At 37.6% G+C, this 72,089-nt stretch overlaps 2 protein-coding genes across 2 annotated transcripts; one reads left to right on the top strand and one right to left on the bottom strand.

The window, feature by feature from the left end:
* Nucleotides 1–17,816: 17,816 nt before the first annotated feature.
* On the top strand, nt 17,817–41,231 carry LOC580619 (rhomboid-related protein 3). Its single transcript, XM_011666419.2, has 8 exons — nt 17,817–18,354; nt 29,005–29,169; nt 29,694–29,945; nt 32,255–32,427; nt 32,931–33,043; nt 34,544–34,644; nt 36,131–36,185; nt 37,138–41,231. Exons 1-8 carry the CDS (start codon nt 18,214–18,216, stop codon nt 37,377–37,379), a joined length of 1,242 nt encoding a protein of 413 aa, XP_011664721.1. The 5' UTR covers nt 17,817–18,213; the 3' UTR covers nt 37,380–41,231.
* Nucleotides 41,232–53,285: 12,054 nt separating this feature from the next.
* Nucleotides 53,286–54,218, bottom strand: LOC115923863. Its single transcript, XM_030985252.1, has one exon. It carries the CDS (start codon nt 54,216–54,218, stop codon nt 53,286–53,288), a length of 933 nt encoding a protein of 310 aa, XP_030841112.1.
* Nucleotides 54,219–72,089: the final 17,871 nt, after the last annotated feature.

Here is a 72,089-nt window from a genome sequence, read left to right as displayed (position 1 = left end):
AGTATATTTCATCATGAATAATAATAACACTAATCCTCTCTTGTACAGCATGATACATCTCTATTTGCACATCCAAAGAGCTTTGGAAATTGATAGCCCTACATCATTCCAATATGGATATGTATGAAGGTATTGTAGTTGAGAAATCTTGAGCTCTTTCTTGTGTACAAAATGGTTGAGCTCCCAGCAATATTTTTTTGAGCAGACTATGAATATCATTAATTGTGAGTTATATATGATTTGATTTGATCTGATTTTATGTATTCACCAAGAGCAATGCAGTAATGCATTTCATACAATGATATTTACATATACGAGTAGAGCAACTAATGGCTGGTAAAAGGGGCCAGATAATAGCACATATATCAGCGCTAGCCGATCTTCATTTCATAGTCCTTTGTGTTAATATTAATAATAAAAGTTTCAATTCATGTAGCACCTTTTCCACTGGATACAAAGCGCTTTGGGATGAGATCCCTGGGTCAGCGATCAAGGTCAATTGTATACAAGTTACTCAGCATTCAGTGTGCAGAGTTCAATGAATGCATGTCTTCAGAATAGATATGTATTCAAATAACAGTTATATTCCATTCTGGCATAGCAGATATCCCTTTAAGCCCATCATAAAGATTTCCAAAGGGCTTTCAAAGGAAATAATTACCTAGTTGAGACCTTTATTCCAATTTTGAGTTTTAAAAATGTGAATCATTGAGAACTGAGGAGTCATGTTCTGCCAGGTTTGCAGAGAGGGTTAACCCCCTGCTGTTGACTGTGTTATGATTATAAATAGTGAATTATATTTCTTCAATAGTCATACTAAAGATAATAATCCAACTTATTTATAGCATATACCATGTTACATGTATGTCTCTGTGCACTCCTGAAGGGCTTTGGAATTGATCACCTGACTGTATCTCTTGTTAAGTATTGAGAAAAGCAATTATTTCAACAACAATTGATGAGTCTAGCTCTTTCTCGTTTACAGAGATATGGTTGAGCTTCAATTATTGACTATTTCATCATTAATAATAAAAATGCTGAAAATTTTCTTGTGTAGTTTATGTGAAATTATATGTTTCTGTATGCTTGCAAAGAAAAACTATTGCTCTCAAAAATTGTCAAGAAAAATATTGTCCATAAAAAAATCTGGTTGCCCTGAAGTTAAAGGGCTGATTCAACAACACTGAAGTTTGTTACAAGTCTGTTTATGGTCAAAGGGAATAAGATATTTGATTTTGAGCTCAGGATTAATTGCTTGTAAAGGCATCTTATGAGTTATGGATGCTAATGATCCCATCCTGTCCATGGCTAAACAAATTGCCCTGTCCAGAATCATGAAGTATTGAAAACACCTAAGAGAGTTGTTAAACACTCAGATTCTTAATCTTAAAGCACAAGATGACCAATCAATTGCTCAAATCTTTGATGCTAGATGAGCCTGAGGTTGAAGGTGTGTTAACACATCACTAGACCTTCCAAATTTGGTGATCATTTTACTAAAGTTGAAAATGCCACCCCCAGACATTAATTGTCTTTACCGGTAGTTGTTTTACCTGGGCAATTATATATTACCCTAACATTTTGTTGGAAAATACAGTGTGAAAGACTAGCTACTTATAATTTAACATCTTTTGACGTTTGACGTTAAAGGTAATACAAAGTTTTGGGAAATTTTGAAAATGGGTGGATAGTGATTCTTTACAATTTTGATGTATTTGGATACCCCTGTGGATGTAATATAAGCAGTAGAAAATTTAGCCCCTAAAACACTTCTGCTTTCGAGATAAATTGAGTATAAAAATTTACCGGTGCTCCCGGTAAATTTTGATATACATTTCAATTAGCGTCTACGGCCATACGATGGTAGCTGCGATCATGAAAATCTCAGAATATGTAGTTGTGATATATAATTTTCAAACTGGAATAGCTAATCGGTCGCTTTTAGTCAAGAAATATTGTTTTATAGCTTAATTAATGTCTTGACCTTGAGAGGGAGCTATACAACATAAAGAGTTTATTATTTACAATTTCATAACTTTAGACTCGATTTCAACCGCGACGATGATCACTGAATATTGTAGGGTCGCATATGCTTCCAATTTGTTCATTTGAACCAAATTCACGACCCAATACCAAAACTTTGTATTACCTTTAAGATAAGCATGAAATTGAGATTTGAGATTCCTTGAGATTTTGATGATGATGACTATTCTACACAACTTTAAACGTTAAAATACCACTCCAGATAGTCTAAAGTAGTTGTATTTAAAGAATTCAACAAACACCCAAATAGTTTATCAGACAGCATAGTGTGAAAGATCTGTCATACAAATCGTTAATTTTTTTTTAAAAACATGAGATTGATTGTGTGAATGTGAACACATATATATTCTGAAGTTAGTGATCATTCAACCAAACTTGGAAACACCACTCCAGTTTTTGTCTTCAGTTTTATCATCGGGGGAGTTCAGTAACACCAAAATATTTTGTTAGAAAGCACAATGAATGATCAGTTTCTTGCATTTTGATGATAAAGTGCACATGAGAGTGATAACGTGTGAACACATCCATGAAGACGATGATCATTCAGAAATAATATCCACCTTCATCATTGTCTATAGTAGTACACCCAGGGACTTTAACAAACTTCAAAATACTTTATCAGAAGTGCAGTTTGAAATATCAGTTGCTTCAATGTCTTGAAGTGTAGTTGAACATGAGATTGATGCCGCTGTGTGAACACATCAGTGGATTTAATGAAGAAAATTCAACTACCCTAGTTGTTTTTCTATAGTAGTAATACCAAGGGAATTGTACAAACATCCAAATATTTCATCAGGAAGTATGCTGTGAAAGATCAATATCTGAAATCCTTGGCTTTGAGATTGAGTGTTCGTGAACACCTCGCATTAGATATTGAAGATGGTGATCTGTAGGGGAACTGTTTTGGTGTGGGGGCTGAGGTGGATGAAGGAAGGATTGCTTAAGGAAGGAGTCCCTTCATTAATACAAATATGATTTAAACTTTTTCATTCCCCAACCACCCCAAGACCTTAATGCCTAGGAGAAGGAGAAAGAAAAAGAGAAAGAAAAAGAAAAAGAGAAGAAGAAGAAGAAAGAAAATGAGAAAGAGAAGAAGAAATGTCTTTAGGAAAAAGATACTGATGAAAGAAATTGAATTTCATGACATTTTAGCATCCATGGATGAGTCACTTGTCCTGGCGAATATGTCATAATCAAATGACTAATATGCCAAATTAAGATTTATTCATGCTCATGATATCAGATTTGAAACATTCATGACTTGATTTCTTCATTCTCTTTTACTGACTTTCTGCTTTCACACAACAATTATATAAATAAAACATATGCACCTACAAACATGTATTTAGCATTAGCATTCTTAAACATAATATTCATTAAAAAACGATCAAGATTTGGCAAAAAAGTTTGTTTTAAAGCATTCTGCAGTGTGAAATGCATTCTTCTTCATCAAATGTTGCTCTTATCACACCCCTCTGTGTACATATCCAATATAATGAGTGTTATTATTATTATGTTTGTGAGCGCCATGAATGCAGACAAGCATTGTGCCACACTGTTCCCTTCTCTCATACACTATTCAGATCTTATCACACCCCTAGATCAACCTATATGTCTGTGGTCTATGAAGAAAGTCAACATGGTTTGAACAGAAATGACAGATCTAGAACTCCATCATGTACCCGTGCTTGCTACTTTGTCACCAATTTCCAGATACGGAATTCATCTTTTCCCTTTTGAACATTGAGTTTGCCAATTTGTCACCAATTTCAAGATGTGGAATTTGTCATGTCTCTTTTGAACCTTGAGTTGATTCAAATGTGATCTTTCTATAAAGAATTGTATCCATCATTTTTAAAATGTAAAAGTTTCCAGATAGGACATATTTTGTCATGTACCCTTTCAAGTTTAAGTTCCGAACCTTTAGTTGACTTTGATGATCTTTCCATCCAAGATGTGTCAGTGCTTATGACTATTATACTGCTTTCCAGTTATGAAATTTTTCGTATGTGCATTTTGAACCTGAAATAATGTGACTTTTGTACCTGAAGTAACATGAAAGGATATTTCCATGAAAAATGTGTTCATGCTTTATAAGTTTATACATCTTACCAGCTACTTTCCAGTGGTAAGTAACACAGTCAAAATTGTGCGTCAAGATTACACATTTGATTATTACTGAATGTTGAATGTTATTAAATGTCAGTAATGCAATAAAGCAGTTCAACACTTCAGCAACCATATTGAACCAAAATGTTCAATAGTCAAAGGAAACCACTCCCAAAACGCTTCCTTTGCTCACACAAATCATTTCCCAAATCATATTCATATAAAAATGATTGGAAAATAGTCAAAACAATTTATGCTTCACACGAATGGTGATCAAATCACAATCTCCATTTATTTCATTAACTAAACATTGATATTTTTTCCATGAAACTTTCAGGGTTTTCCTTTTTCCCACTCTTAAAAAACAATTTCTTCTTCTTTTAAATCCAAATCAAATTGGTTAAAAAAAACCTTTAAAGAAAACAACTCCCAAAATGATTTCCTCACACAAATCATAACTCTAATCATATTCATATATGGACAAAATTGTCCAAACTTAACTATTTATGCTTGACACGAAATGCGGACAAATCACAATCTCCAGTTTCATGAGACATGGGAGTCATATAGGAGATTCCTTGTGACTCATTCAGACTGCAGAATAGTTGTACAAAATTCAATAAAGATATTTCATATAAAGCATCATTGTATAGTGAAAGGGACATTCACACTGACAAAAAAATAAAAATAAAAATAAAATAACAACCAACCACATACTATACAAATAACAACAACTGGAGAAATAAAGGTATTGTATTATAAAGAAACATTGTATAAAGAAATATCATATAAAGCATCATTGTACAGGAAAGAGACAAATATACACCCTTAAAGAATAAAGGTATAGTGTAAAGAAACAACGTATAAAGAAAAATAGATTTGTAGAGGTCAGTTCACATAACAGCTAGCCAATCATCAGTGTTGGCTCACAAGAAGCCCCGCCCAGTTATATGATTTTTGTACGATTTGATGTTCAGATGAGAAGGGGACTCTGATTCTCTATCATAGTATCAAGCTTTCATTTAGAATGATCCTCAAACATGCACTTTGCTATGTACAACTTTTCATTATTATTTATTGTACATGGTTCACATAAAGCTACGCAATTAATTGTTGGCAGTGTGAATGGAAGCTACTTATACTCTAAATAAAGTGTCCGGCAGAGACAAATCATTTCCAATAATTCATCTCAGTGTCAGAGATCCTCCGCCATCAGTAACTGAACGCTCTTGACCTCCTTTTTGTAGGATGCAAAGTATCAATAAATCACCCCAGTCAAACACTGATGAAGATTTCAACACTTGGTTAGCAAGGGTGGATCAAAGATTTGTAAAATAGGAAGGAGAGAGGGGGGGGGGGGGTGGTGATGGGGCATAGTCCTGAAAGCTTACTTAAGAGACTATTTGTGTGTATTTTAAGTCTGCAATTTTTACTTATTTTCCTCTGAGGATGCACGATACCTATATATCGCCATTCTACAAAAGGAAAGGGGGGGGGGCAAGATTCCGAACCACTACGCGAAGAAGTTACCTTTTTGGGGATGTTTTTAGGTAAGCATAATTTGTCTTCCTTTGTCTTGGATGTGTGGTATCTAATAATTGCCCAGTCTGTTTAATAAGCTCAGAAAATTTCAGTGACAGGTAAGCTAGGGTGGATCCCAAATGTGGTTAAAAGAAAGGGGGGGTGGGGGGACATCCCTGAAATTAAGGAGACAATGAAGGGGCAAATTTCAGTTTTGTACCTACCAAAAAAATAAGTGTCAAATTCTGATAAAAAGTAAGAAAGTTATGAATTTTTCAAAATATAATCAATTAAACATGAAGTTGCATAGATATTTTTCATACCAGGGTTGTGTACAAACGTAGATATATAGGGTTCACATATAATTCAATATTTTCCTTGGAGGAAATAGAGACGAAAAAAGAAAAAAAATTGGGCTTTCCCTTTAATATATCACTGCTGAGGAAAGTGAGAAGGGGGAGATTTCTTAGAAACATCTGTTTTGGAGAAATCAATTTCCTTTATTAGTATGCACGAGGTCGCAGATGATCGGAGAGTCTTATCTTCCTCTAGGCTCTTTTTTAGATGAAAAGCCCTGAATGAAAACAGAAAATTGGTTTATGATTAGATTTAAGACCTTATCTGTTATGCATAATTGAATGGAAAATGTTAATAAAAGGCCTGCTGCTCACTTGAAAATACAACTCAATACTTGGAATCTTCTGTTAAAGGCACACCGTCCTACTTGTAGCTACTTGCTCCCTCTATATAGAAAACTTCCCCAATCGGTGTCTGTTGGTCCCCCATGATCCTCTTTTTCTTATGTTAAATGAGAGCTGAGTCAATGAGATAGCCACCTGTCACAGTGATCTCGCTGGCTCGCTGGGTGGTCTAATTCCTTTTAGCTGAAGTAGTAAAACCTGCCTTTAAGAGACAGAAGATCGTTAACTCTGTGTTAAAGTTTGTGAGTTAATGCCCTTCTAGCTCCAAATAATGTACCAGTAGTCAGTGTACTGTCTCTGTTGTATAGATAAGATTTTTAATTTTTATGTTTATTGTAAAGATATTTGGAAAGGTAGTCCTGTGGATCCCAAAACTTGATAACTGATATTTTTGTGGCAAGGTATGAAGTAAACTTCCATAATTCTATGTTGTGATCTTTATGATACAATTTTATTATACAACCACTTTGTTGCAAAAAGATTACGTGAATCCTGACCATTTGTGAAATGCATGAAAGTTTCTGCTTTTACAATATATTATGAAAGATTATATTTCAAAATCAACATATAAGGGCTGTTTCAAACAGATAATGGTGATTCACCTTTTGATCATTGCCCCTCAGTGTTTATTTAGGCCGTCATTCTAAATGGTGCCGTAAATCACAGGTGTGCTAGTAACACTATGTAAATATTTATCATTAAGAGTTGATGGAGAAAGAGGGAGATGAAAAAGACTAGATTTTTCTTTTTTTCTTTGTTATTATATGTCAAACTCTAAAAGGAGCAAACCTAAAAGATATAATATATTTCTGGGATGTTAAGAAAGCAATATTAATATAGGGGGAGGGGGGGGGGGGGAGATTTATGGATGTATAAACGTCAAAAGTATGTTCAGAATATGTACAAATATAGTGTCAAAGCAGTTTCTGGAAAATATCTGTGTATAAGACAATAATAATAATAATAATAATAATAATATTCATTTGTAAAGCGTAATAACTATGTGGATATATTCTACTGCGCTGCAAGAGCTCGTAAATGCTGTTCTATACATACTTTATGAACATGTGAGTTTTCAGTTTTTATTTAAAATTATCTAGTGATGGGGCTTTCCTTATTTCTAGTGGTAATTTATTCCATAATAGACAAAAGGTTTAGTAACAAATTTGGAAAAAAGAAAGAATGAAAAAGTCTATAAAGTCAATTACTTATAAATTGTATAACAATATGTTTTTTATCGGGTAAGACTGCAAAATATAAAAAAATAGAGACACAAAGTGAGAGCCAGAGCTAAGAAAAGGGAAATGAGGAATATCTTGAAGACTCTTGTCTCATGAGTATAATGGTTCAGTGCTCACCGATTATGCATGATTTGTGTTCATATTTTTGTCTTTAGCATCAGTAATTCCCCAAAACAATCTACTGGTATCCAGATTCTGTAATCTAGTATAGAACCGTAGCTAAAATAGCAGTATACAATTCATTCTAAACAATGTGATTTACACATTTTTCTTCTGCCAGAAGAGGTTAACATCTACCTGTTTGTCTGGGGCCAGTTTCACGAAATCATCAGCTTCATGAATATCCAATTGAAACCTGCGTTAGTTATATACATGTAACACATCGTTCTAAGGGATGTCCAATAACTTAAATTTGTGTTCTGCCAGAAGAGGTCAATACCTACCTGTTTGCCTGGGGCAAGTTTCACGGAACCATCAGCTTTGTGAACATAAAACCTCGTTTTATTATAACAAATAACCATGGTTTTAAGGGATGTCCAATAACTTTGACTTGTAACAGTCTCATGAAACTGGCCCCTGAATCCTATGTTTGGTTTACCCTATTACACCATGCTCCAATGAAGTCCTCTTCTCTCGTCATCGGCTGTGTAATGATGGTTACCTTTCCTCAATCCATTCAGACTAGCAACATTTATTGTTTAGCTATACAATAACGGCATTGCTAGAATATTCAATAAGTAAATTATGTATGCTAGTGTGAATGATGTTCCAAAATGTTGTACATGTATATTGCAACAAAGACTCAATAAAGATTTTGGTTCAGTGCCTATACAAATATTGTTAATTCCTAACCAAAACCAAGGGTGTGCATGCGATCATGACTGGCCAGTTGCATTTTGTTAAACCCTCAAGCAATGCTCATGACATTGACTGACAGTAAACATACGATGTAAGCTGAGCTCCCCAAAATATGATGTTCTTTTTCAATATCCTTATCCTATTATTCTAATCTATGCTCATTTTTATACACAATAATGCAATGTTTCTGAGTTTTATTAAAATGTTCTTTAGTGTGAATGGCCATTAGTCTTTTTGATGCCCTTCTGGGTAAAGTATCCGTGGATGAACTGTCTGAACTGCATTGGATGGGGAGGCTATCAAATTGCCACCTCGTTATAGATTTGTGTTTCCTGTTGCAAAGATGGGCACCAGTGAAAATGCACATGTTGGCATGGCAATGCACATGAAAGATGCATTTAGATTCTGCATAATGCTCTGTCTATGTTTCAAGGTCTTTATGTATGCCTGCTGTTAGTGCTCTAGATGAGGTTGAAGTTGAACACATTTTTTTTCAATTGACCCTAATATTTTCATATACTAGCTACCAATAAGTATGGATTGTTAGCCCTTCTTCTATATAAATTATTAATTATACTTCATAAAACATAATGAGCAAGTTTCAGCTTCTGATGTAGTTAATTTAGTTGTTTATATTAAATTCAAAACAGGTGCATGTAAATTTAGATATGGAATTATGGTTTTATTAAGATAGATAATGGAACCATACAATATGATTGAAAATTTGCATTCAGTATGCAGTACATGTTTGTGAACTGGGTAGAGCTGTCTTTGATGAGATAGACATGAAAAGAAAACTTTCTATAATTAATATCACAATTACAAAGGTCTCATATTTGTTTGTGGCCTCTTTGTATGTTGATTTTGCTAGGTTTGTATCAAGAAACAAATTTCAATCATTATGCTCAAGATTTCCACCCATACTCCCCCATTAAATCCATACATCATTAAGTATTCTTAGCATTTATTTGTTGAACCTGGAGGAATTACACTCCTACACACACTTATTATGCAAAGGTTCTACTCTAATCAAAGAGATATCTCCTTGCTCTAATTAACTGATTTTCTTTACCCTGGGTACTTGCATAAACTCTAGTTAAACAGGATAGCTGACATGAATCTTTCCATGTACCCATACAGTACGTCCATCTTGTATCATGTATTCCGTTCTTGGAAAGATGTCTGACCTAAAACTCCCAGGATACTCAGTTTCCATGGTAACTGGTGCAAGCTTTTTATCCACACTCCTTGCGACATTTTTAGGAAGTGTAGTAGTAGATTACATCAAATGCATTTTTAATCGTAGTTCAACCGGGAAAAGAATCGTATTAAGAGTTAAGGTCATGGAAGTCAGCTGTGTAGACGCTAGTGGTGTAACATCTCACCTAGATAGCAGGTATTTACGAAGCTAGTTTAAAACCTTTCTATAAAGCAAGGCAGCTATTTTTGATCAGTTTAATCAATCAATTAGAGTATGCACTCATCTTGATCTATCCCTGATCTATCTACAGTTTAGATTAAAGCAAAGCATGATGCAACTCCCCTCGGCAGATTTATCCATTTAATTGTTTATTTATCTAATACTAATGGTCAAATAATTAAGATTTTTTAAATTTTTGTACTTTATTGATTGATTGACTTCTTATTGATTTATTAATTGATTTATTTACCACATTTATATTGGGATTTACTTATTTTGAATTCTTTCATTCAATGCTGCCTCATCAGTTTTAGAATCTCTAGGTTATACCACATACACATAAGACGATTCCAGTCTTTGATGCTATAAATACAGTACATGTACAAATTGTATGTGGGTGACGTCCTTGTATTATTAACTCCCCTCCAGCATGTGATTTTATTGGATAAAGGTACAGTGAACTAACCCGGGCAAGAAGCTGCATCAAATTGAAGAATATCCGCAGCCTTACAGCTGAAATGCGATTAAGTCGGAAGAACTGCTGCCAGGTACAGCTGTAATCAAGCGTTTATTAAGCTGAACTGCTGGAGGAGAGGGACTGTGATTCGCCCAATTTACCTCGCTCAAAATGTAATCTAGCCAGCTCTTAGCATAGGCATTTTCCAAATATATACCTTGTGAGATACGCAAGATAAATTGTATCAAGTTGAGGAGAAAGATAAGCAATAAATCAATGGACATGCAGAGAGAAAGTGAGAGATCCCAGATTTCCATCTAAGTCAGATGCTGCGTCACTTTAATGGTAATGATGGGAGTAGTTTTGTAAAAGTGATCTGCTTTGTGAAAGAGATTGTGATGTTTCAAATTAGATAATTGGAAGACAGTCAGATTTGGTTGATGGGAATTATCGTTGAACTAAATTTGGTGACGACGGCGTATTATCCTCATTATGTCATGATTTGATTAATCATTGACACAGATTGAAGTTGAACTTCAAAATGTGCCTTTAAGTCTTTATATCTCATTAATACATTGATAGTCTGCAGATCTAGGCAATGATTGTTCTTGTGCAATACAAAGCCAAAGAAAGAAGGAAACAAATATTATTAGGCTTCACAACTTCTGGATCATATACTAATGATCATTATGTCTTCATTTCATTTAATAATCTTTGACACAGATTGAAGTTGAACTTCAAAATGTGCCTTTAAAGAGAAGGTTGAGTTCTGGGAAGAGGTGAAAAATAATTTGTGAGCGTTTTTCATTGATATTATGCAATTGTGGAAGAACATCAGAGAAAAAAAAATGTTCCCTGAAAAGCATGACTCATCATTAATGCAATGATTGTTCTTGTGCAATACAAAGCCAAAGAAAAAAAGAAAAAAATATTATTATCACAACTTCTGGATTATATCATTTTTCAAATTTAGTCATTTAAAAAAATGAAATGGTACTGAGTGCCTTCTGTTGGTGTATCCAACTAAGTATTAGAGTTTATGTCTGTCATATCTGCCAACCAGATTTGATACAAAATATGTTTTAAGCAGGGCTCAAATTAATTTTTTGTCCATGGGGGCTCTTCCAAAAAAAAAGAGCCCCCGTGAGCCTTCTCACGGGGGCTCTTTTAGTGCTGACGGGGGCTCTTATTTTAATACAAATTTCCATTGAATTGGTACCCATGAAACTCATAAATTTCTTGGTATTTTATCATTATCATTGATTTAAGTCGGCATTTTCCCTCTTAGGATTTACTTGTTACATAGCTGTTATTGACTTTTATCCCCGTGATGACATTCCCTCCATTGCTTCCCGTTCTCTACATACTCTTCATTATTCGGAGCAACCTTATTTACATTCTTTCTTTACTTTTAGTCTTTACCATATCCTTCCAAAACACAGGGGCGGATCTAGCTTTTTGCTAAGGGTTGGGGGGGGGGGGTAACCCAAATACGATGTGGAGCATCGTCCACGAGCCACGAGGCGATTTTTGTTGTTGCTATGTTCCATGGTCCACGAGCCGCGAGGCGGTGAGGCGATTTTTTTGTTTTTGTGCTATTTTGAACCCCCGTTATGTTTCCTGGCATCTAACTGTGTAGATGATAGCATTTTTCTATGCACATGACATTTTCACCTTGCAGCTAAAGGGGGAAGGGGGGGGGGGGGGTTTAACCCCCTAAACCGCCTAGATCGGCCCCTGTATCTTTGCTGGTCGTCTTCTCAATATTGGTTTACTGGTCGAGTTACATTATTTGCTGGTCTTTTAGAATAACCAGATTTCAGAGGATTCACACTTTTCACAACGAAAAACTTCTCCATGTTTCAATCCTAGCGCGATCGTCTCCAGCTCCAGCAGATATTGGGCGCCAGCGTGCACACCGGTACTACCGGCGCAGTATAGCCACTGCTGACGGCATTAGCTGCACTGCGAGCTTCCGTTGTTTGTATCGGTAATACTCGTAGAGATGGGAGAGAAAGCGCCGTCTAAGTTCCATTTCATTGGTTTAAGGTTTGAAAATTGATACTCAATATTGTGTTAAAGTTATATCAGAAAAGATAATCTTTATTTCATAATTCCACGGGGGCGATTTTTCATTTTGCAATCGCCCCCGTGAGCAACCTGATGGGATCGATTATGGATCTCACGGGGGCGAATCACCCACCGCCCCCGTGTATTTTGAGCGCTGGTTTTAAGTGAGATTTAGTCAATATAAACTGGAGAAAAATTGGTGATAAGGCAGAAAAAACAAAAGGGTTGCATAGCACTGCCGTTTTTCTTTTCTTGGAACAACGTTTCATTACCATCACCCCAAATAACCTTGAGCTACAATCTGTAAATTGGCAACACAATCAATCAATATTGATTGCAATATGATATTCTTGTGGCTTTGATTGCAGAAATACACTCAGGAGGCCAGTAAGTTGGAACTGATATCAACAAAGAACATTTTGCCCGGAGGTCACAAATGCATGCTGAATCACAAATTCTATTTGAAAAGAAAATGAAGTGCTTTATGAGTATAAGAGTTATTACTTTCTTAGAGGGCATGTGTTAGACTTTAAAGTGATAATGTGCAAAAGCATTCTTTGAGCATCTGTTTCTGAGGAGAGTTTCAACTTATGCCCAAGTTTTTGATCCTATTCAAATCAAACTGTGGCCTTCAGGCCTGTCAGTAATTGTTACTCCAGTATTGCCAGGTACCCTTTTACAAACATCTGGGTTGAGGCGGACAACATGGACAAAACACCTCGTCCAAATAGTTCAAGATTAGCTTGAATTCTGGTAATGATAAGAAATAAATTCTCATGGAATCCAACAAAAATTACACTGAATGTTCAAGATTCAAACAAATGACATGTGCCAATGATTTTGGTAGGAAATGTAAGGGAGCTGAGTAATGAGCATAAAAAGACAAGGAAATAATTATGTTACTATGTCAGTATGTGCAAATGAGAGTTGTGGATTTACTGAAGACGATTTCCAGCAAATTTTTGTGAGGTTGTTTTTATTTTACTGGTTCAAACAATCAATCTACTGCAGGATAACCAATCCAGAATGGATTATATCCAGCTCAAGATTAGCTTTAAAATTTTGAACAAGCATCAACCAAGTCAAAAGCTGTTCTCACTAATATACCAGGGCGCTACCACCTTAGTGTAACATTGAGGGCTTTTTTTCATAACACATTGTGTTATGAAAATAGTAATGTGAATATCTTTTCCTGAGAACCGATGCTACATAACTGTGTCTTTTTATTTAGTTTTGTTTTGTGACTGAATTCATGATGGCATATCATCATACTGGAACACATTAAGTGAGGACTCTGGGGGCCCTTATAGCATATGAATTGATCAAAGTGCGAATGTAATTCAGTGAATTAATGGATGAGAGAGTGTGTTACGCCTCAAGGTGTTGTAGATTTAGATAATGAAGAAGCAATCAAAGGAAATATTTCTCATCCTTCAATAATAAGGATGAAGTAAATGGCTTGCCAAGCAAGTATATTTCATGACCATAAGGATATTTGCTTAGAGGTAGAGCATAATAAGTATATTATGCAGTATTCAACGGGGGACCAATAGGAACTGAAATTTGATTAGGAGTGAATAAGGTTAGTTACATTGAAGTTACAGGTCATGATTTATTTTGAGAAATCACCAACCATAAAAAAGTCTCATTTTTAATAGATTTATACATCGCAACATCATTAGGTTTGGGAATAAATGCACTGGTGTTTTGTGTATTCGATGGATATTATCTTGTTGTAAGTTTTGCCGATCGATTCCTCTTCTAGATTGTTTTACCCATATTTTTTTATAACCTTTTCAATTTCCGATTTCTTTTAGACTATTAAAGGTAATACAAAGTTTTGGGAAATTCTGAAAATTGGGTGAATAGTGATTCTTTACAATTTGGATATATTTGGATGCCCCTGTGGATGTATTATAAGCACAAGAAAATTTAGCCTCTAAAACACTTCTGCTTTCGAGAAAAGTTGAGTATAAAAATTTACCGGTGCTCCTGGTAAATTTGGATGAATTTCAAAGAGAGCCTACGGCCGTGCAATGGTAGCTTCGACCATGAACATCTCAGAATATGTAGTTGTGATATATAATTTCCAAACGGGAATAGGTTATTGGTTGATTTTAGTCAAGAAACATTGTTTTATAGCTTAATTAATATCTTGACCTTGAGAGGGAGCTATACAACAAAAAGAGTGTATTATTTACAATTTCGTAACTTTAAACTTGATTTCAACCGCGACAACGATCACTGAATATTGTAGGATCGCATAAGCTTCCAATATGTTCATTTGAACCAAATTCATGACCCCATACCTAAACTTTGTATTACCTTTAAGGCATTATATGATTATTATTAACTTGATAAATAAATTAAATGTTGTAAATTCTAAGACATTGCCATGTATCACTTTGAATACTGTTATCAATATTGATGATAGAACAAAACTTGAATTTCAAAGTAAGTAAAGTACCTTAAAGGTAAAGACCAGTATTGGAAACGCCCCAATTTCAAAAAATGAAATGGAAGCTCTCATTACCAATCATGTGAAAGAATATGTTTTGACCAATACATGATGATAAAAAATTTGCCGGAAAACCGCCTACTAATTCATATATTTGGTAAATTTGTTTCTCTCATGGTCTGTGCGAGATATAGGGTAGTCCCATATACATCTTTCTGTGTATAGTGCTTGTAACTTTACAAAGAATGGGCCAAATTTCTTATCATTTTGATGATTCCAGAACCTTGCAGATGCTAGATGCTAGATGATCAACCTTTTCTGATCGATTCCACAACGTTTCTTTCATAATGCAATCGCATGACCATTACTGGTCTTTACCTTTAAAGGTACTATGTCCCATTTGCAGGCCTAAAAAATGAAAAAGTTAAATTCCAACTGCATTTGAAAGATAATACTAATTTAGAACTTCCCTAAAAAAGGTGGGGCTTGAAAATGTCTTCAATAACGACTATTAGTTGTCAACTCGACTTTAGGGCTATAGAGCCCAAAAGTAATAGTCTTGATTTTCAGACAATTGTACCGAATGGTCATATGTTTTACGCTGCGCAAAGATTCAATCAGTTTAATCTTGGCCATCACAAGAAGTGGGTTATTGATGTAGAAAAATGATCATGTACCCTTTACAACTCTTTTCATGTATGTTGTTACCAAAGAAGAAAAAATGCCAGTCAGTCACTCAATAGTGTCTGACAGTGAAGTCTAGCAAGTAAACGGGTTTCCTTGCATAATTTGAATATGAGGACACTGCTAACGTTTAAATTTCACAGATGGGACATACATGACATATTCATAATTCCTGCAAAGTTCTACAGCATTTGAGGTTGGCTGCAAAAGGGACATAGTACCTTTAAAGTCTGATGAAGTGATATATTTCATTTAGATCAATATTGGTGGGACTCAAATCACAAGTAATCTGTGAAGTGAACAAAAGTCTCTATGACTTTAAGCAGAATATTGCTCATAGCAAATACCATTTGATATTTTTAGGAGGTTATATCGATAGTTTATTGATCGCTTTTTATCAAAAGTTTGATGAAACAGAGAGCAGCTATGTACTGATGATGTGAATGTGTAGAATCTATCAGAGAATAGCTTTAGAAAGTAATAGAAAATACACTTGTAATAAGTGTGTACATGAAACTAAAACAGTGTATGTATCTATGCAGGATTTCATATTGGTGGGTTTTAGCAGATGCAGGATTATTACCCTGTAATTTTATTTTTTTCGAGTGGGGGAGGGGGGCACATGTATGTTAAAATGTAAAAATGCCACCTCTGTAGAAAAAATTTTATAAGATTTTACAAAGGAGGAATATACTTCTGTCAGAAAAGACTTACATTAAGAGAATTCTTGGTATTAAAGAGATCATTTCTTGTTAATGTAGTATGTGCCCCCTTGCCACCCCTCCCAATCTCCTTCTGGAGGGAGAGTAGGGAAGATTATATGATCATAGTTCAAGTTTATTCAGATTAAACTCTCAACACTCAAGATTCAGTTTGGTTACTTGCAACCATTCCCACCCATTTTGCAAAGTGAGTATCATTAATGAATGAGGAGGGTAGTATATATGGAGAAATAGTTAACAAATGCTGGATACATTAAAGTGTGACGTCAAATGCAGATTATGGCACAGCTGTTAGATAGCTTTAAAATGAAGCTCCACAAATGAACATCTCTATTGTGTGATTGTATGCTTAAGCAATAGCCCACCTTCTGATTTCAACACAGATGTGAAAAAAGCAGTATTTGTTCTTGTAATTCATGATCAAGCTTTGAGAGTAAATGCGTATTGAAAGAATCACCAAATGTCGCAAGTTGTTCTGCTTGCCATTCAACAGATGCGCGACAAGAAACCAAAGCCAGCCCTCTGATTCCTTCCTCTATGCAAATATGTATCATCCCAAGATAATAAGCTATTATAATATCATTATTCCTCCTGCCATCATCCCTCTATCTAATGACCCTGCGTAGCACATCTCTGCTGAGCTCATAAGATTGCTGTGCGGATGTACCCAGCATCCGCTACTAAGTCGACATCTACATAAGACAGCGCATCCCTACACAGTCGTATCACTTGGAAAATTGCCGTTTGGTATTCCTCCCCCAAAACTTGACACTCGCCCGCTCTGGTTTCATATTGCATCCCATCTCTACTTGTGGTCGCTCTCCGCATCTTCACGCCTGACAGGGCAGGGCTGGCTGGCTGGAGCAGCCGAGTTTTGCATTTTAAGTGGCCTCCTCAGGCCGCCGATGATTGGGTCGTAATTCTTTCAGTCCACGGCCATCCTCTTCCAAAGCTCTTCCCCTCTGCGGTCATTTGTCCACCTCCAAATTGACTTATCAGGATTAGCTCGGACAACGGGAAGAAGATTTGTAAAGACTGTACTGGATTTGTGGACTATGTTTACACAGCAGGTGGAAACACACCTGATGTTTCTCGAGCCCTGTTTATCTAGGATAGGGTACTTCTTTAAGCGTCAAGTTGAGTTTGTGCATTCATGATACGATTTCCCAGTGGTTCCTTGCAACGTACATCATGGATGAATACCAATTAATGTGATTTTGATCTTCGCCTCGTGAGAGTAGAAACGGTTCATGTTATCATGCAACGTTTTTGGGGATGTATATCTCACATGATATCAGTCATGATGTTGCTGATCAGTGCTAGTGTCTGAACCAACAGTTATTTGTTCCTACTCTAAGCTAGCTACTTCTTATACTGTGCATCTTTGTTTTGTGCAATAAAAAAATATTAACGTCATTATTCTTCAAATGTTGAGAATACCATCATTGGACTACCATATCAAAATGTATTCGATCGGGCATAACTCTGACATTGTACGTGTTACACTGCACTGCTCTATATTTTAACATTATCAAAAGTTTTTCTAACAATATCGAGAGACTTTTACTTCCATCTTTAATTCTCATGTAGAGGCTGTTTCAGAACCACTGATATATATTTTTTCTTGCATCGTCAGTTTATATAGCTAAACAATTGAACATGACATCTGCAAATGGAATGATTCACAAACAAAATATGGATTGGGAGAGCTGACCTGAGCAAGTTGATTGGAACAACACATTGAAGTAACTTATGCTGCTCAAGGCTTGAAGTGTTTCTTCATAACTTTTACATTTTAATATCATTAAACCACCTCTTTTGTCACTGCTCAACAAACAATAATTCACCAAAGGACATCTTTGTACCTCTCTCCCTTCTCTCTTTACCGATCCTTATTCTGTAAACTGGACATTTGATCACTGGACATTGATGACACGCTTGACCATCATGCCCGCCCACAATTCCTTCGCCATGCACGACACCCGGACACGGCTCCTGGACGCCACATCCAACCACATTGACCACATCGATGAAACACTCGTGCAGAAGTGGAAGCCACTCTTTGATAAGGTGAGATTAAGCTTAATGTGAACAGGGGGTGTTTCACAAAGATCCTAAGTTGAACTTATCTCTAAGTTGGACTTAAAATTTTTGAATCTTTGTAAATATTTTGTAAAAGTTATCTTAAAAGGCATAAAATGTTGATTTAAATCTTCATATTTTCTATTATCATGGGAGATTTCATGTTCATGATGTGGAAATTATGAAAAGTCCCGTATACTTCAATTTTTGCTTTTGAATATATTTTATTTTAAGGCTACAAATTGCTCTCCATAATGTTCAAGTCGAACTTAGAGTTAGGTTTGACTTAGGATCTTTGTGAAACACCCCCCCCCCAGAGCTCATATATTGTCAGATGAGAGCTAGAAGGATATTAATTAAATTAAATATAATGCAGTTACATTGCAGTTTACAATTCCCCCATGATTGTCAAACTATTTGAGAAGGTGGGGCTGGTCACCACTTGATTCACAAATAATTAAAAAGAGGAAAAAAAAATTAATGAAGGAGAGAGAAAAGCTCAGTAGGGGAAAAGTATTATGAAGAAAAGATATCACAATCCCTTCCCAAACCCTTTCCCAATACAATAGCCTTGCTCATACACATTTTCTCTACCAAGGAACATTACAGTGATAGAACTACAAGCATACAGAGCAAAATTGTTTTTGCTAATTGGCCCTGTTTAAGCCCTGAAAAAAGAAATACACAATCATCGGCTGGCCGCAAGAAGTATGTATTGTCAGTGGTAGTAACAGTCTTCTTGTACATGTCAAGAGTGTTGTAGATTCTCTGCGGGGTGTTGATACCCTCCAGATGTGTGTATGGTAAAACATTGCAAGTTCACCGGCAGAATATTGGAGCTCTTCCACGAAATGGGTCTGCTCGGGTCCAGGCATCATGCTGGGGGAATCTGGAACATGCAGTGATTACAAATTTCCAATTTACCATCAAGTCTAATCAGTTATTTCCCCCCTTCCTATTAAGCCATCTTGAGGTAAATGATTCAACAATATTAAAGTAGTTTGACTTCATTTTTTGAAAGTTTGCTATACAGCCACAGCTTCAGCAAAAGAATCAAATTTTTAGTACTCAAATGAAAAAGAGCAACGTGTCACTAGAACATTTTATGACCTTGGGGGGGGGGGGGGGTGGGGGTGGGGACCATTTGTACTGCCAAGGTACTGGTAGGCAAATTTTCCTACAAGCCTCTCCTAAAGGTCCTGGTTTTCAAATTTATCACTAACATTAATAAAAACGATAGTAACATTGGAAGATTTCTATAGTGGATTCTCACGGACTATGTGGATGTCATCAATGACGTGTGACTAACAATGACATTTGCATCCTTTTGGGTACTCCTTTAACACCTGGGTGGAGAGAGGCAATGTAGATAAAATGCCTTGATTACGCAAACTACACAATCCATTATCCAAAGCATAATGACATTCAACCTGATTTGCACTTTTGGTAACATGCAAGGCTCAAATTATTTTTTTGTCCACAGGGGCTCTTCCCCCCCCCCCAAAAAAAAAGAGCCCCCGTGAGCCTTCTAATGGGGGCTCTTTTAGTACTGACTGGGGCTAGTTTTTTAATACAAATTTCTATTGAATTGGTTTAAGGTTTGAAACTTGAAACTCATTATTGTGCGAAAGTTACCGATATAACAGAAAAGATAATCTTTATTTTATAATTCCACGGGGGCAATTTTTAATTTTGCAATCGCCCCTGTGGGCAATCTGACTGAGGAGATTATGTAGCACATGGGGGCAAATCGCCCATCACCCCCGTGTATTTTGAGCCTTGGCAACATGTTAAACGAGCAAAAGGGAAGAGTAGATCGAACTCGAAGAGCCGCACAGAGAAGAAGCGCACAGAGGGTTATAGGATCAGATTTGCCCCCTGTTCCAGCACTTCATGAAAATCGCCTACTTGCTAAAGTTCAGGATATAATGACAGACAATCCTCATCTTCTCAATGGGGCGTAATGGGGGGGGGGGGGGGCAAGCTGATGGGAAATATTTTGAGGCATGATAATTGTAGACGGCAATATGAAATTGGGGGGCACATGCACATTATAAATAATTATCCACATCAATGTACATCGTTTTCTATTGTTAAGAATTGTATTTTCTATCATTTGTATTTTCACTGTCAAAAAGGCCATTGGAAGCAAAATTTCTATGTAATGTTTGCATGCATGGACCAATAAAATATTCTTGAATCTATACAATCACTGGATTTTTGAAGATTTTCTATGGCCCGTTTTCACCATATGTGAGCGGAGTTCTTGTCTGTGTGGGTGTCATCACTGTGAAGCGTGACCGGCATAACTCTTCTTCTCGCACCTCCTCAGAGCTACCCTAGCTATCATATGAACTCCAGCCCAAATAAATGTAAGCTGAGTGATGGGTAAATACATGGTAATCCTAGAGCTAGAGTCATCTGTATAGGTTTTCCTCTCGTGGAAATGACATCTAAAGTTGACATGACATATATTGATTATTGAGATAATGTTTAGTATGGAAGTGAAGATAGCCTAAATTAAATAACAAAACATTTTCTTTTAAAGGGAAAGGCCAGAATTTTAGAATTATTTCATGAATAATCAGCCCCCAAAGGGCTTCTGGTAATATGTTTTATTTTTGCATGGGCCCCTCAAAATGAAATGATATGAAATTACACTCTAACACTGCATGCTGTTTGGATCCAGAAGGAAGTTCAATATTAATTCATACACTTTTACAAAGAGCTTTAATGCTATATAATGTCTTTCTGGCTCCAAGACGGACATTAATCAAAGATTTCATCATGACGTTGCAAGAAATCTTTTTGGATGGCATTCTATTCTCTTACATGTATAGCACACCAAGATTCAAGCAAGGGCTTTTTACTTATTTGACCGTATCAAACACTTTAGAATTCATCTTTGATAAATACTTTAAACATTGACCCAATAATTATACCGGTAACCCATTTGTGAGACAGAAGTGGGCAGAGAGAAGTGTACCGTCACCCCATCCTCCATGCCCCTTGAGAAATAGATAAAGCGCTACCTTTTTGGGGGAGACAATCCCAGCAGTAAACTACTTGAAGCTTAGTAAGAATGAGTAATGAAGACTGTAACGTGACGCCCACTGTTTTCTAATAATAATAATAATAATATGGATATTTATATAGCGCCGGTATCCGCCAGGCTCTGACGCTCATGGCGCTGTACATACATGTATTACTATCACAAAAATATAACATTCTTAACTAAAATAAAGTAAACTAAAACAACACAAATTATTACGCTACATTGACATGATTAAATAGCACTGTTTAGAAAGAGATGGGTTTTTAGAGCAACTTTGAAGGCATGAAGGGTAGTTAAATTACGAATACTAAGTGGCAGCTTATTCCAAAGGGACGGACCAGAATGAGAAAAAGCTCTATCCCCCCAGGAACTGCGCGTCTTAGGGACAACTAATAAGGAGGATTGAGATGAACGAAGTCATCATAGTCATCATTTCCGTTTCTTTTCTGTTGTAATAGCGCTCTGATTAGTTTTTCTGTAATAACGCTCAATGAGAATGAATTATTATTATTGTTATTGTCTGAAAAATGGATTTAAAAGCAGGCAGAATTCTGTTTTCCTATTGGATAGAGAAATAAGGATGAAACAAAGTTCAGTTTGGAAACTCAAATGATGGAGGTCATCAGCAGATGAAAACCTGAAACCAAGGGCACGTAACCAATTAAGCCTTTAAGGAGACAATGTTGTTAGATAAGTGCTAGACTAAGAAATTAGTCATGAAAGAATGAAGGGCTCTTTACGTGACTTAGGGCGCGTTCATGCTTGATTTTGAAGGCAGAATGAGCGATTTGTAACGCTCATCGTAAACGCTCATCGTAATCGCAGTTCCACGGTGCACTGTTCATGCTCACTTCTCCAGGCAATTCTCCTTGGGTGGCCTTCAGCTGGATTCGCAAACCTGTGTGCGCATGCTACGTAGACCCACTAGAGGTCAGTGCGTTGACCCCATTTAAACGCGTTTACAAATTGTAAACGCATCTTTTTGTGAGTTTACGATCGGCGATCGTGATCGCTGTTTTTCGGTGATTCTACAAAAGTGAGCATGAACGCAAGCGTGTTTTAAACTAAACGCGTAACAGATGCCTGATTCTGGCCGTCAAAATCAAGCATGAACGCGCCCTTACTCAGTACCATGTTTTTCATTCACAAGAAAAGCTGAGAAGATAGTGGAAGTCCCTACGTTGTTGGTAGATAAATGAAGGACAAATGTTCCATTTGGGAATTGAGATATATCAATTATAGAGAACTGCATGTTGCCAACTAAGGAATAAGTCAACGGAGGCCCCCTAATGTGACTCTGTCAGACATGGGTTTTTCATTCTCAAGAAAAGCTGACAAGATAGCAGATGCCCATTGTTTAGCTCTTTTTTGGGAGGGGGGGGGGGGGGGGGGGGGAGGGGGTAGCTTTTAAATCAAAGTGAGAATTTCCCCTCTATGAAGAGAAATACAGCTGACATGTAGGCTTCTGTATGAACCCTCCCCCTTTCCCATTCCTGGGTATTTTCTTGACAAGAAAAGCTGACATTATAAACCCCCTCCCCTTTTCTTATGAAGAATCAGATACCACAATGGTAGAGACTACTAAGAAATGAGTATATGAAAGCCCCCAACCATGACTCCCATGGTGCGAGGTTTTTGTATTCGCAAGAAATGCTGAAAAGATTAACCTCATATTTGTTGTTGAACTTGAGGGATGGTATCTATTGAAAGTCTACTAGCTGGAATTGTCTTTCCCCTCCAAACGAGAATTTGACACCTTAATTAACTATCCAGTTTGAAAGCAATGTTGGCGGTACCTCTTTTCTTTTTAGCTACGACAGTACTGAGCAATTAGTAATGGAGGATTCTCATAATGAATTCCAACCCCCTCCCTCTATCCTGAAGTTTTCTTTGTTAATAAAAGCTGAGAAGTGAGTAGGATTCCCCTTTGCCTTTATAGAGAAATAGAGGGCACGTTACTTATTTGGAAATTGGAAGATCACAATGGGAGAGACCTTCGTACAGCTACAAAAGAATTAAGACGTCTAAATATGACCAAGAAGTTACTATTAACTTCTTGATATGACCCCCTCCCTTAGCAGTCCTGGGCATTCCATTCACAAGAGCGGCTGACAATTGGTCATAGCCCCTCCCCTTTCTTTTACAATGAAGAGAGAGAGACCACAAACATTGCAGAGACCTGAGTAAATGAGAGCCCCCAGACGTGACTCGCACAGTCCTGGGTTTTTCATTCACAAGAAAAGCTGACATGACAGCAGACACCCATTGACCCCATTTTTGTTGAGGAATTGGTATCAATCGAGCTCTTCCATCTCCCGGTGTGGATGGCATCCTTGTTTGATTAATGAGATGTCCAGCTTAGCAGCTTGGCAGATGGAAGACACCTAGGCCCCATTCATACTTGAAAAATAAGCTCGTACTTGGCTGGATAGGATTTAGGTTGATTTTCAACAAGTATTTTCAAAAGTACAAATAGAATAGGTCCATTTTATACCTGTGAAATAAAGACTTTGTAGGGGCATTTGACTGGGAACTATTTTCCAACAAGCATTCCAAAAGTAGGATTTGGGTTGATTTTCAAACACGTATTTTCAGAAGTAAAGTAGAAGACACTTTGGCTCAATTTTATGCTTGTAAAAATAAAGCATTCTTGGTTGGATCAAATTTTAATAGATTCAGTGAACAGTATTTGAATAGTACCTTTAAGATAAAGTTGAGTTCTCGTCATGGAATTAAATTATGAAAGGAACTGTCTATATTTGATTGAAAAAAAAAGATTATGTAAATTCATATTGATGTTTACCGTACCTCGTGCACCACACAGAGATTTGTTCAAATGTGATTACAGACAAATGTTTGGACCAAACTTTCAGTCATTTCTTGTCATATTGTGAATAAATAGGACATTTGAAGAGCAACCCACTTTATTCAGGGGTCATTTCTAGTGAAATATTTTTCCAAACTGACAAGCATATGAAAGAAAGAGACAGCTCACAATTTATTTGTCATCTTTACCAGAACTCATCTTTCCCAGAACTCATCTTTCCCTTTAATGTGTATCTGGTAGGATTTATTTCTTCTTTGCCCTTCATTCCACAGCAGCAGGTTAAAGCCTGTAGGAGTCGGCTTTCATGGGGATTTCAACTATGGTTGGGTGTTTACCCAATAACGGTATTGTTAATTGCCAGTTTTATGACCAACAGGCCTTATGCAATGATTTGCATTTTCCATCCATCCCACCATACATTATAAAGTCATTATCTTACTTTTCCCTCACCTGGAGACTCTTTGAGAGAGTAGTATAGGGGTATTTCTTGATAGGCCTACGGGTTTGCTGTGTGCAGGCTCGTACACAGATTACTGGTACTGGTTTTTCCACCAAGTCCTGTGTCAGCGAATTATGGCCTTTTGCACAGGGAACCTGACGCCCCTGTTGAAAACACTCTCATTCGAGTGTGATGTGGGTCCTAGCAGAAATTAAGGCCCAGCATGAAGAGTGATGAAACAGAGAGCAGATCAGCCTGTGGAAGTCGAGCTCAGGTGATGAAACTCAAGAGGAGAGGGATCGTGATAGATAGTTAGGAAAGGAGAGGTGCCCAATTACCAATCAATTAGTAATTACTTTACCACTTGTGGGTATGCTCCTGAAGATAGAGATGGCAGGCAGGCAGGCAGGCAGGCAGGGTGAGGGAGGTGGAGAGAGATGGAGAGAGAAAAAGCATAAGGGAGAAGAATAAGATAAGATAAGGATAGGTGGAATATGAAATGGTATAACAGGATACTATATGATAGGATATGATAAGATATGGTATATGATACATATGTATATGATATGATATGGTATATGATATATGATATATGATATATGATATATGATATATGATATATGATATGATATGTTATGATATGATATGATGTGATGTGATGTGATGTGATTCAAACGGGATACTATATGATAGCATAGTATATTCAATTCAATTCAATTCATATTTATTTCATTCCCAAGAGAAAGATAAACAAAGGTATAACAATTTTTTTCATACAAAATTATTTTTTCTTGGTAACTATACAAATACACTTTGCACATATTAAAATCATTACAAGAAATTATTAATTTCTGAGAAAATGGGGGGGGGGGGGGGTCCACTAAAAAGCAGTGCTTGATAGGATAAGCTATGATATATAAACAATTAAGGGGTGACATGGCACAACCTCCAGAGGTTACCTCTAATTTTTGGCAGATATAAACAAGGTAATGGATACTAGCACTTTAACAAATTCTGAACCGATAATATGCTCATTTTTATAAATAATGTCTGGAATTGACTGAATATAGTACAGACACAATCATCAGGCCTCTTATACTTACCCAGAGGCCACCAGACATTATAACTTGATGCCTTACACATGATGACATAGCTTTAATCCTTCAGTATCATGAGTAGTGAATCCTGCATAAGACTTTGAATTTTATCAGTGGTAGAGCAGTGGTCTCGTAAACGGGAGGTCCCAGGTTCAAAACCAATTTGATGCGCTAGTGTCCTTTGGTAAAACACTAATCCTCATTTTCAAGTCCTGTGGAGAGGACGAAAGCAGTCTGTCCCATGGTTGCTTAGTTAAAAGCATACTCATACTTTCTTAGCAGTCAGGTAAAACAAACAAACAAACCAACTAACCTTATCAATATGTTTTGGTCTACAAATAAATCAGTAGAATAGGGGGGTTTGAAATTAATTGATTTCTTCCAAAAATAAAAAGTACATGCATTGTAAAGTGTGTACCCACGAATGTCAAGCCTGATAATTGAAGCCTAATCGACATATTTAATTATAATTGTAAGTTTATTTTATGATTTAGAGAAAACATGATCACGCAGGAAGAGATATATATATGCCACTTTAGCAATGGCTATTTAATAATAATAATAATAAATTACATTTATAAAGCGCTTAATACAATGTTTCTAAGCGCTTAACATACAAGTAATTAGGTACAACGTAAAATAAACATACAGCAATAATAATACATAATTCTAATAATAACATTACAGATAAGTAAAACTGCCCTATAAATTACTATTACAGGTAAACAAAAAATACTTCAAACTTGCCTTAAAAGACTCTACAGATGGGGATTGACAAATAATAATAGGTAAATTGTTCCATATTGCTATCATATGTGTGTTTCTGTTCTGCTTCCTAGTGGCCTACTCCCAGAATGGTAAACTCTGTATCATCTACTCAAAGTGACGTATTTATTTATGATATTATTACTATCTAAAAGTATCATTTTGATATTTGTTTGCTATGCCAAATTATCCATTTAAAATCTATTGAAAATTCATATTACAAACAAAAGTGAAAGACTTATGGAAATTTTCCTTCAAAAAGATATTTTAAAAAAATATATTTTTGGTATTTGTTCTCCAAGTGCATTTACACAATGCATTGAAGATAAAGACACCCCCTAAACAAAAAGAAGAAAAAGAAATATATGTCAAGCCATATGACAGTACTCACTGGCATTTTTTAGAGGAAAATCCAAACTTGATTACAAACTACTCTAGAGGAAAGAAGAAAAATCTCAGAAATAAAAGGTGAAAGTTTGAAAGTTTGGCTCTTCAAATTGACTGAATCTAAATTGTTTCTGAGATGTAGTGGGGGACAATTTGTTCCAACACATACAATTAATACAATTTCAATTTTTCGAAAATGTATGACTCAGGAGAGTCTTTTCTCTTTAGAGAACGAGACAAGACAAAAACTCCTCTCACATATAATGAGAACGGGCCAGAAGTGCTCTGACGAAGAAGACACTTTTAAAAGAAAACAGAAATTCTTAGAGAATATCCAAGTTTCCAGGAAACTCAAAAATGTGAAATACATTAACCACCATCAAAAGGATATCACTGTCATGATTTCAAGTGGAATCTAAGTCATCTAACTGATTCATTCTACCGTTTATTCCCAAATGACATGAATGGATAACAACCTTACAGGTAATGAGCGTCATTCATTTCTGTTAGGACGAAAGGTCAGCTACCCACCGACAGGAGTGAATAAGTAACGATTTCTTGTCCAATGATGTCATGAAATCATGTAAAGATAGATCTAGGTGTCGCATCGTATGATAACTGCGTTGGAACGCTATGAATACATCGCTAAATTTTGGATGAGTCTAAAAGGGCAAAGGAGAAGAACTATAATGAGTTTGGAGGTACATGGTCTAAAATCGGTCATCTCTTCGCTCCTGCTTGTTAAACAGTTCTTTGTGATGTCACAGAGAGTTGCGAAGTCCCAATTCACTTTGTGCTACCAAGTCGGTTGTTCAGGGAGGGAGTGGCCTTTATTCTACGCTACATATAGCTTCTGAACGTCAGAGGTTGGAAAGAAAGTCTAAATTTAGACCTCCGCTCGTAGCTTTCTGTCTACTGAGACACGGAACGACGTCACGCCCGGCGTCGTGATGTCATTTGCGATCTTGGTGTAGAACAAGCGTAGTAAAGCCTTCTATTATAGAACCACATGAAGGAAGATAAACATATTTGATATTCTTAGTGGGTTTGCCAATAGTACATCCATTATTCAGAATGGGATTTGACGCCTGACGAGAGTGGCTGATGAGCATTCACATACAGCATTATAAACACATTCATCTGCTGTTTATCACTTGAAGCACATAGAGGGAGGGCAAGGATGATTTATGTAACTATGTAGTATACCACTAAGTTTAATGCATGAATTAAAATAGATTTCTCATGCATACAAAATATGTTATGTTGTATGTTTCCTACTTTCTTCACACTATTAAAGCCCCATTGCACTACTTATAGTTACTTGCGCCCTCTATATCGTCCTTGTTTTCACGAAGTGACGGTAGTGAAGAAAATCGTAACGCAAAGTGAATGCAATTTTTTTTCACTACCGTCACTTCGTGAAAACAGCGACGATATAGCAAACAATTATGACTAATCGTTGACCAATAGTCTCCCATGGTCCCCTTTTTCTTATGTTAATTGAGAGCTGATTTGATGAGATAACCACCTGCCAGTGACCATGCAGGGAGGTCTGATCCCTCCTGGCCAAACTAGTGCAGATAGGCTTTAAGTTGTACAAGTTTCTGATTATAAGTGCTTTCTATTTTCTTTGTAAAGAACACTTTCAAAGGGAAATATATTTATCTTTCAAATTATGTGATCTAGTTATGATGTAGAGAAAATACCATGCCCTTCATAATTTTCTATAAGTCTCTCTCTTATAAAAGAAAACATAATAATTGAGATGAGTATTACGCAATCACATTATGCCGAAAATGGTTCTTCAGTCAAACAAATCTCAGTTGGCTTAAACAGTTTGAAGGGCCAAAAGAAAAGACGTAGAAAGCAAAAAGAAGAAGAAGGAGAAGTATAAGAAGACGAAGAAGAAGAAGAAGAAAAAGAAGAAGTAAGGGAAGATAGTCACTTAGAGAAGAAGGAGGAGGAGGAGGAGGAGAAGGAGGAGGAGAAGAAGAAGGAAGAAGAAGAAGATGAGTACCTTTAACCCTTAACTATTTGTTCATATTTTTTCTCTCCTGTCTCTGTTTAGTTTGATGTGGATGGTAACGGGGTGATCAGCATGGAGGCCTTTCAAGTGATCCTCTACAAGTATGGGCTGCGGGAGGATCTAGATCCACACAAGAGGGAGGTCCTGGAGACCACTATAGAGGAGAATACTGGAGGTGTCATCAGCTATCAAGAGTTCGTCAATATTGTGAGTTCAGGCCAAGGAAATTTGGTCTCTGGAAAGCTATCTAGGTGAACGTACTAGTCCTTCCACCAAAAAAAAGTCAAATGATTGCCTTTGTTTTGCAGACTAACTCAACTCCAGTCAATTTGAGCACAGGCAAAAATGTGAAACTGCCTCACCCCAAAACCACTTTTTGTATGATTGTGTGTGTGCGTGTGGGGAGGGGGTAGCAATGCCTTTACATAATCTTGATGTCCTTGTTGGCACCCCTTTCCCCATTTCTTTTAATCATAGACAACCACCCATGATAGATAGATTAGTGCCTACTCTTTAATAATGTGTCTAATAATGCAAGTCATTTTAATTTAGAGAAGTATAATGTAATAATAAACAAAGATGTGAAAACCATTCCTTTGCACAGTTTTAAGTCTTACTTTATCTTTCTGAGTTATTATTTAAAACCATCCCTGCACTACCAGCATTTTACTTGTTGATGAAATTATCATTCTGTATCTTTCTTTTTTTCATCAACTAACATTATCTCTCAGATGAGTGATAAGAGATCCCTAAGTTTCTCCATTGCCGTCCGATCACGCTACGAGGAATGCGAGACTGATTGCATCGACGGTAGCAGCGTCAGTTTCAAGAAAGACGATTACCGCAACCTCACCTATCAACAGCGCTTTCTCAAGATGGTTGCCGACGAGATCCTAACCAACGAGACAGACCGGAACTACTTTCGATGCAACTTTACCTGGTGTCTTCCGCCCATCCTAATCTTCTTGGTCACTTGGATTGAGGTGATAAATGCTCTGAAAACAAGTAGTTTCATTTCCTGGAGTTTTTATCCCCAAAATGGCAATTTCATCCATTAGCTTTTCCTAAGACATGATTTCACATTTGTCAAAAGGATCATTACAGATATCATTTTTCATAATATATTACTCAGAGGAGTCCGAAAATTATGACTTTGAAGACTGATGATGCCATTAAGGCAATTCATAATGATTTCAAATGTTGTATGAACTTATATGTCCATGTGCGAAAGAATAATGGAGTAGCTTAAAATAGCCTGTGCACTAAGACCTCTTCTGCATTTTCATTCTATCACATCTTGGTATAGGATGTCTTTCATCATAAGCTTCATGAAACTACTGTACTCAAAAGAGTTGGATTAGAACTATCTTCCAAACTACTAAGTGTTATTGAGTATTGGTCTTGCAATTTTCTCTAGAAATTATTTTAAATAGCTAATTGTGTAGTTGGACAACTGTAATGATTGTGTATGATGAGGTTTTGAAATGATTTCAATAAACTTTTTTTGGTAAAAATTTGCCAGCCAATCCAAATAAATACACCCAGAACTTAGCAGGGACCTCCCAAACATGTGTTGTCACATATCTAGCCTAAAATTTGAAAGCTATTCCAAGTTATATTTGCAAAATGAAATATTTCATGAGTATTCCTTTCCAAGTGATATTGATTCTAGGTCATTCTTCCACATAAGAATATAAAAAATGAGATTTTTATTTTCTCATCTTTATCAGAACTTTGCTATACCTATAACTTCTGTATGTCATTATCGTATACTGTAAACGCGGAAATATTTGTCAGTACATTAATTTTTTGTGGATTTTGCACTAAAGTCTGGGTCTGCGAATTTTAGAACTCGCCAAAATTTCTTCTTATGCGTGTTCTGAACAGGCTGAATTTGGTGTAACGCGAATTTAAGAACCAGCAAATATTTTGGGTTCGCTCAGCGCGAAAAATTAATCGCGTGAAAATAACAGCGTTTACAGTAACACTTTCATAGTTCTTGATTGTTATTTGAGTCATTATAGTCATTATTAATATAATATATATGCAGACATTGTGTACACCTGATTCATATAGCAGTCATAATAAAAAATCCACCTGAAAATTGCGCTTATAATCTCATGGGTAATGATTAATTCTGACTCTCATCAAAACTAGGCTAGAATCCATTCAATTGGTTCCGATCCATCAGTTTTCATATCCTTTGTCTAATGAGCCGTACTTGGGTGAATCCAGATCATTAGCTATTGCCAATTTGAGGTCAACTAATCTGTGATTTTGGTAGAGTTCCGTTTTAAATTCTTCACCTCCGTGCCATAGACTTGAGATAGAGCTGTGTCTGTGTGCTCCCACATCACTTTATGAGAGAAAGATTAAAACAAATATAGATTGGATTAGTTGGTTATTATTGACTGTGTACTGCACTTTATTGCAGCAGTAATGCATTTCTGCAGTTTTTATTAACTCATCAGCTTTTCATTTGAAATCCTTAATATTCTATTTTGCCAAACAGTTTTTAGACTTTGATTCTCTCGTCAGACATGGAGTTTATACATTTTATTTTCTTATGCGGAAAATTTAATGCATTAACTGTTGTTATAATGAAATGTAATCTGTCAAATCTAAAATTGGTTGACACCAAATAAGAGAAAGTCAGATAACCTAGAAATTGAAATACAAAGTGAAAGTCACCCAAAAAATGAACTTGTAGAAACTGCAAATTTTTTCGCACCACAGTTGTGTGTTTGTTTTTGAAAAGGAGTAGAAAGGTGTTTAATTAATAGATTGCAAATCTAATCAGCACAACTTTCGGTATGGTTTAATCCAGTCTCTGATTGCTGTAATTAGCTGCTCTTCCAAAATTTTGAATTATACTCTTTCATTTTGTATGAGGCTTATACAAATGTATGAGCCAAAACATGTCTTAAGAGTAGAAAATCTAATCAAAAGTTTATCTTTTGGGATATTTTCAAACGCTTTGAATTTGAATGACACCAGCTGCTTCTTATAGAAGGCATAGACACAGGGGGAAGTATTCTATGAAATAAAGTTTGTTTTAATCAAAGCAGAAAATGGGAGAGGCTTTGTGAAATCTTTAGGAAAACCTACAAAGGATTAGACTGTAAAATGCGTCTTTTAGCAGAGCTAACACTCAAATACAATTTTTCTGTTTTTATTAAAGGCATCTTGATGCGATGGTTTATATATTATGTCCTTCTCAACATCTTATCTATTTTACATTCAGAGATAATAGTCTTCTTTTCTCTCTATCACCCCATTCTTCCTTCCGTAGCTAGGTTTCTACGTAGGGGTAACGATGAACGCAACGCGCTATGACACCAACTCAACCATGAGGGCAGCAGATATCTGGACAGGGCCGCTTCCAAAGCACAGCTGGCTAGTCTTTGATCCAGACAAGAGAATACAGTTTTGGAGATTTTTTTCTTATATTCTTTTACATGGAGGGCAAGTACACATTGAATGTTTGTTTTCTTTTTAATGAAAAATTGTGTACTTGTGTCAGTAACTTTTGACACAATTTATGTGTATCAGCGCACCCAGACCTTTTCAGTGCTGTAAGCTGTTACTCTGGTATTGTATCCAGTATCTCAGGACTAATATGAATTTGTCTTTTCAATAATCAAACTGGCTCATGATTTGTAAGGTATTATACAGGTATATCATATCCAATTTGTTTTAATGACAGTGACAATTTAAGAAATAATTGAAATTTAAATCCCTTCTTAGTTCCTCTGAACGTTATGATACATGTTGTGTTTCTTTAAACCTGTTATCACAGTAAAAGATAGACTGTATGTGTCATTACACTCAAGGGAGGTGACACCTTTTTTGTTATAGTCTAATGATGTTTAAGTTATGATGCATTTTGGGGGTACTTAATGGGCACTATGAAGGTCAAACCTTCAAATATCAGTACTTACATTTCAGTTTGTCTTTTTATCTTTCAGCATTGAACATATAATCTTCAACTTTTCTGTCCAAATGTTATTGGGAGTTCCTTTAGAGATGGTCCACGGAACCAGAAGAATTGGCACCCTCTACCTCATAAGCATAGCTGCTGGTGAGACAGTTGTTTTCTTGTCATTTTATTTATTTCAATTATTTGGCTAGAATATGTTCGATGCCTTACCTATTAGTAATAAACTATACAGGTATGTGAAGAGACGGGGCTTGTGAATAAAGACAGGATTTTCAGCTTTTGGGTGATCATTTAACTTTACCTCTGTCATAGAAAAGATTTTTAGTGTTGATTTTCTCATTGATTATATACACACTCATGTTCGTTCCCCAGTAAAAAAAACTCTGGTAAATCTAATACTATGCTTAGTAGGATTTCTACCCCCTCGACTAGTCCCCCAGACCGCACCCATCTATACAATTACCCCTACCTCTCTTGACAACTAACCACATACATCTATGCCCTAGGATAATCCTTGGTAAAACTAACCTCCAGAAAACAACCCATGAAAAAGAATACTCTTAGGACAATTGCCTCTTCCCCTGTGCAACTATTGCCTAATACAATTAATCCCCTCCCCCTAGGAAGATAAACAAACTACCCCTCATATGGCCTACAAAAAAAATAATGTTGTATTGCGGACCATTGCCCTTTGTGATTGACCCAAAAATCTTGAAATATATGGTCGGCTTTATATAGTTTTATATATTTTTTTACTGTTTTTGAGAAGAAAAAATGTATTAAAGCATTCAAAACTGAGAAATATCAGCCAAAAGAGCGAGTTAAAAAAAAAAAAAAAAAAAAAATTCTGACCGACCGACCCATGTTTTGGCACCTAAATGGCAATACAACATTTTTGTTATAGGCCTAATAGATACTCATGTAACTAGCTAAGCGGTATATACATTATAGGATAGTGGTCTTGGAGGATTGGAATTCTCCTAGAATCCTTGCTTTCACTTTGTTCTTATTTGATGGCAGTGGTGGGATATTAATACACAATCTCTCTTCTCTAAAATTGTTGTATTATTTGTCTTTCATTTCACGTTGGCAATTTGTTACTTTTGTCAATTCTTATCGTTAATTTATTTTGTTTCTTGAAGTTTTCCTTCCAAGTTTGTTAAATTACATTTCTTATTGCTATTGTTTAGTTATTCCACGATAGATTTTTACCCCATGTCTTGCTCCACACATGTTGACTTTTTAGTTTCTTTTAATTTGCTACCAGTTCTATAGATGCCTGATAGTATATCTGCACGACTATTGAAGTCAGTGGCTTAGTTTCTGTTCCACTACTGCAGCCTTAGACCAACTAAAACATAAATGGCATAAAGACAGGAATGTCTTTCACAAGCTTCTTGTCACTAGAACAGCTAAAGACAGAAATTTATAGAGAATCTGGGTTGTCCCGTGTTGTGGGACATATATGTAGATTAGAACGATTGCTATATGAAGATAATATGATAATTACAAGACCCTTTCAGGAGTTCTACATTCACAATAGATGTGCTCCACTATCTGAACAAGAATGTTCCCAATAGAGGGCGGCAATGAACTCAAACTTGACATTTGATCTACCGGCATTTCCTTTTTGACTTGCAGGTTCAATGGGTACATCAGTATTTGACAGAAGAAGTTACCTTGTGGGGGCATCGGCTGGTTCCTATGCCCTCCTATCAGCTCACCTTGCCAATGTAGCTCTTGTAAGTTCAACTGCTTCATCTCTTGTTCATGGGCGGGAGAGGTCGACTGGTTTAAAGCCCCACTGCACTACTTATAGCTACTTGCGCCCTCTATAGAGCAAACAAGGCCTAATCTGTGACCATTGGTCCCCCATGATCCTCTATTTCTTATGTTATTTGAGAGCTTATTTGATGAGATAGCCACCTCAGACCTGTTAGTGATCATGCAGAGAGCTCTAATTCCTCCTGTCTAAACTAGTGAGGTGGAGCTTTAAAAGGAGCTACTGTACTTTTACTGAAGCTGAAACAACTACATGCTTTGTAAAGCTTCTTTCATGGGATATACTGGTACTCCTTTAAGAAATGTATTACAATGTATGTATTTTTTTCTATTGAGCAGGTTAATTCACCTGTTTGGAGGAAATGGATCTTGCCTACATTAGTTATTGCTATGTCAGGCAACTTTTCCAAAAGAAGGTAGCATGAAATTGAAATACAATACTAAACAGGTATATTTGACAATGAAGCAAAAAATAATATGGAGATGTTTTGTTACTTTAGTGGCATAGAAATAGATTGTAGCAGTCTGATCTTGTACAATGATTACTGATTTAGTCAGGCAACTTTTCCAAAAGAAGGTAGCATGAAATTGAAATACAATCCTAAACAGGTATATTTGACAATGAAGCAGAAAATAATATGGAGATGTTTTGTTACTGTAGTGGCATAGAAATAGATTGTAGCAGCCTGATCTTGTACAATGATTACTGATTTAGTCAGGCAACTTTTCCAAAAGAAGGTAGCATGAAATTGAAATACAATACTAAACAGGTATATTTGACAATGAAGCAGAAAATAATATGGAGATGTTTTGTTACTTTAGTGGCATAGATATAGATTGTAGCAGTCTGATCTTGTACGATAATTACTGATTTAGTCGTCATAACTTTCACTGAAGTATTAAGGATTGATTGCATGTCCTCCTTGTGGCGATACCAAGATGCTGCCTGCCTTTATGTCATTCAATTCAAAACACAGAAGTAGATTATCCAGTATTAACAAAATAAAATCATTGTCAGCTTTTGCTTATTCATGTAAAATTGAAGTCACTGCCATAATCAGACCATGCTAAGTGGTAATTTTATCATACAATCATGATCTAAAACTTGCCCTGTGGAATGGCATAGAGCCATAGACCTTAAAATTTCCCATTCCAAGAAATGTTGAAGTAAGAATTATGTAAAATATGAGCTCACAAAAATATAGGGTAGTAAATTTTGTCCAAGTAAAAGTGATTGTGGAATGATATCGGAAGGATTATTTGTGCAATAATAGTGTAACATGTTGATCAGCATTATGATTATAATATTTCTAATAAAGTTCAGTAATATTTTAGCTGGGTTGCCTCTTCCTTTTTCTATCCTTATGGACTTGATCCAATGAGAAACATATGCAGCTGATTATCTATGTGTTGACATTAAAACTACTTTTCTTGTTTTATTTTCAGCATTTTACAGATTCTAAATTGAGTCCTCAAAGAATAGCAGTAGTTATAGTATGTGGTAAGTAAGTCTGACCTATAAGCTTGAAGTAATTACCTTGTCAGTGTTTGGATTAAAGTAATATACAAGTACATGTACTTCTATTTGTAGCCTAATGGTTAAATAATATATTTTAACCCGAACAGTTATGAATTTTGATATAACATTAAAAAATACAATTATTGTATTTATGTGTCAGTCCTATATAAAGCAATAATTAAGGTAACATTTATGTGATGGGATTATCCAGAACAACTGCTTGACAAATAATACCCATGAAATAGGAATATATAATTAAGAGTTGGTTTGATTATCTAACTCAATAAAAAAGATGTTATCCAAATGCTGTCAAGGGGTACGCTTTGTAACATATTTCGATGTGCCACAGACAAAGTGACCAAATGATAATTACAAAACTTGATGTAACAGCTGTATGATACATACTCTAGTATAACACCATATAGGAAAGCCCCTATAATTAGCCACTTTGCAATCTTTTTATAATGAAGTAGGCGTTCCATTCGGCTGTTTTATGAGAAAGTTCTTATTTGATTAGTTGTGCAATAAAACTTTTTGATTAGCTTATTGATATGGGACAATAATAGATGTGACTTTGGAGGCATTGATAGATACATAATGAAAACACTATGGACTATAAGTAAAGCAGTCACTATAATATGAAGATTTTCAACTATCACTTGTTGCTGGAAGTATTCTTCGATATTTCAATGCAAAGATTAGTTGGTATTTACAAACCCTTTGTAAATTAATTACTGAAAATGTGGAAACTATTCTTTTCAATCTTTTCAAGACTTTATCAGGAATCATATTCATCCAATGTTCGTAAGTTAATGATAATTCTCTCTGTTTTATAAGTGATCATATATGTATTGGCTAGAAAAAAAATCATGTTCCTTCCAATTTGAAGATGATATTCACAATTACAAATACATTTATTTCTCTTCTTTTGCAGTAAGCGCTGACTTTGGCCTGGCCGTTTATCGAAGATACTCTGGTTTACGCACAGCGGCCTCTTTTGTCGCTCATCTCATGGGTGTTACGATTGGTCTTACGATAGGCCTATTTATTCTCAAAAACTATGAGCAGCGCCTGCATGAACGTCTTGGTATGTGGCTGGCTATGGTAGTCTATATCATCTTTATTCTCTTCGTTGTGTTCTGGAACATTTTTTACAAGCCTGGTCCAGCCGTATAGCAGAGGGTCACAGCGATGGCGTGTTTGCGTAAGGACCAAAAGATTGACATGCTGCCGTCTCAGACCTCTTAAGAGGAGATTTTTCTAGCATTTTCTGACGAGGAGCGAAGCTTGGCTGGTCATCGCGCTGTCTCTTTTTTTAGTTGCAAGTATTTTTACAAGTTGAAGGTAGAGATTTCAGTACACTGTTATGACCAAAAACTAGACTTATATGGTGCATGTATAGCCTTTTACAGGAAGAATGACGCAATTCTTACAAGACCAAATTACAAGCTCATTTTCTTGAATGTACTGCATGAAAATTGTTCGACTCTGATCAAAACTTTTATAACAGATCACAAAAATGTTGAATGTGCAGAAAAAAGATCCTAAACATTTAGTTAAAACGACGGGCCAATTATGTTTGATCGAAGTTCAACATGGTTAAATGGAGAGGGCTATTTTCTATTTTGTACAAATAAATCTCTCAGTGATCAAACAAGTACTACCAAACAGTTTCTCAGTTCCAAGAAAAACTAAAAAATGTCAGGATTTGTTTTCATACACACTGTAACTAATCTGATAAGACAGACAATATTTGTACAAGTTTCAAAAGGAAGAAACATTGAGAATTAAACATATTCAATAGTGTGATTATATTTTCCAGCACGAGGCATTGGACAACTTGCGAAATGCACATAAGTTTCATGGAAGTGATCTTTCAGGTTGCTGTTCGAAGAATTTGAGAAGTGTTTACTCTCATCTGTGATGAAGAGTGTATTTATTCATTAATTTATTGATTTACAAATTTATATTTGATGTAATGCTATATGCCTGTATAAATTGTAACCCCAAGGCTCATATGGGGGTTGAAAGATATTTCAACCTAATATAGAGTGAATTCCTCCAGGATATTAATTCAGCCCTCATTACTTTTTTAAAGCTTTTCTATCCCATTAAGTTAAAAAGAAAAAAACTTATCTTGCAGAGCTGAGCAAGGTTGGTAATATAAGTTCCTCAAAATGCTAGCTTAGCAATATGGTTCAGGGCCCTTTGAAGATTACACGAAGAAGAAGTATAGGCCCAGAGGAGTGGCCATGCAGATTTGTTTGTCTTTTTTCTCTCTGGCCACTCGTGACCATAAATACATACAGATTAGATTAAGGTGACCAATGGTATTTCATTTACAAGACTATAATGATTGATATTTTTCTACCAAAAGACTTCTATCTGGCCACTCTATTCAAAGGGGAAGTACTTTAACTATACTTCTTTTTTAAACCTGTGTACTAATGCAATTTGATAGTTAAAACCTAGGAAAGTATACACATCCTTTCAGGTATATGTGGTTATAAATTGATTTCTCTGCTATGTCTCCATTGATGATGTGAACCTGGGACAGCCAGGAGATTGTCAACGTTCATTTCAGGAACATCAAAAGAAGATGTGAATCAGTATAAATAATGATAATTATGATTTATATAGCATAAACTTACCCTTTCTCTCGTCATGGCAAGGTGCTACTAAAAAAAAATCATTGACACATAATTGTTTTCCCTAACTCAAAGTTTAGTGGTCCAGATTTTTATTTTGCTGAAAAAACTGTGGGTGAATGCATTCATGGCCCCCAAAATTGATGCAAACACATGCCCAAAACAGTTAAGTAAACCATGAAATTACTAGCTAGTACATGTAATTCTCTTGGTCCAGCTTTATCATCATTTGTATTATCTGAACACTTGACAACGGATATACCATGGAGAGATGATAATGCAGACATGAATTATCTCAGTTGATCAATGTATGTCTATTGAGACCAAACTTGCAACAAAAAACGTGTGGGCCTTGGGGATACAATATACAGTATGTGTAATATAATGTATATTGGTATAAATTAATACTAATAAAGAAAGGCTTGTACATTTCAATAGCTGCATGTATATATTGCTGTGATGAATAATGATGGAGTTGTTCATGAAAATAGTTTTAGTGATGAAATGAGATTACTTTTAAAGAGAATAATGTTTTTTGATGACAGTACGAAGAAATGAAATGTTCCTATTCGCTTTATGTCTCTAGACAGATGATTGGTTACTGTATTGTGTGTTATGTTTTAGATACAATTTTTGAATAACAATTTGTATTGTTGACTCTTTCAAGAATACACAGTGTTTAGGAAGGTCATGGCGGTGGTAAAATAGTGTTCTTTTTTATGCATCTAGTTCGCCTTTATCAGACACCAAACTGAGCATCTCTTTTCTTCAGTTAGTGTTAAAAGCTGTAAGAGTACAACACAGGTCGTAGGATTCTCTGACTAATTCAATGCTCACAAAATTGTAAGATATACGGTTGACTAAATTATTCACACCCCTTGTAAATTTGATGCTTATTTCTGTTTTTATCAACTCAAGAATGAAAGGTGTACTGGTTGAATTTGGGCCTTTCTTGAGTACTTTTAGATGTAAGCTATGTCACATTCTCAAAAAACGAATCAGGATGAATCAATTGATGAATCAAAACTTGTGAAGGGTATGAATAAATTAGTTGTTAATTGTATGCAGTCATTTGCAGTTTGGGTGAGTATAGAGTACTGTTCTAGCATTGGTTGAACCAGAAAAATGAATCAAAATGAAAAATAAATTTAATGTGGAACTACAAATTCCGTGCTAATCTTTATAAAGATTTTTTTTTTTTTGAACAGAGTATAATCGTTCGTTTAATATATATATATATGTTTCGTCAGGTCATACATTCAGTACAGTTGTTTTTGTGGAGGGATGATAGAACCCCATGTTTCCTGACGAATTTTTTTGTTAGCAATATTCTTTTTGATCCCAGAACAATTTCCTTGATAAAAGGTTACATAACTGAAATGAAATCAATTATTTCAGGGACCTCGACTTTCCTCAAACTTATGATTTAGAGCATCGCAAAATTATGATATTCAAGCTTGATAAAGCAATAGTGATTGATTGAAAGGGGAGTCAAGTTTTTTTTTATATTGCAAGCTTTTGTATGAACACATATGTTGTCACGTATTTTGTGCGATGTTTTAATAACTTTCCTAACAGTTGATCTAAATGTGATGGAAGTATTGAAACCAAGTATGCCATGTCATTTTGATGATGACGCGGGGGAAAAGAGCATGACATTTTGTAAAGCCGTCTTTTGAATCCGACCCTTTCCCTGCTGGCCAGGTGAATGCTATTTGTGACATTATAATATTTACCCCTATCCTGTTTGCAAAAAGAATCATGAAACCATCAGGTCATTGCATCGCGATGTTACCATCAGAGTTGCCGGGCAACTTCATCAGTGGCAAAGATGGCTTTTTTGTTAAGCAACTTTCACCGTAATTTTGTTAAGTTCTTAAATTTTCAATATTTGAACTGAAGTAATATTGATGGTCTTTTAGAGACCTTTTCCTTTGTTTTGTGGTGAAATGCGCTTTGAAGATAATACACAGTGTTGGTAATTAAAAAGGAAATTCAGAATCAACCCAAATTATTAATGAAATCAATACATATATTTGAGCTGAAGAAACTCCCCATGCAGAACCTTTACTTTTTAATTTGTCTGTATTACCTTGATAAAAAAGCAACATTATATTTTGTTTTTTTTTGTCAGAGATTTTCAGAGTTAAAGGCCCTCCCAGAAAATGCATTGTCAAGACTTTTTTTCGGAATACTGTAGGCCTACCCCTCTTCTCCAAAAATCCTGGATCGCCCTTGGGCTGAGATTTTTTCTCCCTAACGAATACAGTCAACCCCATGTTCGGTTAAATGTTTTTTTATTTAATGCCCCACTGCACTACTTATAGCTTGTGCCCTCTATATAGCAAACAATGCCTAATCGGTGCCTGTTGGTCCCCCATGATCCTCTTTTTCTTATGTTAATTGAGGGCTGATTTGATGAGATAACCACCTGTCAGTGACCTTGCAGGGGAGTTAAACCCCCCCCCCCCGGCCATCAACTAGTGCAGACAGGCTTTAAGGTATTAGAAAACATGCCTCGGATCCCAAACAAAATTCTATATTCAGCTCAAGCTGCAATCATATGTGCAGACGGGCTTTAAGGTATTGGAAAACATGCCTCGGATCCAAAACAAAATTCTTTAGTCAGCTCAAGCTGCAATCATATTAATAAACCTTAAGGTCATTCAGGAATCCCATGAGTTTTACAAGCCAATCGCTCGTTTGATTTCAAGATATTTATGATTGGAAATTTATATTGAAAACCCGTACACCGAGTCAGTTTTCTGCTTGTAACAGTCGGCATACCTCCCTCTTTTGTCACAAAACGTACAGCATATTCGTATTTTTAGTACTCAAACGACTCAATCGTACTTGTTGAAATAACATTACTCTTGAACACTATTCAACCAAAATTTGGGCAGAGGCGATCTTGACATGGTTGTTATAAGTAAGTGATACTCAGTGATTAATGATTGTATATAGGTGAGAAACCTACCAAATTACAGAATTTTTTCCCGACTATCATACTAATGTAATATATTCAGTAATTTCACTCGGTGCTATAGACAGTGGGGCTTGGATAGGGGTTTTCCTTTTTTTCAGACTGAGTGTATTCTCAAATAGAATGCTAACTACCTGCCATTTGAAAAACATTTGGAAGGAACGTAAATAAAAAAAGTGGTGGATTGATTGATATAATTCGTGAGTCTAACCTGTGTGAAAATTATTTAGAAGTCATTTTGACACACCCTTTGTCGTTTCAATTTGTCTGGCTTGTCATGGTGGACCCGTGAGGTCAATTGTTGCAAAAATGATCGCTTTACTTTTAAAGCTTGTGCGAAGGTGCAGAGTTTACTTCAGTGTAGTTGGAAGGATTTTGCAAGTCTCGTGGTATTTCTCTCCTCTTATTGACGGTTGCCTGTCTTGCCATTAACGTCATCATTTTAAAAAGTTTCAAAATTACATTTTTTTCTTGTGATTGTGATTTATTGCTCAGTGAATATGTGGCTATTACGACCCATTAAATTATGAATTATTCCTTTAAAAATTATTAAGTGTTAACTGTGTTTGTTATTCGTTCCTGTTTGGGCATCTGAACAGTTGGCTTTAGAACCCTGGGCCCGTATTTAATTAACTAGTTTTTACATAGGGGCCTACTGCCCACATTTGGACACTGGTCAGGGGGTATAGTCAAGTGGGCAATTATCCCAGGTGAATAAGGGCACTTATCCACTTAAAAGAAAGGAAAAGGGGCACTTATTAGAAAGCGCCGCCTCTGTAAAGAACTGTTGATAATGTGTTGTTGGAATCGGTATAGTTTCACTTCGTTGCGGGCATTCGATGTAAATTGTACAGAGACTCAAAGTATAAATACAGCTGAAGGTATAACATTTATTGAAGAACTACTCGAAGATATGAGTCATAGGGCCTAGTTCTTGGAATGTGGTTCCTTGAAGTTAGCTCTCTGGGGTGATCAATGTTTATATAAAAAAAGATAATGGGGTCAGTGTCTAGGAATAATGGGGTACTGTCTAGGACTAATGGGGGTACTGTCTAGGAATAATGGGGGTTCTGTTTTAGATCATGAAAGTGGGGGAAGGTAAAAGCAGGGGCGGATCTAGCCGGCGGTAAGGGGGGGGGGGGGGACAAAGAGAGGGCCCAATTCGTTAGAAAACTGGCAAAACAGCCAGCTGGTGAATAAACGGGGGGGGGGGGCGCTATTTTGTTTTGCCCCCATTGGAAAATCGCGCCGGCCTATATCTTCGCTCGGGGGGGGGGGGGGGGGGTGAGAGCTAATTTGTTTTTGTTTTGTACTCGACGAGGAGGGATGAGGGAAAGTGCCCACTATTTTTTTTTAAATTCGACTCGGGCCATCCACCCCTCCCCCTCTTGAGCACCAAAAAATTGCCAGGGGAGAGGGCCCCCCTGAATCCGCCACTGGGTGAATGACTGGAAGGGAGATAGCTAGGAGTGATACATGTACTACATGTACATAACAATTACTCCATGCTTGTATAGGTTTAAATGACGATAGTGGTTTATTCCGAAGATCCAGAAGGCTTTTGTGTGCCTTATCTTCCGCATTGCTCGTAACATAAATTGAATGATTAATATTCGTTCATCAAAAATGGATTAGTAGTTTGACATTGGCGTCTGGGCGGGATTCCTTCATGAACGGGTCGGGGGGGGGGGGGGGTTCCTGAAAAGGCTCGTATAACAAAAGAAAAAATATACCCGTACTGATTTTACACACCAGACTTATTCAGAAAGAGGGGGGGGGGGGGGGGATGCTGGGAACACGAATATGCGTACCCTAAATAACACTGAGTGGGGGGGGGGGGCAGTAGCTTGCTTGAGACAAGCACGTAGTACTCCTCCATCTCTTCCCCAATCGAATTAATGGCTAAAAGAAATAGCTTATGGGAGGATTTAAGACGTACGCGGTGAAAGAAAGGAAGATGGGGAGTTCGCGGCAATAAGACGAGAAGATATACGTCCCTCATCCCTCTTCTGATTGGATTCACTCGCTGACTGTGAAACTCAGAATGTACTTAGTAGTACATTCCCATACCACCCCCCGAAACAAGTGCTCCCCCCCCCCCCCGATCGGCTGCTATGTACACACGACTATCGGGCACCATGGCGACAAGACCAGCTGTTCTGCATCTGCAGGTCTATGCAAGACAAGTAGTAGCGATCGCATCATCAAGGACATCGCATTGCGCAAGTAAACACGCAGACCACATGACAGCGGGATGTTCAAATTGAACGGACAGTACAGATTACAGGGCTATACATAAAGCACGACCGGAGTAATATCAGCGAAAGAATGACTCTCTTTCTATGGACATTCCTACAGCTATGAGAATCATTGCCCAGAATTTCCTTTAGCCTTCTTTGCCCAACAAAGAGACAACGTTATGGACAAAATAATAGAGGATTTCGCGTGAAGGACGGACGTCTAGCATTTTGATGAGATTTCCCTTATGCTGTTCGAAATGACCGCCTGTAAGTCACCGTGAAAGCCCCGTGAAAGTCAGCGGAGGAGAATGGGGGGAAGACCGGACTCGAGAAGCCAGCGTTGCTAACGTGCAGTGAATTGAGCTGAAGAGAAGAAGTGTGAGTACGATATCTCTATCTTATTAGCATCACCATATCAGAGACCGATGCCTTGAGTACCCCCCCCCCCCTGCTTCCCTGCACGTCTGGGCCATAACCACTCATTTTTATCATCTTGATTCTTGTCTCCATCGTAACATCAGCGCATAATCACTATCACGTATCGACATTATCATCAAAATCGTAATAATCACCGTCATTCTCATCATCATCGGGCATCATCACCATCTTCTTCATCATGTTGTGTTATTTGTAGACTATAAACTTTTTATTGAAAAAGTAAATCGGAAATAAATTGTAAAAAGTATTTCGAGTAATATAATTTATTTTCATCCCTGTAATTGTATTATATTTCGGAAGAAACATGCATTAGTATATATGTTGATTTGTGTAATTCCTGGTTATTGTTATCTTTACACTCAATTATTACACTATAATTTTGAAATTTGTTATCCTGTGTATAACAACATTGAGAAATGAGAATGATCCTTTTTGTTTGGATTGAAATGAATAAAATTTGAATTTGAATTTGAATGAAATCATTACCATTGTGATCACTGGCGTACTATGTGGGGGGGGGGGCAACAATGTTTTATTTCTAATTCGATACCAGTAGTTTTACCAATGTTGCTGAAATGGCATGATTTTACGTGATTTTTTTCTAACTTTTTTGTATTCCCACATTTACAGTCAGTTAATTAATAATTGCCTAAATCCCCTAGCTTCCGGGGGCGCCCATGGACCCCACCAAGGGCCCTAGGGCAGCCCCTGTATGATCATCTGACCGTCATCTGACCGTAATTTAATGCCTAAAATTCCTGAGCTTCTGGGAGCTCCGCCCCCTGGACCCCACGCCAATTAGTGACCTGCTAGTGTCACAAATAAGGTATCACAATATGCTCATGATTGTGACAGTCTTCTTCTTCAGTCAGGTGGCGCTAGCTGCGCTGCTGTGGCCATCACAAGTTTACGCCGTCCTAAGTTTACGCCATCCTTCTCTGTCAGCTGTTGCTCTCGTTGCCTCTGACAGCTTTTTCCCTGTCCATATGTGGATATCTTTGAACCAGGAAATAGCAGGTCTACCCCGGGATATGTGAGTTAAACTCACATATCCCTGGTCTACCTCTTCTTCGCCTGGCTTCCACTGGCCTGTTATAAGGGACTTTCCAAGACCATCTCTCACTACTAGTACTACATGGCCCCAAAACTGCAGTTTCCTTCTGGCAATACTCTTTCTGAGCAACATCTCTGTAACCAGCTTGTCCAGTACCCATCGGTTTGTTCTTCTGTCTCTCCATGGAACCTTCAGTATTCACCGATATACCCACATTTCAAACGCATCTACTCTCATTTCATCTCTTTTGGTCTTGGCCCATGTCTCACTTTCGTATGTAGCGATGGGGATAGAAATATAGATGTCAGTGCTATCTTTAACTTTAAACTGTTATTTATTCCCCGGCTTCTCCCGATATTCACCATTTTCTGAGTTGCATTCCTTGCAATTGCTAATATCCTTTTGATTTCTTTCTCACTTGATCCTTTAGCGCTAACAAGTGATCTCAGGTATATGAAATCCTGGACTTCAGCAATTTTCTCTCCATCCAGAATAAAATCAGCAAAATCTCTTCGATTCCTGTCTATTACTAATATCTTTGACAGTAATTCAAATAAAGTCGACAGTGGTGAGTCGTGTGGGTGGGCTAACTCGTGAAGATTTGATATGTTATTTACTTTAAATCTTTTCTTTACACAAGTTTTTATGAAAATATTTTCGTAAGATAATAGTAGACCAGTCAAACAAGAAGAAGAAAAAACTAGAAATGCAATCGTGTCGCAACGATGTGCGTGCAATGACGCCATGTTTCTACGTGTCAAAGGAAAGAGCTTCTCTCGGACTATCCAGAGCAATTTGTACGAAGTCTGTAGCTTCTGTGATATTGGAGATAGGTAGGGCGAAAGAAAGGCCTCAACAGTGACCTTGATGGGATGGTAGTGACTATGCCTACGAAGTTTGAAAGAAATTGGGATAGGGGAAAGAACCTAGAAAGGGCTTGCAAGCACTGCGTGCAAAAACCAATGGGATTTGGTGCATGTTCGTCATTGCAGTCAAGATCGTTCTGGGGGCCAAAAGCGTGAACCCGATATGCCCCATAGACAATTCGTGTAATGTATGGGCGGAAAACGTACAGGATCTGTATTATGACCGGAGTTAAATTGTTTTTTCTCTCTCTCTTTATGTCTCTTTATGGGCCGTATTTGGTATCATTAGAAAGAGGATTTCATGGTAGTTATTGTAAACAACTCTCCTTTTTTCTATGATAATCCTATCGAAACACGTGATATAAAATATATTTATAGGACAAAATGGCGTCTTAAATGGCCCCCTTGACCAATTTCAAAAATCCGGCCAAGAGGTGCCCTGCGTATTGCAAATCGGCATGTCACTGCAAATTTTCAAGGAAAAAAAAGGACGTTTAAGGGGCGAAAAGCAGTCTGAAAAAATGACGTCATAGCCGATACATGTTAGATTCGGGCGGAAACTCGGCGGAATTCGTGTAGTGACCTTTGTTCAAATGCGATTTACTCACAATTTTCAGTGTGAACATATACTATACTTGGTATCATTCGAAAGGGCACTTCATTGCGGTCAGTTTGACACCATTATTATCTGCCCGCAATGTATTGCACGCATTAAACGCGCTATTACGTAATGCATAGTAAATTCATCATTTTTGGCGATTACTTTGCGCTGACATATTCGAATTTTACCAAACTTGGCGGACAGTTGTCACGTATATTGATACATATGTCTGCCAAGTTTCATTGATGTAGGTATAAAGATCGCTAATTTAGAGCAATTTGAAGTTATTTCTCAATTTTCTTGAAAATGGCGAATTTGGAGGGCATTTTTCGCAAAGTCGGTCAGTGTTAGGGTATATAATTTTGTATATGGCTGGAAAGGGCATATCTTCAAGTATCTAAATCCAAAAAAGGGTACGGTTTGCCAAGCCATTATGGAGATACGGCCACAGACAGAAAGCCAATTCCCAGAACTTTAGAGGGCGCTATTTATGTTGTGCAAAGCCATTGGAGCGTGAAATTTGGCATGGCTATGTGCAATTATGAGATAAAGATACTGTAAGATTTAATTACAAAACGGAATTTATATGAGAAAGTTATGGCAGTTTTAGATTATTTAGGGGTCCATTTTTCAAGAACTTGAGAGATTTTTGACGGAGTCGGTTTTAGATTTGAATTTCGAGTATGAAGATGGCATTTTGAAGGTCAAGTCATCTGTCGCAGATGAAAGAACATCTCTCAGACTTTCTAGAGGAATTTGTTAGAAGTTTGTAGGATCTAGGATAGTGGAGATAGGAAGGAAGATATAAAGGCCTTAAAATGGACCAGAAACGGACAAAATGGCGCTTGGACGGTCATGCATGAGTGATTTCCAAAATCGAAGAATGTAGTGACCTTGATGAGATGTTAGAGACCATGCCTATGAAATTTGAAAGGAAAAGGACATGAGAAAAGCACCTAACTAGGAGTCACAAACACTACGTGCTAAACGAATGCGATTTCCAGACGATAAGGATAAGGATAAGGATAAGGAAAAGGAAAAGGAGAATATTAATGGGGCAGAATGTGAACGAAAACAAGGCAATGACGAAGGTCGTCATTGCAAAAAGGCTCTATAAAAAAACCCATGGCAATCTTGGGGGAAATGCATGTCACCCGTGCTAAAAGTCATGCAAAATCAATAACATACGGCTCGAAGCCAAGCGCATTTTGTATTTGATGGAAAGGTCAAAATCATGATTTTTCATTGCTTGACCGAATATGTATCTGATAAAGACCTTCCAATTGATATAACTTTTATTATAAATTTGAAATAATAACCTGTTTAATATTAATTTGAATGTTGGATATTAAACACGTATAATATATGGCTTAATGTAGCATAAAAGTCAGAACATGTGGTTATAAAACTGATTATTTCAAAGTTGTGTACACACATACATCTGTTCATTAAAACTCTTTTTCTTGAGTGAACAGAAAAGAAATGATCAGATTATGTAATGGATGATTCATTTTATTATTCCAAATGATGTCTTCTTACAGGATGCGCATTTTGAGTTGAAACAAACTAGTCATGTACCGTATGTCTCCTCATCCATTCGACTCTATATGCTGACGATACCCTCCTATACAGAACAATCAATTCCCATGATGACATTGTGTCCCTACACAGAGATATCGCACATGTTCAGGAATGGGAGAGGAAATGGCTCATGACCTTAAATGTTGACAAATGTGAAATGCTGAGGATTTCAAACAAGAGAAAACCCATCAATCGGAGCATCCTCTTATTCCATCCATGGGACGACCCAGTCGACCCTCCGCACTCTTGACGAAGCAAAGTACCTTGGAGTCATCCTCCAACGAAACCTGAACTGGCACGAAGAGTAACATCACACTTGGCTTCCTTCAACGCAACCTGAGGAAATGCCCTGCCAGCATAAAGGAGCGAGCATACAAGACCTATGTCCGCCCAATATTGTTGTGTACTCTTCTTCTGTCTGGGACCCCGTTACCAAACAGCTCATCTCTAAGATCGAAATGGTGCAACGACGTGCAGCCAGATTTGTGAAGGTCCATGGAGTAATCGCCATTCCAGCTGCGCCGCCTTTCCTGTTCACATCCAACTAAGCTTAAATGTTTATTCTATTAGCTACTATTGTAAGAACTAAAGAAATTGTTGTATTATCTTTCTTAGGTGGAAGTAAAATTTGAACGTGTAGGAATAAATGTTGTGTAGAAACTAAATGAGTATTCTTACCGTTAATAATAATCCTCAGCGTTGATATCTCGAGTATAGAAAGAAACTGGAAGGCGAATCATGAAGAGGAAGAATAGAGCGATAAAGCGAAGTGAAGAATCAACACGTGGAGCGCGACTAGCTATAGCTAGTGAAACGCGAATAGGATGAAGGCACACAACCTTACAGTTCACACTTCCCGAAATTAAATAGAAGACAAATCTAATTTGCGATTTAGTCCTCAAATAAAATGATGATGATGAAACTCGCTATAACGTGAAAACTAATGAGAAGAAGCTTGTTGAATAATCCGAAAACGTCCTATATAAAACACGTCCGATGATGAAAACTGAAGACCGGAGAAGTGAGTAAAATCCGTGTGTGGAGACTTATCCAAGTGCGCTAAAAGTGTGATGATTGGCTTATTAAAACAATAAGGTGCGATCCGATTGGAGTAACTAAAATAACACTCTTGTTGCTGGGTGGTTCCATGGATGAAATTAACTCAGAGAATATGTAGAATGTGCAGCTGTAAATTGTTATTGTTATTGAAGCTGGCTGAACGTAAAGTACTAACAAAAGGAATGTTTAAAATGCTGGCTATGTACAATGTTGATAAACATTTGTGACCTTTGTAAAGTTCAAGTCACTACATCTAGCACCCCCCAAGAGTGATGCGAGATAGAATGAGTAGCAATCGATAAAATGGTACTGTCCAAAATACATGTAGAAGAAATATATTTACAGCAAATACATATGAGACGATGTCGCAACAATCGCAAGAAACTTGAATCCAAGATGGCAATATAATTGTCTTCATCCATAACCAAAACATTCCACATAGCGTGCTGGCCACCTGACATGCCGGCCGGATCGCGTCTTTCGCGGCTCGACAGGCGGGGTAGAAGCAGAGCTCGGCAGTCGATCTGCGACCAACGATGACGGGGGATCTACGCGTGGAGGCCGAACCATGGTCGATGATGACGGGATATCGTCGTGTGGTGGTGCGATCTCCGGAGTTGCGCAATCCTCTAAGAATGCAGGCTTTAAACGTTCTACACTGACGTTCTCACGCTTACCATTAATGTCAATGGAGAAAAACTTGTCAGTACGGCGGAGAACTGGGAATGGACCCCTGTAGGGCGGTTCTAGGGGTTTCCTGACTGCATCTTGGCGTAGAAATACATGGCTAGCAGAATGAAGGTCAGCATGAATCTGGGTACTAGCATGTCGTTGTTTGCGAGGAGGGGTGGGGCGTAGCTTACTCATCAGCTCTTTCAGTCTATGTACATAGTTCGCCGGATCAATGTCTGTGTCTGGCTTCGTCGGTTCTACGAATTGGGCAGGCAACCTAATGCTTGTCCCCAAACACCAACTCAGCTGAGGAGCATCCAATGTCGGACTTGACAGCTGTGCGTATCCCCAATAGTACAAGGGGCAACACTTCGGTCCAGCGTACAGTGTTATATGTCTTGATCGAAGCTTTGAGCTGACGATGTAGGCGTTCTACTAAACCATTCGAGGCTGGATGATATGAAGTCGTCCGAATACGAGTAGTGCCGAGTAGGTTGGTGAGGGCGAGGAAAAGGGCGGACTCGAACTGTCTCCCCCTGTCTGTAGTGATTGTTGCCGGTGTGCCAAAATTCGCCACCCATCTGGCCACAAAAGTCCGTGCTACCGTCTCGGCAGTAATGTCCGGGATCGGAATAGCTACTGGCCATCTGGTAAAGCGATCAACACAAGTCAAGAGATAGCTATTACCTTCCGAAGGAGGAAGTGGACCCACGAGGTCTATATGAACATGCGAGAATCGAGCATCTGGGGATGCGAATGTGCCCAAAGGTACTCTGGTGTGTCGATGAACTTTACACTTCTGACACTCCAGACAGGTACGCGTCCAGTTCCTGATGTCGCGCTTGATTCCCGGCCAAACGAAACGCTCTGTTATCACCTTCTGAGTTGCTCTAGCACCAGGGTGTGATAATCCGTGGAGTGAATTGAAAATTGTTCTCCTATGCGAAACTGGCACTAGAGGCCTGGCACTCCCAGTGGAAATGTCACAAAGCAAAGTGGTGAGTGTGCCTGGAAGTGGTATCGACTCAAGCTTGAGCGAAGTGTCTGACAAGTCGGCAAACTCCTCATCATCCTTCTGTGATCGAGCTAAGGCAGCAAAATCGACAATGGAAGTTGAGTCGACGGCACTGATAGGCAGGCGAGAGAGGGCGTCGGCTGCAGTGTTGTGCTTACCACTGATATGACGTATATCAGAGGTGAACTGTGAGATGAGATCTAGGTGTCGAATCTCTCGGGGTGAGTGTCTGCCCGGCTTAGCCTGCAAAGCGTAGGTGAGGGGCTTGTGATCGGTGAAGATGGTGAAAGTCCGGCCTTCGAGCATATGGCGGAAATGTCTCACGCTCTGGTAGGCAGCGAGCAGCTCGCGTCCAAACGTGCTGTACCGAGTTGCTGCCGGCTGGAGCCGCTTGGAAAAGAAAGCGAGTGGCTGCCAAGTGTTGTCCACTAACTGTTGGAGCACTCCACCTACACCATAGTCTGATGCATCGACGAGTAAACAGAGAGGAACTCCAGATCGAGGGTGCACAAGGATAGAAGCGTTAGCTAAGTCCTGTTTAGCTCGATTAAAAGCTAAGAGCTCAGCTTCAGTGAGTGTGATAGACTCTTTCTTCTTCTTCCTGCCTTTAAGTAGATCTGTCAAAGGTTGGAGCACTTCAGCACAGTGAGGAATAAAACGTCTGTAAAAGTTCATGAGACCAAGAAATTCTCTCAGTGTAGTGAGCGAAGTTGGAGTAGGAAACTTCCGGATGTGTTCCACCTTGTCGTTGAGAGGACAGATACCATGCTGATCCACGTGGTGGCCTAAGAAAGTCAATGAAGATACACCAAACTGACACTTGGAAGTGTTGATGACAATGCCATACTCACGAAGTCGATCAAAAAGTAGGCGGAGGTGTGTCACATGTTCGTCATCCGTAGTACTGGCAACGAGCAGGTCGTCGAGGTACACAAAGACAAAAGGGAGACCACGAACAACTTCATCCATCAGCCGTTGAAAAGACTGAGCAGCGTTTCGAAGTCCAAAGGGCATGCGAACCCACTCGAAAAGTCCGAACGGAGTGGTTATTGCAGTCTTTGGGATATCACACGGCTCGACTGGGATCTGGTGATAAGCACGAATTAAATCAATCTTAGAAAAAATCGTCTTACCACTGAGGCAGGATGAGAAATCTTGTAGGTGGGGTATCGGGTAACAATCAGGAGTTGTCCGAGAGTTGAGGGCGCGGTAATCCCCACAAGGTCGCCAGTCACCTGGGGTCTTCTTTGGGACCATATGGAGTGGAGAAGCCCAATTACTGTCCGATGGGCGAATAATGCCCAGGTCTAACATGTGGTCGAACTCGGCCTTAGCTACTCTAAGACGATCAGGAGCGAGGCGCCGAGGACGAGCTGCAACAGGGGGACCTCTTGTCTGGATATGATGAGTAGTCCCGTGCTTCACACCGTCGGGCTTGTATACCGGGCGAGTAATGTCCTGGTAGCTGCGGAGGAGAACGTGAAAGCGGTCATCAGAAACCCCTCTCACATACATGGGACTGATAGTTCCAGTGTAGGAGCCGAATCCACACACACTAAGATTGGTTTTAGTGTCGATCAACCTGCGATGTTTCACGTCGACGAGTAAACCAAAGTTAGTAAGAAAATCCGCTCCTAATATAGGCGTCTTCAAATCCGTGACAATAAAAATCCAGCGAAACACTCGTCGCAATCCAAGATCCAAAGTAAAAGATCGCTCACCGAAAGTGTTGATCGGCGAATGATTGACTGCTTGAAGTTGGATCTTCGACGCTCCGACCGATGAAAATTGAGATTTCTCCAACAGTGACTGGGGAAAAATACTCACTTCGGCTCCTGTGTCAACCAGGAAACGCTTGCCTGAGTTCTTATCAAAAATGAAGAAAAGACGACTATGAGGTTTGTCGCCAAGGGAACTTGTCGCCGCTATTCCTTGGCTAGGTCGTTTCCCTGAGGGTATGACTGCGAGGTTGAAGGTGTCGAATGCGATGTCGAATGTCGGCGGCTGGACGAGCACGGGCTCACACACTTGCGAGCTCTGTCACCATAAGTCCAGTGATACCAGCACTCAGCTCCTTGATGATGCTGTTGTCTCCGTGGACTCTTAGAGCTGGAAGGACGTCGAGGTGGATGAGATGCACCTCGATGCTGACTTCGACTACGACGATCCTCCTGGAGGGAAGAAGTCAGAGCTTGCACCTGTGCTGTGAGTTGTGTGACTTGCCTGGAAAGCTGTTGAACCTCCGCAGAAACTTGTGGCGGTGAGGAGGAAACAGTAGTACTAGCAGGCGTGCATTCTACAGCAGACACAGAAAATGGGGAAGAAATCTCCAAGATTCTATCCGCCAACTCCGCCAATTGTTCGATGGAGACAGAGTCGGATGACGAAGCAAGAATAATTCTGACATTATTCGGTAGGCGTTGTAGAAAAAGCTGCTTCAAAATCCCTTCCTCTAATGTGGATTCTCCTAGTAGTTGTCGCATTCTACGAAGAAGTTGAGTAGGCTTGCGGTCACCTAACTCTTCCGCATTAAGAAGCTGGTGAATTCTCTTCTGTTCGGAAACGCCAGTTCGTTTGACGAGTTCAGATTTCAGTTTGTCATAGCGATCCTTAGCAGGGGGAGCAATGATGAAGTCCCTGACCTCCTGTGCTACTTCAGGCTGTAATGAGCTGATGACATGTGCAAATTTAGTCTCTTGTAGCGTAATAGCCCGCGTCAAAAACTGCGCCTCCACCTGGGCGAACCAGAGTGCCGGATCGCCCGGCCAGTACGGCGGTAACTTGAGTCCAAAAGCAGTAACAGCTGGCCCGGTACTGCCCGGTGCCGTCGCGGCCGCGGCGGGGTCGGAGTCGGGCATTTCCGTTGACGGTGATGTCGTCGTCATCATACACACAAAAGAAACTAGAAATTTAATTCGTCACGAAGACGAATAAGGTGGTCTGTCTTCAAGTCTTTTAATAGATTATATTATTTACTATATTGAAAAAGGGAGAAGTTATATAGACATGTAAACAATGATAATTATGAAGATGATGATCTTGATAGTAATGATTATGATGATGATGATCATGATGATGTTGATGAGGATGATTATCATCATGATAATGATGATGATCATGATCATGAGCGTGATTCTGACATCTTATCGGAAAAATGAGGGCTGATTTAGATAACATATAGTCTCAGCGACAACATACTAAAATTTAGGAGAAAAATGTTGAATAACAACCGAGATACTGGTCAAAACACATTGTCATGCAGATTCATGTTTTGAAATAAGTGACCTCCCATAGATATAACACGCAAATATGACAAATTATGCATTGCCGCCTTTAATCGAATATTTTACTATGATGACGTCATCTTAATGATAATATATGACAAATTTCTGATAGAGAATTATCTCAGCTACAACATATCAAAATCTGGGAGAAGATCGATCACCGATAAGTGAGATAATCTCAAATAAAACGTCATCAACAAAATACATTTGTTTGAGTTTAGATGCCAATATGATGACTTTATTTCACTTTGTACGAGTCAGGATGGTATGAAATCATATCTCCAACTCATGCTTTCTCCAACCATGATATAAAAATTGGGGGTCAATGGACTATCTGAAGAGCTATTTCGATTTTTAAAATGGCATGTTTTTGATCAAATTTGCATTATATTGCCCATAGCAGTACGCGCGGATTTTGAACTTTGACGCACGCTCACGGCCTTATGAAATATGAAGAGTGACTGAAATTAATGTAAATTGTCAATTACGTTATGAGGAATCTAAATCATGTAAACATTTTGAATTTGACCTTTTCCGCGCGCGGGGACACTTACGGACGGAAAATTTTGAAATGCTTAAAATGACCTGATTCGTACTCTCGTTTAATAGTTTAGTGATTTTGAGCAATTTTAAATTTTGACGCGCACATACGCGCGCGTCATGACCTTTATGTGACCTTTGATGACATGACCTGTTGACCCTTGACCTAAAGTATATGTGACATGAATATGAATGACCTTTGCTGATGCATCATGAAGATATGATGGATAACGTGATTTCACAAAATGGCGCCTGGATGACGTCACAATCACCTAATGACCTTAAAAATGTTCCTGTCACGTCTCATGATAATGGCCTATGACTGTGCCAAAATTGAATCAAATTGACTAAACCAAACTTGAGTTATCCTAGGAACAAAAAACGGGAAGAAATAAAAATAAATAATAATAATAATAATAATAATAAATAAAGAAAATTCTGACGAAATCAATAGGTGGTCTGTCGTTGACAGACCACCTAAATATCGCTCGTAGAAGAACAAAAAATTCGGGGTCACCAATGTAGGAATAAATGTTGTGTAGAAACTAAATGAGTATTCTTACCGTTAATAATAATCCTCAGCGTTGATATCTCGAGTATAGAAAGAAACTGGAAGGCGAATCATGAAGAGGAAGAATAGAGCGATAAAGCGAAGTGAAGAATCAACACGTGGAGCGCGACTAGCTATAGCTAGTGAAACGCGAATAGGATGAAGGCACACAACCTTACAGTTCACACTTCCCGAAATTAAATAGAAGACAAATCTAATTTGCGATTTAGTCCTCAAATAAAATGATGATGATGAAACTCGCTATAACGTGAAAACTAATGAGAAGAAGCTTGTTGAATAATCCGAAAACGTCCTATATAAAACACGTCCGATGATGAAAACTGAAGACCGGAGAAGTGAGTAAAATCCGTGTGTGGAGACTTATCCAAGTGCGCTAAAAGTGTGATGATTGGCTTATTAAAACAATAAGGTGCGATCCGATTGGAGTAACTAAAATAACACTCTTGTTGCTGGGTGGTTCCATGGATGAAATTAACTCAGAGAATATGTAGAATGTGCAGCTGTAAATTGTTATTGTTATTGAAGCTGGCTGAACGTAAAGTACTAACAAAAGGAATGTTTAAAATGCTGGCTATGTACAATGTTGATAAACATTTGTGACCTTTGTAAAGTTCAAGTCACTACAAACGAAACTCAAGGTATTGAAACATTTATTTACGCCAATAAATTAACATACATCGTCAGATTGCAAATAATAGGTACGCATGGACCATAAAGTTACGCGGGGGCAAACCTATCGTCCAAAGAATGTCGTCAATAACAATTCCTCTCTTGTTCGATACCATATTTTATGTAATAAATCCTTATTATGTTGAATTAATATCGGTAGAACGTTAAGTTCAACAACAGACTATATAACAAAAGCCTTTCACAGAACTATACTCATTCACTAGCTGAGTAGCTGGTCACACCCATCCCGTAGCCTCCCACACACGATACCCAAGCGTGTGTTTTGGGGGTAAAAGCTAAAGAACAAGAAAAGAAAATCACAATAAAAATTTGACTCCGCGGAATTTCATGTTATTCGAGTGATGAAGTCTAGAATTCAATAGGGAGAATATATTTGCATGGACGACTTTCGTCAAAGTTTTGTTTCCGTTTGCATTATGCAATCTTAAGCATTGACGACTTCCGTCAATGCCTAGTTCTTGTTCGCGTTTATCTTATGCCAAAAATCCCATTCATCAAGATTTTGCACGCAGTGCTTGTATTCCGATCTAGGTCTTCTCCTCCAGCCCGATTCCTTTCAAATTTCGTAGGCGTAATAAACGTCATCCAATCTTGGTCACCATGGAGAAAAATACACGGGGACTCGGGGCGAATTAGCCCCCAAAATGCCCAAAAGAGCCCCCGAAAGTAAAAAAAAAGAGCCCCCGAAATTTGCATAGAGTTCAATGCAAATCAAATTAAAGAGTGTTGATTATATGCAAGCAAGCTTGAAAAGTAGCCCCCGAATTTTTTTTAATCATTTTTTCCCTGTAGGTAACCTGACTCTTCGTTTTTCGAAATCACTCATGTGTGACGTTCAGCTTTTATGGCCTTTCTTCCTTCCTTCACATCCTTGATGCTACATACTTCTAACAAATTCCTCTAGAAAGTCTAAGAGATGTTCTTAAAAAAAGAAAATCTTCAACGTATAACCAAGGAGTTTTAAGAGCTCGAGTCTCAAATGGCAACAAATTATTCCAAGCAGCTGCCGTTTTCTAAGGGTACACAATAGAATCTACATAATATGTGCTGTTACTTTTGATGTCCGAGGTTCGAAGCCGCCAATATCATTGGAAAGCTTGAGAAGTGATTTTGTTCACAAAAAAATATCGTTAATATTTCACTTTTTGATTGATTGATTCGAATTTATTCCATCTCATATATCAATTGTTAGCACAAAAAAGGAACATATGTGACAAGTAAGTTAAAAATAACAAAATGAAACAGAAACCTACTGGAAAGCATAGCTTCTTTTTGTAGGTTCCCAAGAATAAATTATGAACATTATTTTATTTGAACCAACAAAGGGAAATTCAAACAGATGATCAAATATGAATACAAAATCCTAGTTGTAACAAGAACTGTGCTTACAAAGCCTTACCTGTATATTAGCAGTTTTAATTTGTAAAAAAAAATATAACATTTTACAATCCTAAAACCTGCAATTTGACACTTTACCGACTACTTCCGGCTCACGGAAATACATAGCGAACTTGCTCATGTACAGTTCATTATGATGTTATATGTCAGATTAGTGCCCACACATGCCCAGTCGAGTAATTAGGTGGTCTGTCAACGACAGATCACCTATTGTTTTCGTCAGAATTTTCTTTCTTTATTATTATTATTATTATTTATTTTTATTTATTTTCACACTTTTTTGTTAACAGGATAACTCAAGATCAGTTTAGTAAATTTCGTTCAATTTTGGCACAGTCATAGGTCATTGTCATGAGACGTTAGAGTAACATTTTCAAGGTCATCAAGTTTTCATGACGTCATCCAGGCGCCATTTTGTGTTTTTTTTGGTACTTTTTACTCATGATCATATCTTCTTAACGGAAAAGTATTTCTCATTCATATTTATCATGATTAAGGTCAATATCCGTCCGGTCAACTTCAGGTCAAAAAACGCGCGCGCACGCGTACGTCCGCGCGTTAGCGCGCGCGCAAAAAATAAAAATGCTTCAAATCGTTTAAAATTAATTTTGCATACGTTTCAGGCCATTTTAAGCGTTTTGCAAAAAAAATTCGCACGCGCGTGCGCGCGCGTTTTCGCGCGTACTGGTATTTGCCAACATAAAATCGCAAAATTTTCTCTGTCATCATATTTGACACATTTTTCCAAGCATTTTGATACCTTGTTCACCTTTTTCTGCCCATTAATAACGGAATGAGCGTCCGTTTAAGATAATGTCCGTGCGTGCGAGCTCTTGTAATACATAGCATACATGGGCAAAAACATGCCTATACAAAATCCATTGTAGCGCTTTAGGATGGAAGATGAACCAAATTTTGTTTTCATATGTTGATAGAGTATGAATTGGAGATATGATTTCATGTCTCATTTGACCCTCAATTAACTCATGACGTCATCATAATGGCCTCCCAACTCAAAATTTCAATTTGCATATTATGACGTCAGCAGATTTCTTGAAAATTGATTGCATCTCTGTAAATATTGATCAATTTTCATCCAAATTTTGATATGTTTTAGCTGAGACAATTCCCTACAGATGCAGTAGACACGAATTTTCATTTTGACGAAAGCATCATGGCGTATTTTTGCGATTAAAGGAGGCATGTCAATTGTTTACATTTTGCGTGTATTCTCTATGGGACATGACTTTTTCTCAAAACTGGATTCTACATCCTGTCTTTTGCGAGCAATATCTCCGTCGTTTTAGCTTTGTTTACGCTGAACTTTGAGTATGTTGTAGCTGAGACAATAAGCTATCACAAGTGTGCCCTTTATTTTTCGATCAGATGCCGGGATCATCCTCATATTTCAATTACAAAGTGGGATTTGTGCATTCCATTTTCCGTTTACGTGTAATCTCTATGGGAAATGTTTTGGTATATCGGTAACGCACTTGACTTCCGACCTCGAGGTCCCTGGTTCGAGTCCGGGCGTCTCCAACAATTTTTTTTCTTCACTTTTTTTTCTTTTTGACCATTCACTCTACCATCTCCTTTGAATATTAAAACACGTACCATCGCAAATAATGTAATAAACAACCATATTTACTTTATTATTACCCTATTATCAATAGATCCATTACTTTTTGCGTGTAATCCTTATTGGAGATGACTTTTTCTCAAATCTGGATTCTACATTCTTGTCTTTTGCGAGCAATATCGCCGTTATTTCGGCTTGATTTTTGTTGATTTTTTAGTATGTTGTAGCTGAGACTATATACTATCTAAATGTTCTCTCATTTTTTTCAGTCTGATGTCATCGTGGTCTGTTGATGATAATCATCAACATCATCATGATCATCATCATCATCATCGTCATCACCATTACTATCAAGATCATCATCATCATCATGATCATCATTGTTTACATGTCTATATAACTTCTCCCTTTCTCAATATAGTAAATATTATAATCTATCATAAGACTTGAAGACAGACCACCTAATTCGTCCCCATGACGAATTAAATGTCTAGTTTTGATTAATAGTTCAGGAAATCTTGCTCAATTTCCTTTCGCTTGTGAAGGTCAGCACTGGTTACAGTTCTCCCACATTATATGAAATATACAGATAATACATATTCGATTGAATAAGAAGAGAACGGTTATGAAGTATAATATTATTACTTGATAATAAGGCCACTGTGTAAAAGAGACCAAGCGCGATTCCCAGATCAGCCGTACCCATCTGAAAGGACTGTGAGAGGTGTCCAAAGAGGATTCCCAGGGCCTTGACTTGGGGGATTGTGTTTGACCATTGTCAGTAATATGATGCACAAAATTTTCAATTTTGAAAAAAAGAAAGAAAATTGTTGGATATATTTCACAAATACATGTAGGTTGGGTAAAGAGTCCTTTCAATCGTAAATAGTATGAGATTTAACCACCACAACGTGATTATAATGAAAGGAATTTCGTAATTGTGAAGAAAATGATGGATAAATGCAGCATATACATGTATTTTGGGGGTAAGTCCCCAGAATTGCTTGAAGATAAAGTTGAGTTCTGGTCATGCGATTGCACAGTGAAAGAAACGATGTGGAATCGATCATGTAGCATATGAGTATTGATGTGTACTGCAAGGTTCTGCAATCCTTAAAATGATGAGAAATTTGGCCTAGAGTTGGTAAGTAACAAGCACTGTACACAGAAGGATGTATATGGAACTACACAAACATGTGGCATAAAATGAGGCCCGATTTGTATGCTGTTACATGTCATATCAGGGGACATTTCTCTCTGAATTTCTTCCACACTCGCACAATAACGATGAAAACGCTCACAAAATTGTTTAACCTCTCCCCCAGAACTCAATCTTATCTTTAAATCTACAATGCTTGAATATCATAAGTTTTTGCAAGAAATAAAATGAGCACATCCTGCCAGGATCCTGGATGGGTTTAGGAACAAGCCCCCAATCCCATCATCAAAAGTTGAGGAAAAAAAAAATTGAGATTCAAAACTCCAAAAATGTACTAGAATTTCCAAACCTTCAAGATGGGTGTCTAGAGAGATAAAACCTCTAAGCTAACCCTTGAAATTTGTGCAGCTCTTATTGATGTACTTCTTTTGATTGATTGTCTCTCTATATCTCTCTCACTATGGCATTTTTCTAGAACAAAGTGTTGTCTTTGGAACCACTTCTATCTTTACGGATAGGGTCCAGGGGCAGATCTTTGCCGGGGGTCAAGGAGTTCGAGCCTCCGGAAGTTCTTCAGGTTTTAGCCATTCAATAAACCTTCAAGATAGCCGTCGCGAGCGATACAAATTGTTATTTCACACAATCCGCATTATTTCAGGGTATAATATTTTTCGTCAGTTTGTCTCTCTTTCTCCTCTCTTCATCTGTTTTACCTACTTTTTATTTCTTGTCTCCTTTTTCTTTTGTCGCTCCCTCTTCCCCCTTTTTTGGCTGCCAAGGAGAGAGGGAGAGATTTGCTCCCCCCCCCCCGATCTGCCACTGCACGTGGCGAATCCAATGCCTGAAAGGGGACTTCATGTAGAATAATCAGAGCTAATGCAATTCCCTTTACAAATCGCTGTAGCAATAATGAAAGAGCGCCCACTAGTGTTGTAGTCGAGGAAAATTATATCGAAACGCAGGAATTAAGCAGGACTTAGTTCTTCCATTAAAGTGACAGGAAAATACTCTTTTAACACTGTTATTATACAGTGCGTCCCAGAAAAAAACGAAATCGAGAATTATCGATGTTTTTATCATAACTTGATCACAATTGTAATTAATAAACGACATATATTTGCAAAGCTCAGATCCTCTTTCATTTGATGCAATTCTTATGATGCATAATTCACGCATGGGTGATTAGAAACAATTTGAAGAGAGGGTACCAAAAAGTTATTTGGCGGGCGGTATCTGAATTCCAAAGAGAAAATCATATTTCTAGAAATTTCCTTTTCTGTCCTTTCATATGACACCTCAATCAGGAAAAATGAACCAGGAATAACAAAGTTCTGTTTGTTTAAAGTGATGCGTGCATTTCCATAATTTGATTAAACGAATTCGTTTTTACTGGCTGCCTACCATAGCAACAAATAGAGTTAACAAAAGACTGAACTCCGTTTCGTTGACGGTCAGCCGTGCTTCAAGTCTTTCGTCTTTGTTCATGGCTGATCGTCAACGAAGCGAAGTGTGAAATATAAATTAAATACGATAATATCAATTCATCTCCACTTCAAAAAATACGGTGACTGTCAATTTATTAATTAATTAATAATAGCGATGCACTGGCCGGCTGTTTGTGCGTATTATAAACAACAAACACGAAAAAGCAAACAAAAACCCAACATTGGTATTGGCTGGAATAAAACGTAAAAGGCGTTTCTTTAAGGGCTGGCTCAAAATTATCGAATATATGTGGGGCACCACAAATATAAGAAATGGTTATATTTATGGATATTTCTACCGTCCTTCAATCCTTCAGTCCTGTCATTTAAATTCTATGTTCTTTAAAAAAATGACACTTAGTTTTTCATTATCTCACAAATTTTTTTTAAATTTTTATTATCCCTATCAAATTTTAGCACTTTTGCGTATTTCGAATCCCCCCAACTCTCCCACTCCACTAGCACCGCTCCAGGACATTAAGGTTCTTTTTAAAGGTGAAATTCAAAGAAAATCACAAATATGTCAACTAATGTATCACTAGAAACTAGTAAGCTTACAGATGGCCATCGTAGTTTTAGGTTAAGGTCAAGTTAAGTTTTAGTTCAACTACATATCGGGTGATTTATAAAAATACAAATACGACCACCTCCATAGCAGCTGGGATATACGAGAGATTCGTCGGAAAATAACGATGTTTTAATGACGTCACTATATGGACCAATACTGCCCAAGCAGACGACATCCCATAAAGAATGAAAGCTATTATTTGTCAAATTATGATGAGTTTAGTGTATATAATTGTAATGGCATGTCAAACCATTCAAAAGGGGATATGACCCGATTCTGATTTAACTAAAATCTTTTGCTTGTAAATACACAGGATAGGGGTTAATTAACAATCAAAGAAACCAGACTTTCAAATTGAAAACCCCCCCGGAATGATATTAAAGACGGCATGTGTTCCCTCTTGAAACGCCGAACATACCGCGGTGTGTGCAGCTGAATATACAACGGCGTCTTATTTTGTTTACAAGCGAAAGATTCCTTTATTTTTTTATCGCTGCATTTGTCATCAAAATGAAACCATGCGCGGGGGTTAGAGTGAGGCAATGGATTATACATTTAGCCTGACTATAGTAAAGTAAGAGAAACACAGGCACTGAAAATGTGTGAGATGTCATGGGACATCGTCTGCTTGTGCAAATCATGTCCATACTGTGATCTCACACATCTCAGCAGCTTCTGGAGAGCTCTTCGGGTGCTATGCCGGGGCTGTATCTAAGCGTTTTGTAATTCATAATAATCATTATTTCGAATGTTTCCAAGCATTGAATTTTGATAACCTTGTCCAATCAAAGTTTCAACTTTGCAATAATGAAAACAAAGTTAATTTTTAAAATCAATGAATATCTACTTAAACAAAAAAGAAAAAAGTGCGGCCTTTCGACTTAAGAGGGCGTTGTCCAATGAGGCCGTACGCAGAGCCACAAGCTCTGAAACCATATACAAAAAAAAGGATGCCTGTATGAAAGAGACTATAATATTATACATTGTGATATTGTCAAGAAATAGGTGCTAGGGCGAAAAGGGTTATCAATAATTATAATTCCGTTAAAACAGGTATCAACAGACCCGCTCTATGTTCATGATACTTGTGCATGCATTTTACTCAGGCCTTGAATTTATTTCCCCCAGGCTTTAAATGTATTTTCCTCTATAATAGGCCTTTTTATATATATATATGCCTAAGAATAAACCCCTTTTCCGTATTTTTTTATCCAGAAAAATGTTCCTAACATGAACAATCTTTACATTATCCATAATCTGGAACAGTACGCCTAAGTCGGTAACGTAGATTGATTTCGACAACTGAATTTAAAAAGAGTGTTCGGCCAGTTTTTCGAACTAGCGTGTCGAATAACAGTTAATGGTGCATAAGGTTGACTAGGATATTTAGATCACATATTTTTTCTTGAAATATATTCCTCTAATGGTTTGAGCGCATGAGCAAAAATACAAAAAACACGCGTAAACACGCATTAGCAAACTTAAAGTTATCGAAGATTGTAAATCATTGATTAAATAATGGGACATTGAAACATGCGCAAATTAGCGCGTTATCCTCAACTATAAAGTTTTTGTCAGGATCTAATTTTTCTTTTACCAACTCTGGCTCAAAAATTATAGGAAGAGCGGCGTACTAAATTTGAAAGATTGTTTGATGCACTAATCCCAAAACAATTCCCATATGAAGTTTATAATTAAAACTAAAATTTTGCCGGTAATTAGATAATTTTTGATAAGTGTGAAACTGGTGCCTGGCCTCCAAATTCCCCGCTGTGAAAGCGCGGCTCGGAGCATGAAACTTCAAAGCCAAGTGGAATGTTACACACCCCATTGCAACGCTTTAGTACTCACGTATGCGTTTGAATAAATAAAAAGAGTTTCCACTCCGTTCTTTCACCTCCCTGTTTAGACTACGCAGGGCGGATTTAGGGAGGGTGATTAGGGGCTTCACCCCCCCTTAGGCTGCCCCCCAAAATGTCGGGGGCAAAATGATTTTTTCTGTTGTGCCTTCTACCCCCCCCCCCGAAATATCGGTCGGCACATTTGTCAAATTTCGGGGGGGGGGGGCAATTTTTTTTATTTTTTTTTTATTTTTTAGTGCTCACTACCCCCCCCCCCCCCCCACTGAGCGAAATATTGTCCGGCGCGATTTTCAATTCCCCCCCCCCCCCCTGAGCAAAAAGCTAGAGCCGCCCCTGCTATGTACCATATCACGATCCGGATATGCGGACGTTAGTCTCCATTCTTCTGGTGCCATCAATGCTAAAACATTGTTCTGAAATATTCCTGGCTGCTTTAATTTAAGGACGGTCATGCAGGCTAGTTTGATTACATAATCAGGTGGGCTGTATCTAATACAGACCACCTTATATTTTTGTTAAAATTGCCTTTATTTATTTATTTATTTCTTTATTTCTTTATTTTTCTTATTTCCACCCACTTTTTTGTTAGCAAGATAACTTTGTAATGGTTCTATCAAATGCTTTGATATTTGGCACACATATGTATAGGCATATGGACAAAACACGGTAAAGTTTTCAACCTTGACCTTGACTGATGACGTCATCTAGGCGCCATTTTGTGAAATTTTCGGAAAATCAATTCATGATCATATCTTCATAACCAAAAGGTATTTCTCATTTATATTTATCATGATCAAGGTCAATATCAGTCCGGTTAATTTCAGGTCAAAATACGCGTGCGTGCGCGTACGTCCGCGCGTCAATGCGCGCGCAAATTTTTTAAATGTTCAAAATCATCTCAAATTTATTTTGCATACGTTTTAGGTCATTTTAAGCATTTTATAAAAAATCGCGCGTACGAGCATGCGCGCGCGTTTTCGCGCGTAACACCATTAAAAAACATAGAATCGCCATTTTTTTTTCTTTTATGATATTTCTCATATTTTTTCGAGGAATTTGATACCATGTTTATCTCTTTATGACCATTAATAACAACATGAGCGTCAATTCAAGATAAATGTCCGTGCGCGCGAGCTCTTTTAATACATAGCATATATGGGCAAAAACATGCCTATACAAAATCCATTATAGCTCTTTGAAATGAACCGTGACCTTCATTTTTTTCTCATATTTAGATAAAGTATGAGTCGGAGATATGATTACATGTCTCATTTTGCCATTAAGTGTATCGTGACATCATCATAATGGCCTTGGAACTCAAAATACGAATTTGCATATTATGAAGTCAGCATATTTATGTAAAATTGATTGTATCTCTGTATATATTGATCGATTTTCTTCAAAATTTCGATATGTTGTAGCTAAGATAATTTTCTACAAGTTTAATAATAACCATTTTTCATTTTGATGACGTCATCAGAGTGAAAATTTCGATTAAAGGCCTCATGTCAGAAATTTCACAATTTGCGTGTTATGACTATAGAAGGTGCATTTCGTTCACATCATTAATCTACATGACATTGTTTTTAGCAGTATCTCGCTTATTTTTGCTCTATTTTGTATCAAATTTTAGTTGACCAGCCCACCTATACTTGTTCCAAACAAGTATTATATGTCTAGTTTATTTATTTCTTTATTTCTTTATTTTTCTTATTTCCACCCACTTTTTTGTTAGCAAGATAACTTTGTTATGGTTCTATCAAATGCTTTGATATTTGGCACACATATGTATAGGCATATGGACAAAACACGGTAAAGTTTTCAACCTTGACCTTCACTGATGACGTCATCTAGGCGCCATTTTGTGAAATTTTCGGAAAATCAATTCATGATCATATCTTCATAACCAAAAGGTATTTCTCAATCATATTTATCATGATCAAGGTCAATATCAGTCCGGTTAATTTCAGGTCAAAATACGCGCGCGTGCGCGTACGTCCGCGCGTCAATGCGCGCACAAATTTTTTAAATGTTCAAAATCATCTCAAATTTATTTTGCATACGTTTAAGGTCATTTTAAGCATTTTATAAAAAATCGTGCGTACGAGCATGCGTGCGCGTTTTCGCGCGTAACACCATTAAAAAACATAGAATCGCCATTTTTTTTTCTTTTATGATATTTCTCATATTTTTTCAAGGAATTTGATACCATGTTTATCTCTTTATGACCATTAATAACAACATGAGCGTCAATTCAAGATAAATGTCCGTGCGCGCGAGCTCTTTTAATACATAGCATATATGGGCAAAAACATGCCTATACAAAATCCATTATAGCTCTTTGAAATGAACCGTGACCTTCATTTTTTTCTCATATTTAGATAAAGTATGAGTCGGAGATATGATTCCATGTCTCATTTGGCCATTAAGTGTATCGTGACATCATCATAATGGCCTTGGAACTCAAAATACGAAGTTGCATATTATGAAGTCAGCATATTTATGTAAAATTGATTGTATCTCTGTATATATTGATCGATTTTCTTCAAAATTTCGATATGTTGTAGCTAAGATAATTTTCTACAAGTTCAATAATAACCATTTTTCATTTTGATGACGACATCAGAGTGAAAATTTCTATTAAAGGCCTCATGTCAGAAATTTCACAATTTGCGTGTTATGACTATAGAAGGTGCATTTCGTTCACATCATTAATCTACATGACATTGTTTTTAGCAGTATCTCGCTTATTTTTGCTCTATTTTGTATCAAATTTTAGTTGACCAGCCCACCTATACTTGTTCCAAACAAGTATTATATGTCTAGTTGACATTGAAGTTATGTAGACGATATAGATGTAACAGTGTTCCAAGAAACCTTGGAAACCGATTAAGCTTCATGTACATTGCACTAAGGTACTAAATGACCTTCTGACCTTCTAATGATAATCTAGATTTATATAGCGATTAATACAGAATACCGTCTCTAAGCGCTCTACAGATTTTATTACTATATGCCCATAGGGCCGCTGATTAAAGATAGGATCAGAAAATACAAGAGAGCTAGTTCAGCATCCCAATAGCGTTTAATTATATTGTTATTAAGCCGCTGCCTTTTGCACATTGCTTCTACGTTTCTTCAGGCTCCATACCCTGCAGCGAACAATCTGGATGATCATGTCTGCCCTATACATTGCCATTACGGAATGTTGTTATTGAGAGGGTCGTTGCAGCCATTCCGGTTCGAGCTGGTTTGAGGCAGTTATTTTGGCATTCTGCCATGCAGGATATGCGTCATCCGTCATCGTTGGTTAATTAAAGTAGTCCTACAATCGTGAATCGTGTATGGGTTGCGCGTGCGTGTGTATAATATATTCCGGAGAGTCGTTTATAAAAGGAATACAAGTATAAAAGGAATGATGAAAAGAATAATAATCCTTGAGAGTTCTTGTTTCACTAGCTAGTTATCGCTTTCGATGTTAGTCCGTCAAAATACAAAAATGTGAATATAATATATGGACAATTCCGGGTAATGGTGCTTTATATAATGGTTATACATCGATCCCCTGGTGATCAACGGATCCAAGGCCGGCCGGAGACTAATAAAAAAACGGTCTCGTGACTTTCTAGTTAAATAGCCTACCCCGGAGACCCGATATTTTGACCTGTACATATGAATATATGTAATTATATGGCCAATTCCGCAGGTAATGGTGCTTTATATAGTGGTTATTCATCGACCCCCGGGTGATCAACGGATCCAAGGCCGGGAGAGTAATAACAAAAAGGTCTCGTGGCTTTCTAGTGAAATAGCCTACCCCGGACACCTGATATTTTGACCTGGAAAATGAAATGGATCGAATATGTTGGACGTGTATATATATAGTCGAAGGGATTATTGTTGATGGTTGTATATGCACGATAGGTGTACTATGTGTGTGTGTGTTTGTTCGTGCTGCATGGTCATACCATCGTGTGCGCGTTCATGTAGTGTGGTGGATCGAGGGCCGATCTATACCTAGATCAGACCCATACTACTGTTGATGCCATTATGTTTGTAAGAAAATGGATGAGCTAAATTTGATCAAGCAGTATGTTATGTAGAGGCCAAGAGTCTGATCTTTATTCCGTGAACAAAACACTGTGTCTTAATAAGCGAGTTCACGGTTGCAGTCTGAGCATGAGCAGATAAAGGTCATTGCAGAACAAATTTTGAAATACACGGAGGCGATATTCTGGATACGTGCTCATGAAAGTTATGTAACATTATGCATTCATGCACATTCAGTGCACTTCATGATACACAGGTGGAAGTATTCTTTGAAAAGAGGAAACAAATGCTATTTATATAGCCCCTCCATCGCTGTAGGAGTGATTATTTCAAAATGTACAAAGTGGGACCTTTTCATGTTTTGAAGATCTGTGGATATTCGGGGTCATTGCAGTAATGTGCTAACCGTGAACTGGTCTATTGTCCAATACAAGTTATTGAATAGTGTGCATAATGTGCTTCGATCGTGATCGAGTTTCGACCGCTCAGTATATATTATTGATTGGAGGTAGTTGAGTGTGAATGTGTCACTAATAGTGACTCACTATAATGTATAATGACACATAATTAATGTCGGGTGAAATCCAAATTTAATTTGATTCCTGTTGATGTGCAGGGCCGCTGCATACAACTCATATTTTGTTATTCAAACTACATCTACATATATTTCATAGATTTTTAAATATTTCTTGAAATAATTTTCTCAGACCTGCTAAGCTCCACCATAAAAAAAATGCTCCACATCTCATAAATGACATCATCTGTCAATCATCATTAAGTGCTAACAATAAACAGTGGTATGTATACTTCCCCCAGCTCAGCACATGCTCACAAAAGAACGTATGCTTGCAGTTGCATACAATATACCTCCACATTACCTTTCTTTTTTGGGTGATGCTATACAGCACGTCTGTAATAGCAACTCCTATGTTGGTAATGTATGGTCTATTGTAAATAGGTGGTCAGGACTGGGGTCATCGACTAATGATTGACAGATGATGTCATTTTTGAACGAGATTTGAAACATTCTTTTAGGGTGGAGCTTTGCTTGTCTGAACAAATCTTCGATAAATGTTTAAAAATGTATGAAATATATTTCGATGTTTGGATAACAAAATATGATTGTATGTAGCCCTGCACATCAACAGGAATCAACTGAAATTGGATTTTACCCGACCTTTAAAGCCCGTCGGCACTAGTTTGGCAAGGAGGGATTAGACCTCCCTGCATGGTCACTGACATGTGGTTATCTCACCAAATCAGCTCTCAATTAACATCAGAAAAGGGCATCATTGGGGACCAATGGGTACCGCTAAGGCATTGTTTACTATTGTTCTGGGAAGAGGTGAAAAATGATTTGTGAGCGTTACTCATTCTTATTATGCAAGTGTGGAAGAACATCAGATAAGACATGTCTCCTGAAAAGCATGGCTCTTCAAATGCCTTCATATTCTAAATATGCATGTAACATCGTAAACATCAGGGGGGGGGGGGCGGTTTTTTACGCCACGTATTCGTGTAGTCCCATATACATCTTTCTGTGTACATTTTTTGTAACTTTACCAAGACTTGGCCAAATTTCTTATCATTTTGATGATTCCAGAACCTTGCAATACACACAAATTCTTATATGCTAGATGATCAACCTTTTCTGGTCGGTTCCACACCGTTTCTTTCACAATGCAATCGCATGACCAGAACTCAACTTCATCTTTAAGGTATCATTGACGTCAAAATACTGTGAAAACGCGATCCTATTCAGTTGACAACTAGTGGCAAGTCTATATGAGGAAGGAGGTAACCAGGCGGAGTGCACATTTCTTAACCCAATTTGTCATGTCAATTTGGTACACACTTTTCAACCTTAATTTTTTTACTTGTCGGTTATAATGTATTTTTTAATTCATATTCTGGACGAGCCTCTGTTTTTATGTCATAAACTTCCCAAGGTTAGGGTTCGGCTTAGTCACCTCCATCGAGTCTTTAAAGGTACTATGTCCCATTTGCAGGTAAAAAAATGAAAAGGTTAAAATGAAATTCCCACAGCATTTGAAAGACAATACTTATTTAGAACTTCCCTCAAAACGAAAGGGTTTGAAATTGGCTTTTTTGTGGGAAAATAACGACCATTAGTTGTCGAATCGACGTAAGGGATTGCAATCACTTAAGTAGGCCTAATAGTCAGATTTTCATACTCTTGTACCAAACGGTCGTAAGTTCTGTGCTGCACAAAGATTCAATCAAGTAGTGGGTTATTGATGTAAACAAATGCCCATGTACCTGTTACAGTTAATTTTATGTATGGTATTACAAAAGAAAAAAAGATGTCAGTCGGTTACTGAAAAGTGTCTGACAGTGAAGTCTAGAACGGATTTCCTTGCCGATAATTTGAATACTAGGACACGGCTAACGTTCAAATTTCACAGATAAGACATACATGACAAATTTTAAAACTCCTACAGAGCATGTTGGCTGCAAAAGGGACATAGCATCTTTAAAGCTTTACCCATAAGTGACGTAGCTATATAGGGTCAAACGGAGGAAGGGGGGGGGGGGTGGGCCGGTGTGGCAAACATAAATAAAACGGCCCTGGACAAAAAAGCGAGAAAAGAGTGGAAAGAGAGAAAGGAGAGGGATGAAAAAGGAAGATGATCAAAACCACCTCCCCATGCGCCCCCTATAGCCTTGTAAATTCGTATTTAATTTTCAGATAAGGACGTACACGCAGGTGCCCCCTCAAGGGGAATCGCGCTACGTACGTCACTGTCTTCCGCGTTAGTCACACCGCGATCGATCCACGAGGGAACGAAACATCAAAACTTCTATAAAATATAGGCAAGCTAGGCAGTGTCATTCATCGCTCTGCAAGCTAAATTATTTTGAATGACATTATCATTGTATAAATCTGCATGCTTGACCTCTAGCCTGCCACATGCAGAATGATCCTGGATGATCCGAGATAAAAATAATGCAATCATTCATTATAATATAACGATGTATTGTTGAATCCTCATGTGGCATGCATGGACACGTATAGAGCTCTATATTTAGAGCTTGCGTAATTCCCGTCATTCAACAGGTCTATTACTAAAACGTCGCACCCTTTATAGTTATGCCCATAGACTATAGACTTACAGAATCGTAGAGGAAACGATATCCCGTGATCAAAATATGTAACAGAAAAATTATAAAAAATATATGCATTGAATATTGCAATTGTAATAGTGTTTTGGATAACAAATGTAATAGAGTCGTGAAGTGTGACGTCATAAAAAAAAAATCTATTTTTGGAAGTTCTCATTTTTTTCTTCATTTTCTGAAAGAGCATCAAAAAAAATGTCCGGACCCCCCCCCCCCCCCACTCAGTGTTATTTAGGATCCCTATCCGAGGACTGCCTACATTTCCGAACCCCCCTTTCGCGGGCTTTTCGCGGGCTTTTCGCGGGCTTTTCGCGGGCTTTTCCTGCCTTGGAAACCCCCCTAAATTCGGAAAAATGCTCAATGTACCCCTCAGGAGTCCAAAGAGATGAGAGAGAGAAAAAAA

This window comes from Strongylocentrotus purpuratus, unplaced genomic scaffold (assembly GCF_000002235.5).
Source record: "Strongylocentrotus purpuratus isolate Spur 01 unplaced genomic scaffold, Spur_5.0 spur5_scaffold_14, whole genome shotgun sequence".
Classification (NCBI taxonomy): Eukaryota; Metazoa; Echinodermata; class Echinoidea; order Camarodonta; family Strongylocentrotidae; genus Strongylocentrotus; species Strongylocentrotus purpuratus.
The sequence above is the reverse complement of the archived record's forward strand: the minus strand, read 5'-3'. Positions and strand labels throughout refer to the sequence as shown.

What these genes read in the sequence shown, in the direction of transcription:
- LOC115923863 (XM_030985252.1), bottom strand. Translation starts at nt 54,218, where the DNA reads ATGCCCGACTCCGACCCCGCCGCGGCCGCGACGGCACCGGGCAGTACC.
- LOC580619 (XM_011666419.2), top strand. Translation starts at nt 18,214, where the DNA reads ATGACACGCTTGACCATCATGCCCGCCCACAATTCCTTCGCCATGCAC. An exon ending in GGAAGCCACTCTTTGATAAG is followed by an intron (nt 18,355 to 29,004) that starts GTGAGATTAAGC and finishes GTCTCTGTTTAG; the next exon opens with TTTGATGTGGATGGTAACGG. An exon ending in ATCAAGAGTTCGTCAATATT is followed by an intron (nt 29,170 to 29,693) that starts GTGAGTTCAGGC and finishes ATTATCTCTCAG; the next exon opens with ATGAGTGATAAGAGATCCCT.